Genomic DNA, 71464 nt, shown 5'->3' on the forward strand with positions numbered 1-71464 from the left:
AAAATCGCAAGAGCTGGCTTTTCAGTGGCACAAATGAGAGCCGCGTCTAAAAAAAAGCCATGCGGAGACCTCTCGGTGGGTAGCAGCACATGGCTTTGGAGCGAGCCGAGAAGGCGAAGGAGGAGGTGGGGCCATCTTTTCCGACTGATGCTGCGATCCGAAGGGCTTCATCCTTATAAGAAGAGATGCTAATTCAGAACTTGATGTTTTTTTTCCCCCCCTTCCCCGACTGTGGCCAACGGAGAGTGATCTGATGATAACAATTTGAATGTGAGGAGTCCCATCCTTGCTCCTCGGGGGGAAACAAAACCACCGTTCCACTCTCTTTTGCTTTTCGGTGTGAAGAGAGACGTTGAGAAACTGCCTGGAATTAAAATGCCAGCAAAAGGCAAATACTTTTTTAACAAAAGCGAAGGTTGCAAGTTGACGGATCCCTTATACGAGAAGTATCTGTATGCAAGCCAGCAACACCCACTGCTCTTCTTCCTGCTCTTCATTGTGGTTGCCTATTGCTCAACACTTATCGTAGTGCTCGTCTCTTATGATGTGAGTATGCGTGCTGCTCTTCTTAGTTTTGCTATTCTGAATAAGACCGGACGCTCTTAATTTCAGATGTGTATAAACCCGGGTATTAATGCAAATTCATCCATCGTTTTTTAAATGCACAGTGCTTTGCATTTTTCCAAACGGGTCCTTGCCAGCAAGTTAGGGAAAAGTTGATTTTAAAAAGATACGAAATCTGTTGGAGAGAATTTGAAGAAACGTGTAATATTATTGAGAAAAACTGCGAATAAGGATGTTGCGTTGAGAGAAATGTAAACACATTTTAACCTAAGCTTTAAAGAACCCCCCCCCATCCAGTTCAAAGAATGTTTTGGAAGCTTTCTCCTACAATTCCTACCTGTACATATTCACAGCAGCTTATATTTCTGGAGAAATCAAAATGAATCTAGAATCTGTTAAACCTGTTAAATGCTTCTCCAGGTTCTCCGTAACTTAAAAGGAATCCTAGAACTTTGATTTTAAATGTAATAGGAATGTCAGATTATGATTGCTTCCAGCAAGTGTGTAGATCTAATGTGATCATTTCGTGAAATTCTACAGTTATGTTGACCTTGTTGTTGAGGTTGAATGCAATTGATTACATGCATAAAGAGCTAGACTTATAAGAACAAACTATTAAAAGTTTCTAAGATATCAGATATCAGAAGGAAGAACTAAATGTGAGAAGACCATCTGTTTAACACTTTCTCTGATAACAGCCGTGTGTCTGAAATGGAGTAGGGTTTCATGCTTGAGTAAGAGGTTGGACCAGAAAACCTCCAGGTTTCCTTCCAACTCTGTTATTCTGATTACTGTACTTTTTGGAGTATAAGACGCACCTTTTTCCCCCAAAAAAGAGGGTGAAAATCTGGGTGCGTCTTATACTCCGAATGTAGCCCCGCCCAGCCTCTCAAATGGAGGTTTCAGAGGCTGAAAAAAGCCTCAGAAACGAAGCTTCAGAAAAAAAGCCTCCAAACAGAGCTTCAGAAAAAAAGCCTCCAAACAGAGCTTCAGAAAAAAAAGCCTCAGAAACAGAGCTTCAGGAAAAAAAAAGCCTCAGAAATGAAGCTTCAGAAAAAAAGCCTCCAAACAGAACTTCAGAAAAAAAGTCTCTGAAAGGAAGTTTCAGAGGCTTTTTTTCTGGAGCTCTGTTTCAGTGGCTTTCAGAGGCAGAAAAAAAAGTTTTTTTTCTGAAACAGAATTTCAGAAGTTTCAGAGGCAGAAAAAAAAGCAAGGCACAGAGCTCACAACCAACGAACCTGTTGCTAAAATTCACCTCTGGGAACAGCTGATTGGGGGTATTCCAGGAGGCCAATCCACCCACCAATCATTTTTTCTCATTTTCCTCCCCAAAAACTAAGGTGCAACTTATACTCTGAAAAATACGGTACTTGTATTTCTCTACTCTGTCTCTAAAAGTCGAGGACCATAGATAAGGCATGTGCCAGATTTAAAAAATACAAACTATTTCTTTTTCCAGAATATTTTTTCTAGATATCCACCAGATCCCCCTGAGAATTCCTATTCCCGGAATTCCGAAAGGCAAAATGTTATGATCTTTTCCGTAACTCCAATTAAAAGGATCTAAGGGCAGATGGTGGGAAAGACCTCTCTAAGGGATATAGAGAGCAATTGCTGGTCTCAAAGGTCCCATAAATCTGACTGGTCTAAACTAAGTTTCTTATCTGCCATTAGGAACTGGCTTCTGAGTTGGTGAATTAGTTAATTGAACTGAATTAGTAATTTAAAATTATTTTAAAATGTACAGTCTGCAGCAAAATCGCATCATGGAATTAAAACGAGGAATACGCGCTAACTTAACACAAAACCTAACTCGAAACGAACTTTGTTTTGCTTACAGAAAAACGCCGGCCAACACCTGGCCTTCGTTATCACTGTGAGCGTTGCTCTCATCATCTTCATCATCATGTATGTTTTAGTTTACGTCGAATATTACTTTTGGTGCCAGCTGAAGCTCTTTGCGGCCGTCATCTGGATCAGCCTGCTGGCTATCGGATACGTGTCCATTTTCGACAATCCTACACCGGCTGGATGGGAACAGGTATTTCTGTCCCCTAATGATGATGTCATCCTTGCTCCCGAAAGAGACTGCCTGTGCACGGCCCCCTCCCTGAACATCCCTTTCATGACCCTTATCAGTACATCTTGATAGCATTGTACCAGGATACATCCTAACTAGACTGTGTTGTTTCTCTGTGTCATATAAGATATGTGGGCATAGGCACAATTTTGCATTTATTTATTTATTTATTTATTTATTTATTTATTTATTTATTTATTTATTTTTTAATTTGATTTATATGCCGCCCTTCTCCGAAGACTCAGGGCGGCTTACAATGTGCTCAGCAATAGCCTTCATCTTTTTTGTATATTTTATACAAAGTCAGCTTATTGCCCCCACAAACTGGGTCCTCATTTCACCTACCTTAGAAAGGATGGAAGGCTGAGTCAACCTTGAGCCTTGGCGAGATTCGAACCCTGCAGTAATTGCAGGCAGCTGGTCTTAATAACCAGCTTAATAACAGGGTGCCTTAAACCCCTGTACTACCAAGGCTCTTGTTTATTTATTCCGTCATGGTTATGTAGCGTATATTGGAGGTGGTGACCCTTTTGACAGCTGTATGCAATGAAATTTCATTTTAATGTATGCCGATTAGTGTACCTTCAAAGTGACAATAAAGTTATACTGTTCTTATTCATTGTCAAAATGGGGCAGGAAAAATAATAGCAATAGCCCTTAGACTTATATACCGCTTCACAGTGCTTTACAGCCCCTCTCTAAGCGGTTTACAGAGTCAGCACTTTGCCCCCAAACGATCTGGCTCCTCATTTGAAGTTTGAGTGGGAACCTACACCTGGACTGAGTAGCCCATGTGACCTGAGGGACAAAGTGGGGTGGGGAGATCTTATTCTTTTAAACTTACGAGATCGCCTTCTGCTACCGATAGCCTCCCACCGACCAATACGCTCCCACAGAGAGGGACTCCTCAGGGTGCCGTTGGTCAAACAATGTCGACTGGTGACCCCCAAGGGGAGAGCCTTCTCTGTGGGGGCACCTGCCCTCTGGAATGAATTGCCCCCGGAGATACGGATGATCCCTGACCTACGCGCCTTTCGCCGTGCCCTCAAGACGTTATTGTTCCAACAAGCTGGGCTGGCCTAAATACTAAATTTTAACGGGTTGTTTCTGTTTTTAACATGTGGCGGCCAGATTATTTAATATATTTTAAATTGTTTTTAAATTTTATGTATATGTGTGTTTTATTGCTGGCTGTGCACCGCCCTGAGTCCCTCGGGAGAAGGACGGTATAAAAAATTAATAAATAAATAAATAAATAAAAACCATCTCTAAGTGCGGCAATAATTTAGAGCTAGTTTCACCTTTCTAAGTGCCGATATGATGTACTCATTAAAGGATCTCTTGAACCTGAACAAAGCATCAGAGTCCTGACTTCTTGGAGTTCATTAATCAGAATGATGACACCTTGTTTTTCTTCCAGGTACCATTTTTTCTGTTCATCATCTTCACGACCTACACCATGTTGCCCTTGGCTATGAGAGATGCTGTCATAGTCAGCTCCCTTTCTGCCCTCTCTCATATTATCGTCCTCAGCGTTACAGCAGCCGGAGACTCACAGAATCAACACACCTTGCTCCTTCAGGTAAGGCATCTTGGGGAAACTGAAGCTCTGGACCATAACCAAATGTCTCCTGGAACATTTGTGGGAGGATCCTCTGATCACCATTAACCAAAACCCAGGCATGATTTCCTGCCTGTTGGAGAAAGCAGAAGTGTAAATCCTTGAAGAGGTTTCAGAAAGATTTAAGAAGTAAATTAAGAAAAAGTTGGTTTCCTCCTCCCCCATAATTTCTCAAGCAATGTTCCTTTCTGGTGGGTGGAGTGGAGGGAGGAAAGGCAATGGAACAATTCTTCTATTAAAAAGGGTATTCTAAATTGTGTAAGCATTGAGATTAGAAATGTTTTCTTCTTTAAAATTAGCTAGCTTGTTGGTCCGACATGCATTCTGTTGACTACTCATTCAAATTTCAGACAATTCTTTTCATATTCGGACTTGTTTTAACTTTAATATATGTGGGCACGCAAAGCGTGAATCTATAGGTAAAGGTAAAGGTTCCCCTCGCACATATGTGCTAGTCGTTCCCGACTCTAGGGGGCAGTGCTCATCTCCGTTTCAAAGCCGAAGAGCCAGCTTTGTCTGAAAACGTCTCCGTGGTCATGTGGCTGGCATGACTCAATGCCAAAGGCACTCAAAACGCTGTTCCCTTCCCACCAAAGGTGGTCCCTATTTTTCTACTTGAATTTTTTACGTGCTTTCGAGCTGCTAGGTTGGCAGAAGCTAGGACAAGTAACGGGAGCTCACCCCATTACGTAGCACTAGGGATTGGAACCGCTGAACTGCCGACCTTTTGATCAACAAGCTCAGCTTCTTAGCCACTGAGCCACCCTGTTTCTCTATATGTAATATATGAATCTATATATGCATGTAAATGTAGATTTTCTGGTTTTTGTTGTGTTCCAAATTGGTCGTTGGATGTTCTCTCTTTCTTTGGTAAACCTGGCAGGGTTTCTTTCTTCCTTTTTTCCACAAGCATCTTAGAAGAGGTTCTGAAGTAATAAAATAACCATGGACCCAAGTCAGGCCACAAAAAGTTAGTTACCATTGGGATGGAGGCATGATTTTAGGATTTAAGCACAGCCTGTAGAAAGTTTAAACATTTGCTGGTTGAGTTGGGATGCCGATTTAATTTAGAACATAGAATAATGAGGTTGGGAGGGATCTTGGAAGTCTTCTAGTCCAACCCTTGCTCAAGCAGGAGACCTTATACAATTCTGGGCAGATGGCTGTCCAAGGAGCCTTGGTAGTACAGTGGTCTAAAGCACCCTGTTATTAAGACCAGCTGTCTGCAATTACTGCAGGTTCGAATCTCACCAGGCTCAAGGTTGACTCAGCCTTCCATCCTTTCTAAGGTAGGTAAATTGAGGACCCAGTTGTGGGGGCAATAAGCTGACTTTGTATAAATATACAAAAGGATGAAGGCTATTGCTTAGTGCATTGTAAGCCGCCCTGAGTCTCCAGAGAAGGGCGGCATATAAATCAAAAAAATTTTTTTTTAAAAAAAAAAAGCCTCCAGTGATGGAGCATCTGCAACTTCTAGAGGGAAGCCGATCCATTGGTTAATTATTCTATCAGGAAATTTAGTTCTTGGTTGGAACTCTCTTTAATGATCTTCCATCCATTACTTCTTGTCCTGCCTTCAAATGCTTTGGAGAATAGCTTGACCCCCTTCTTCTCTATGATAGCCTTCATCTTAAAATTTAAGAGGAAACACGGAACTTAAATTCATCTGGAGCTTTGATTCACATCAAAACAATGTATGAGTGGTGGAGTAAAAACACAGCGTTCTTCCCAGATATTTCTCACAAGGCAGTGCTAAATTCCAGAAAGAATATTTGATTTTTTTTTTTAAATGAAAAAAGTGCATACTTGAAGAAGGATAAAGGGAAATAGTCCAATGTTGTAGATGTGGAAATTATGACCCGCCAAAGTATTTCTGCAGTTGTTTGGCAACCCGTGCTTGTCTAGACAATCCGTTTTTAAAAAATCCGATAAACAACTCAGCAAAACCATTTAAGATCCACACCACTAAGGTGTGTGTCATGTTTTGGAGAGTGAGGTAATGTATTCCCTTCCCCCAGATAAATGCTTTGGACATGATTGAAACAACTCTTTTGTTAACACTTTGCTTCTTTCTTGGCAAATTTGCTGAATTTTGAGGAGTGGCGAATTTTCAGGCCATCTTCTCGTTTCTGAAGCACTCACTTACTTTCAGTCAAAAAATGGGCTTGGTTTAAACCCTAGCCAGAAAAGCAAAGCAAAACAAAACCTGATTTCCTTTCCTGAGTCAATCAAACAATAATTTCAGTATGAATGAAAATATTTAGAGGGTAGGCAGCATGGAATTCCAGCATGATAAAAGACACAAAATGAAAGGAATAGAATATTTGGACTGCAGAGAAGCAGATCTAACAGGAGATCTTGGACTGTCTCTCCTGAAACTTTATTTTTTTTTTTAATTACATGTGGTAACCAGGTATGTTTGCTTTGGTTCCTCAAACAGAGCAGGTATTTACAGTGAGAGTTTAAAATCATGGCTTATTCTGAATGTGATAACTCTGGTTTCCTAGTTTGGCAAAAGAAGAAAATACAATGACTAAATGACTTATATGTGTGCTAGAAGCAAAAAAGTGAATAGAATAGAATAGAATAGAATAGAATAGAATAGAATAGAATAGAATAGAATAGAATAGAATAGAATAGAATAGAATAGAATAGAATAGAACTGAACCTTGGGACATCTTCTAGTCCAGCCTCATGTTCAAGCAGGAGACTCTATACCATTTCAGACATAATTCTCCAATCTCTTCTTTAAAACTTCCAGTGCTGGAGCAGTCACAACTTCTGGAAGCAAGTTGTTCCACTGATTAATTGTTCTGACTTTCAGGAAATTTCTCTTTTAGTTCTAGGTTGCTTCTCTGCTTAGTTAGTTTCCATCCATTGCTTCTTGTCCTGCTTTCAGGTGCTTTGGAGAATAACTTAATCAGAATAGAGCTGGGAGGGACCTTGGAGGTCTTCTACTCCAACCCCCTGCTCAAGCATGACACCTTATACCATTTCAGACAAGTGGGTGTACAATCTCTTCTTAAAGGCATCCAGTGATGGAGCACCCAAACTTCTGAAGGGAAGCTGTTCCACGGGTTAATTACTCTCATTCTTAGGAAGTTTCTCCTTAATTCCAGGTTGCTTCTCTCCTTGATTAGTTTCCATCCATTGTTTCTTGTTCTGCCTTCATGTGCTTTGGAGAATAATTTGACCCCCTCTTCTTTGTGGCAACCCCCTCAAATATTAGCAAACTGCTATCATGTCACCCCTAGTCCTTCTTTTCTCTAGACTAGCCATATTTGCTTTTAATGCAAGAGTGAAGAGCTAATTCTTATATCAGTTGGTTAAGCTGAGGTTTCATTTTGAAATCTGCTATGTTTTTTTTTTCACCTCTAATGAATGTCTGGCTGTTTTAGAAGTGGTAGGAAGGGTGTGTGGTTAATTTGTACCATATGTATTCCATTGCATGGGAAATTATGTGTAGGAAACCAACCCAAAATTTAGTTGCCTCAGACACGGAAGTTTGTTGACTATGATTTATGAGGTAGCCTGTTGTAGAAACCAGCAATTTCTGGCTTACTAAAATCACAATGGTGTAGCACAATGTGTGAACTTAATCACTGTGTGAAATCACCTGGATTAACAAATGAGCCAACGTATCAGTCATGGGTTTGGCAACAAACACCTCTTGAAGTTAATCTAGTTTTGGAGAGGTTTCAGAGTTTGGAGAATGTGATTCTTTTTTCTCCTAAAGCAAAGTACAGTTACACACATATATTTGTAAAAAAAAGACCTCGTGGCTATTGTACAGTCATTCAGGGATTTAGAAAAGAAGTTGAGGTCAAATAAGAAGGAAAGCAAGGAATTAAATGAGTACCTCTTCCAAGCTTTCTATGAAATCCAGATCATCTGGAAGGGCAGGTTCAAAGCAGAGAGCTTCACATTTCTGAAGGCGGTTTCAAGATGAACTAACCCATAGGTCAGAGAGAAAGGACACAAAACCTAACAGTGACAACTCTAAAATTCCTGGAACTGCAAGCTAATCTGGGGATATATGAATTCCTCGACTTAAAATAGGCTAGTTAAGTGCTGGCAAATTAACTAGTTGGTAAAAGTTTTCAGGGACGTGGTGGCTCAGTGTCTAAGATGCTGAGCTTGTCGATTGAAAGGTCGGCAGTTCAGCAGTTCGAATCCCTAGTGCCGCGTAAGGGGGTGAGCTCCCGTTACTTGTCCCAGCTTCTGCCAACCTAGCTGTTTGAAAGCAGGTAAAAAATCCAAGTAGAAAAATAGGGACCACCTTTGGTGGGAAGGTAACAGTGTTCCGTGCGCTTTTAGTGTTAAGTCATGCTGGCCACATGACCACGGAGATGTCTTCAGACAGCGCTGGCTCTTCGGCTTTGAAACGGAGATGAGCACCGCCCCCTAGAGTCGGGAACGACTAGCACATATGTACAAGGGGAATCTTTACCTTTAGGAGTTTTCTGAAGTCCATTGGCTGGTAGGGACTCCCAAAATCTGAACATGGTCAATCTACTCAAGGATGGCCAACACTGACAGGCAGTGAAACAGCTTGAACTGAGCCCAGGTGGCCCAGTTGTTAGAATGCAGTATTGCAGGTAAACTCTGCCGACTGCCAGCAGTTCGATTCTCACCGCTTCAAGGTTGATTTCATCTTTCCATCCGAAACAAGGAACGTTCTTCTTAAAATGAGCTAGCTACTAGTCCATGTGTGACTATTATTCCCTTACATAGTTGCAGCTGTATTTTATTTCCTAAATGATAGTGAAACAGCCCAAGGCTTCAGATGGTTGTGCTGAAGGCTCTGCACCAGGGGTGTCAAACTTGATTTCATTGAGGGCCGCATCAGGGTTGTGTTTGACCTCGGGGGCCAGGTGGGTGTGACCAGCTCGATGTCATTCGTGTCAGGGGCATCCCTCCCGAGCTCCGTTTTTGCTGGAGGCTGTCGCAGTCAGAAATGGAGCTCCGTTTTTGTTGGAAGAGGCACCGCAGTCCGGTCCTTTGCTGTTTCCAGGGCGAAGCATGCCATGGGCCAGATTTGGCCCACAGGCCTTGAGTTTGACACCACTGGTCTACACATACACTCTGTCTGTCTTTTGCCTTTATTTATAGTATTTCGGCCTTCACTTTCATTTGAATTTTTTTCACTGTAGACTACTGACGGACCTTGGTGGTTGGTGGGATGAGTTTAACAAATGCATGGGATGAGTTCAGGGGTGAAATGCTCCCGGTTCGGACCGGATCGGGCGATCCGGTAGTAATTGTGGCAGGTGGTTCGGAGAACTGGTAGCGATGGTGGTGCGAGGCTCCGCCCACCCACCCACCCGGATGTCGTTTCTTCCTGCTTTTAAAAGGTAAAAAAAGACTCTGATGATCATGCACCACAACTGTCATCATCAGAGCCTTTTTAAAAACTTTTTAAAAGTATTTTTTTGCAACCTATTTGGGCGAATAGGTTGTAAAAAAACACTTTTAAAAGGTAAAAAAAGGCTCTGGCGATCGCGCGCCACAGCTGTGATCGTCAGAGCCTTTTTTTAACCTCTTAAAAGCATTTTTTTACAACCCATTCGAATAGATTGTAAAAAAATGCTTTAAAAAAGTAAAAAAAAAAACAAAGTTGGCCACGCCCACCCAGTCACATTACCCTCCCACACGCACACCAAGCCACGCCCACAGAACCGGTAATAACGAATTTTACATTTCACCACTGGATGAGTTTAATAAATGAATGAAGCATTTGTGGATAATTGGTTATAAAAGCAATTGAAGAAGAGATGGTAGGAGGCTTTCTCTGGAAAAATGTCTTGGGGAAGGACAAATAAGCTTTCCTACTGCAAAATTGGAACAAGAAAGGACTCTTTGTTGAGCTGCGTTCAATTATTATTATTATTTATGGTGCAGCTTGCTTTTAGCCCAGCATTCTGTGCAGATGGGCCATTATGGCTTGTTCAGTAAGATGTGGTTAGGAAGAATCTTGCGAGCGTCGCCTGCTGCAAAAGGAGCAGATCGTAACTGTATGGGTCTCTTTCATTTACTCAGCTTGTGGCGAATGCTTTCATTTTCCTTTGTGGCAATTTGCTGGGGGCGTATCACAAGCATCAGATGCAAGACGCCTCCTGGGATCTGTATCGCTACACCTTAAAATGCATCCAAGTCCAAATGAAATTGAAAATTGAAAAAAGGCAACAGGTAAGTGGGATATCAAACCATAAAATAAAACATGTTTTTTTCCTTGCATGGTTAATTATTAAGATGCAATTATTAACGTGCAGATAATTATTTAGTGCAGCACATCACTCGTTCCAGGTTCACTTGGTGCTCTCGGAGTTTGGTTGTTTTCTTGCAGTTGTTTCATTACCCAAAATGGATAACATCATCAATAGTGAATAGTTCCCTGTAGCACTGATGATATTACTTAGTTAGGTCATGAAATGCCTGCAAGAAAACAAACTCAGAGAGGACCAAGGACCTCACAGTCCTCCTCCTTCTCACTTTCCTCCTCCTCCTCTCCTTCCTCCTCCTCCTCTTCTTCCTCCTCTCCTTCCTCCTTCTCCTCCTCCTCCATTCCACACACACCACTCCCTTCTAGCACTGATGATATTACCTAGTTAGGTCATGAAATGCCTGCAAGAAAACAAACTCAGAGAGAACCAAGGACCTCACAGTCCTCCTCCTCCTCCTCCCCACAAACCCCAATTCCCTTCTAGCACTGATGATATTACCTAAGGAAACATCCACAAGAAAATAACCAAGCTCAGTGAGCACCAAGGAGCCCGCAGTTCAGCCCTGAGCTACAAAGATTCTCCTTTGTTCCAGGAGCCATTCTTGGCAGCCATTAAAATGAAAACTCAGAAATATTTGTCAATATTATTCTAGAATAATTCCTGAATAGCCCAGGAACCTCTCTGGAAAACATGATTAGAAGCGGAGCATTTGCAAACAAATGTGTGTTTTTGCACAGATTTACAAAGCGTTCAAGTTGAATTTCTAACATATGACGGAAGCACTAAGTGAATGAAGGAACTCTGCACGGTCTAATTAATGAGCTTAATGAAGGAGGGAGCTTTGCTCTTATTAGGTTAGGTTTATTAGATGTTTTAGGTTGCTCTTGCAACTGTCTTTTCTTCCTCCTCCTTTGGTGAGATCCCTTCTTGCTTTGAACAGTTCAAACCTTCCTTCTTTTCTCCAAGGAAAGCTTGCTTCTGTCAATCCTGCCAGCTCACATATCCATGGGAATGAAACTTGCCATCATTGAGCGTCTAAAAGAAACCAACGATATGAAAAAGCATGATAATAATTTCCACAGCCTGTATGTGAAACGGCACCAGAACGTCAGGTAAATTTTTGGATTTCCGAGACCCGCATTTCTCTCTGGGGTCAGTATCTTAAAGAGGCCATCAAGTTCTTGAGATTTTCTTGAGGGATCACAGCTTCTTCAAGTCGGACTCGGCGTAGAGCAATCCCAGACCATAATATTTTTTCTCTCCTTTCTTTAGCATCCTGTATGCAGACATCGTAGGATTCACTCGCTTGGCCAGTGACTGTTCTCCGAAAGAGCTAGTGGTGATGCTGAATGAACTCTTTGGAAAATTTGACCAAATTGCAAAGGTGGGTCAGTTGTGGGAATTGAAATCCCCACATCTTCAAGTTGTCGAGGTTGAGAAAACAACTGGCCTATTGTGTGAATTCTGGTTGGTAAACCAGGAACCACAAGTATAAATTATTTATTATTTTGCAGTATCACAACAAGCTTGTCCATCGTTTAATACAGGGGTCTCCAACCTTGGCAACTTTAAGACTTGTGGACTTCAACTCCCAGAATTCTGGGAGCTGAAGTCCACAAGTCTTAAAGTTGCCAAGGTTGGAGACCCCTGGTTTAATAAGCTATCCTTTTAAAAATCACGGTGTCGCATAGTTTGGCAGTACAGGTGCCCCTCCACTTATGACCACAAAGGAGCCCAACATTGCTAAGCGAGACATCCTGGGGTATTTATGAGCTATCATAAATAGGAACCAGTTCCAAGCGCCCGAATTTTGATCACATGATCGCAGGGATGCTGCAACGGTTGTAAGTGTGAAAAACGATCATGAGTGACTTTTTTTCAGTGCCGTTGGACCTTGGAACAGTCACTAAACGATCTGTTGTAACTTGGGGACTACCTATATAACAGTCATTGGCTACACGTGGATAGTTTTTAATTTGCCTGAGGCAGCCAGCAAGATTTTTCCACTGCTGTTGTAACTTCTCAACGAATGGCTGTAAGTGAAGGACTCCCTTGCATTCTCCGTGCTTGAACCTGTGGTGGGATTCAGCCGGTTCGCACCAGTTCAGTCGAACTGGTTGTTAAATTCCACCCCCACCCTGCTATCAAAGTGGATCCTGGGCCCTGCGCTCAGTGGTGAAATCTCAACCGGTTTACTACCAGTTCGTTGGCCGTGGATGCACAGTGGGCGCCAAATGCACGCTGTGCATGCTCTTATGCAGTGCGCACCAAATGCAAGCTGCATGCACACGTGCAGTGCGCACCAAAAGGAGGCTTGGGCAGGTAAGTAGAACAGCGTGCGGGGGGGGTGATCAGCTGTGGCGCGCGTGGGAACCTTTTAAAAAACTTTTTTAAAGCATTTTTTTACAACCCATTCGGCTGAATAGGTTGTAACAAAATGCTTTTAAAAGTAAAAAACAAGGCTCTGACGATCGCGTGCCACAGCTGTGATCGTCAGAGCCTTTTATTTTACTTTTTAAAAGCATTTTGTTTACAATCTATTCGCCCGAATAGGTTGTAAAAAAAATGCTTTTAAAAGGTTAAAAAAAAAGGCTCCGACGATCACAGCTGTGCGGAGAACCGGTAGTAAAAAAATGCTAAAAAAGTTTTTTTAAAAAAGTTCCGACAATCGTACATCGCTCACCTGATCATTGGAACTGTTTTTTTTTTTTTTTTACATTTTTTACTACCAGTTCGGCGAACCGGTAGCCTTTTTACAACTGGTTCGGGCGAACTGGACCGAACCGGAAGCATTTCACCCCTGCCTGCATTGCAATGGAGAAACGGGCAATGGAGCGGCCAACATGAGGGAAGGAAAAGGCCACTTTCCTCCTTCCCTTGTGCCAGCCACTTTGTTTCCTGTTTCTGCATTGCAGCACAGCGCCCAGGATCCACTTTCATAGCGGGGCGGGGGTGGAATTTAACAACCGGTTCGCCGAAGGTCAGGTTGGCCATTGCAGGAAGCTCATCCCACATGTGCAGCAGAGCTGGAGAACAGGGATGAGTCATGCCTCCCACGACAGTCAACCTGACCCCTGGGCGAACCGGTTGTTAAATTATTTGAATCCCACCACTGGCTTAAACCCGAGATAAATTGCAAATGAACCACTCTGCCCTTCCCCCTGTTATTTTTTGGAATACAGAAAAGTCTTAGTTCAGATGAAGAGATGATGGCTGTTCTGTTTTCTCCCTGCAGAAAAGCCTATAATTTGCACTGCTTTAGACAAATGCCAGTTAATTCATATTTGCCGTGCTTGGTGACTCACGGGCTATTTTCTTTTTTGCAGGAAAATGAATGCATGAGGATAAAAATTTTGGGAGACTGTTATTACTGCGTCTCGGGCTTACCTGTGTCCTTGCCAATACATGCCAAGAATTGCGTGAAAATGGGCCTCGACATGTGTGAAGCAATAAAGTAGGTACTTTTAAAAAGTTAGTAAGTCAGCAGTGGTGATGCAGGAACAGATAATGTAGCAGTACGATAGATAATAATAGGGCCTCGTAATCCTGTGAAAGGAGGAAAATTTCTTCCTCCTATGATTGTACCAGTGCAGTTTCTATATTTATTGCTCTGTTAAATATTCACATGTAAAAACGAGGAGCTGTGCAGTTAGTTTACTCTGATTTAAACGTTCATGGATTAGAGCAGGGGTCTCTCCAACCTTGGCAACTTTAAGACTTGTGGACTTCAACTCCTAGAATTCCTCAGCCAGCACCCCTGTTCTAATCCATGGCTGGCCGAGGAATTCTGGGAATTGAAGTCCACAAGTTTTAAAGTTGCCAAGGTTGGAGACCCCTGGATTAGAGCATACGTGGGTCTCATTTTCAATGTGCTACTAGATCCAGTAGATTCATTTTTTGATCCAGCAAGTTGGCATAACCAGCTCCCTGGAATCTGTATAGGGCTTTGCATGCATTTCCATAGAACAGTGATGGCGAACCTATGGCACGCGTGCTGGAAGTGCCACACAGAGCCATCTCTCTGGGCACCTGAACCGTCGCCTGTTTTTCTTCCGGGTTCCAGTGCACCAGCCAGCTGGTCTTCATGCATGCGGGAGTGCTGAAAACTGGAAGATCATCTTCCCGGCGCATGCATGCAAACTGGCCAGTTGGTTTTCGCGCACACATGCGCTCCAGAAACCAGAAGACCAGGTGGCCAGTGTGCATGTGCGCACCGGAAACTGGAAGATCATCTTCCTGGCGCACACATGCGCACCAGACGCCTGCTGTTCCTGTTTCCAGCACGCACACACACACACACACACACATGCATGCATGTGCACACTCCCATTTTGGCACTCAGTGCCAAAAAGGTTCGCCAACACTGCCATAGAATGTTTTCAACTTTTTCTGCTACAATCCCAAGCCATCGGCAGTGTGGGTGGAGAACATGGTTTAATTGTCACCAATAATATTTGGCAAACCATCTCCCTTCAGATGCAGACTTATTCAATTGGCTGCTGTAGTCAAACAGAATTCCTTCAGGGTCTAATGGTGTGTGGAAGTGACCTTGGGAGACGGAGTGGAGGGTAGGGAAGAGATGCTGCCTAGGGAACCATCCGATAAGAGAGGGTCGGGCCTGTAGTTGCATAACAGGCAGGGAAAGAGACTCAGAAAGAAACTTCCTTTGTTTCCCAGGTTGTAAAAGAGAAGGTGGGAGATGATTGTTTGCAAGATTTTGTTTGTGTAGCCTTATAATATAAAGTAAAAAGAGCTCATCTAGTCGTGTTTCCTGTCTGGTCTACTTGGGAAGGCTGACCACTCTCTGGTCTCCAGAACATCATTTGATGTATTCCTGGGTGTGATATCATAGTCAACAGCTCAGATGGGGATGTTCCACTAACTGTTGAAGTCCTGGACTGTGTTTTCTTTGACTTTGCTGTCTTTGCCTATGATTTATAGGATTAGCAAGCCAGTTTGGTCTAGTGGTTAAAGCACCAGGCTAGAAAATGAGAGACCATGAGTTTTTAATCCTGCTGTAGCCATGAAGTCATCTGGTTAATCACCAGGAGACACTGGATTCTAGTCCCACCTTAAGCATGAAAGCCAACTAGGTAACTTTGCCCCAATCACTTGGAGTTGGTGAGTTCTAGTCCCTCCTTAGGCATGAGAGCCGGTTGGGTGACTTTGAGCCCATCACTAGGAGACAGTGAGTTCTAGACCCACCTTAGGCATGAAAACTGGCTGAGTGACTTTGGGCCAATCACCAGGAGATGTTGAGTTTTAGTCTCACTTTCGGCTTGAAAGCCAGCTGAGTGACTTTGGGCCAGATCCTCTTTCTCAACCCAACCCACCTCTTGGAGTTATTATTGTGGGGAAAATCGGAGGAGGAATATGTGTTGGATACGTTTGCTGCCTTGAGTTATTTGTAAAAATTATAAAGGTGGGATGTAAACAAATAAGCAAAATCCCAAACTTACCTCATCCTCAGCCCCACAACATTATTTCACAACAATGAGAAAATAGTCAAAAATCAGTAGGATTGTTAAGTTCTAGAGATGGGACAATCAAATGACTTTCCATCTCGTCTTCCACACTGGAGTCTTTATAAATATTTTTATTATTATTTTTGCAGGCAAGTTAGGGAAGCCACAGGGGTGGACATCAACATGCGAGTTGGCATTCATTCCGGAAACGTACTTTGTGGGGTGATCGGACTTCGGAAATGGCAGTATGATGTCTGGTCTCACGACGTCTCCTTGGCCAACCGCATGGAATCTGCAGGCATCCCTGGGTAAGCCCGTGAAATCATTCCAGTGAGTGTCATCGTGATGGCAGATAGTGGAAATGTAGAGCGGTTTCAGTGGTGGGTTGCTACCGGTTCGCCCCGGATTGGGCGAATTGGTAGCAGTGGCAGGAGGCTCCGCCCATCCGCCCGGATGCTTCTCCGCATGCTCAGAAGTGTCGTGTGCCCACGAGTGAACCGGGAGCAACAGGTTTTGAAACCCACGGCTGAGCGGTTGCCTAGATGAGGTTGATTTAGTTGGGTTTAGTACAAGGATGCAGAACATTTGGGGGATAATCTGATCCTTCAGTTGGCTGGAAGATTTTACAGTGACATTAGAGCAGGAGTCAAGATGACACATTCTGAGTTCTTGGTCATGTTTGGGAAGCAAAGCACCCTTTAACTTTTTCTTCTAGTGCCAAAAATAGCCTAAATTTTGCCATCAATCTTCAGTGCCAAATTTGAGAATGGGATGTTTGGCCTATTTCCCCTGGTTTCTGTGTGTGAGAGTGAAAGCAGGAAACTTCTAGGAAGTCAGCTGCTTTTATTCTAATTCTTTTGTATGAAAAGTATGCAGAAAAGAGCGATACTGCCCGAGTTCAGCAGCGCGGTCATGATGCGTTGGGGTCTCTAGCAGGCCGTATATTCTTCACTCTGGGGATTCTGTTGGGTGAACCTTGATGTGATTTCTAAAACAGGTTTTAATGTATGACTGTATGTTGGAGGATGCACAACTTGGTAAACAATTTAGAAAGAGCTACGTTCAATTTCCTCCCTCCCTCCCTCCCTCCCTCACTATCAAGCCCTTCCTTCCTTCCATCCTTCCTTCTTCCTTCCTTCCTTCCTCCCTCCCTCCCTCGCTATCAAGCCCTTCCTCCCTCCTTCCCTCCCTCCCTACCTCATTCACTCACTCACTATCAAGCCCTTCCTTCCTTTCTTCCTCCCTCCCTCTCAAGCCCTTCCTCCCTCCCTCCCTCCCTCCCTTCCTTCCTTCCTCCCTCCCTCGCTCCCTCCCTCCCTCCCTCGCTATCAAGCCCTTCCTTCCTTCCTTCATTCCTCCCTCCCTCCCTCCCTCGCTATCAAGCCCTTCCTCCCTCCCTCCCTCCCTCCCTCCCTCCCTCCCTCGCTATCAAGCCCTTCCTTCCTTCCTTCCTTCCTTCCTTCCTTCCTTCCTTCCTTCCTTCCTTCCTTCCTTCCTTTTTCCCTTTTTCCCTTCCTTCCTTCCTTCCTCCCTCCCTCCCTCCCTTCCCCCTTCTTCTGTTTAGTAAATTCTTAGCTTAGGTCGCTATTCACCACCTAATAAAAATCACAATTGTCTCCAAAATGTACTCAGAGTTGCTAAATTAGATTCTGGATAGTAAGATGTGTGCCTTTGCTACGGAGGGAGTGGAAAGCTGCAAAAGAGATCTCGAAGATATCTTGCAACTGATGGAACTGCTTTGTAAATATTTCCCCGGATCTGCAGAATCATTTTCGTTCACAGTATTTTCGCCTCTCCAAGTGGCAACAGAGGAGTTTATTTTTAGTCACTTTTATGGCACCAGATGGATTGATTATTCTTTCCGGTACATGAGCTTACCTGTTGGCTGGATACTCCTGGAAGTGCAACATCATCCTCTTTGTGTACCTGGACACCTGCTTTATAGTTGCCGTAACTCAGTGTGTGGGCTATCAGAAAGAAATGCACTTTAGCTTTAGGACATAATAGCAGAATAAAGTATTTCACCCCAAGTCTTTTTCCTGGAGTTATGATTGCATATCTGCCAACATCTTGCTTGTTCAGGATGAAACCAGAGTACTGTGAAGCCAGGACACGGCCATTTAAGCGAACAAACTCTTGCCTTTAAAAACACTTCCCTGCTTACGAAAGGCAGAGAATATTTTGAAAAGACAAATGTTTGCCTACAAAAGAAATAGAAAGAACAAAATTCTGCGTCTAAGATTTTATATATACAGTATCCTAACCGGAGGGATAATTCAAAGCTATTTGTATCATCCTACATCCATTTTTATTAGGGACACGGTGGCTCAGTGGCTAAGACACTGAGCTTGTCGATCAAAAGGTCGGCAGTTCAGCGGTTCGAATCCCTAGTGCCATGTAACGGGGTGAGCTCCCATTACTTGTCCCAGCTTCTGCCAACCAGCAGTTCGAAAGCACGTAAAAAATGCAAGTAGAAAAATAGGGACCACCTTTGTTGGGAAGGTAACAGCGTTCCGTGCGCCTTTGGTGTCGAGTCATGCCGGCCACATGACCACGGAGACTTCTTCGGACAGCGCTGGCTCTTCTGGCTTTGAAAGGGAGATGAGCATCACCCCCTAGAGTCGGGAACGACTAGCACATATGTGCGAAGGGAACCTTTACCTTTACTTTATAACCGGAGGGATAATTCAAAGCTATTTGTATCATCCTCCTACATCCTTTTTTGCATTTCAGGGTTGGTCTTAGGAGCGAGAGAACGCTAAGCAGTTTTCCCTGCTACTCCATGTTTTATTCTTGAGACTAAGTGAATGAGTGAATAAACGAATGAAGTGAATGAGTGAAGTTGACTGAATGATAGAATAATAAAATAACAGAGTTAGAAGGGACCTTGTAGGACTTCTAGTCTTTTAGACTGAAGCTTTTGTAGATGAGAGGAACTATGGATTCACCTAGTTAGCGGATAAAATCTCAAATAAATGATAGTGTGATACATTGTTAGGTGTTGGAGCGAAATAAAAAAAAATATTGGCACTCTGTTTCCACCATTATCTCGATTGAGGCTGAGATCTGTTGTTAGTCTTCATTGGTTCCTCTAATCTTAACAATATATTGGGCAGTTATTGTTTTACAGAAAGGCACAAACAATCCCATAATGGCGTATGCTATTTTCTTTTTGTAACATTGGAAAGTATTTTGGTGTGCGTGCGTGTGTGTATATTACTAAGTAAGCTGTACGTTGTGGTCCTTCCTGAGAACCCTCAATGCAAGCCAGCTGAGTAAACTCTTGGAGAATGGCGTAGTAGAGTGTGATACACCCAGACGTTATTTAAGCAGGGAGGAGACGACTGAAAAGAGTGCTTTCAGCTTAAAATGGAATTAAAATTGAATGAAGCCTTCTTCCAATTGAAAACACAATGGGCCATTTGCTACCCTGTCTTACCTCTGGCACTAAGCACGTAGTAATAATCACTTTGATTGGCACCACATTCATCTCCTTCGTTGAAAGGGACAGTACTCATCAGAGCAATATTGCCAAGCGCTTAGTAGACAAACATAATGGAGGAAAGAAGCAAGAAGGGGTGTCTTTTAGCAGGTCTGAAATCCAGACTGTATTGGGGAATCGAGGGAAGGAGGAAGAAAAACAGGGACAAAAACGGATTGTTCAAAAATAAACAAGAAGAGCAAGCAAAGTTAGAAGGTGGAGTTAAGCAGGTCATCAGTTTGGAGTCATTGCGTTGCCGCAAGTCCAGCCCAGCCATGAATTCCGTTGACCTTTATCTAGCACCAATTCAACACCAAGTGTTAGTTGACTAGATTCTAGTTAAGCAACAATAAACTCTTCTGCACTTTGACTCCAATGAATGCTACTAGTTATTTGCACCTGACACTGATTCTGCTAGAGACAATGTGAGTTGGTTGCTTTTGGCAGTAGATGCTGAGGGTGGCAAGGAACAGCGGTGAGATGCTGGAGGATATTGGATGTGTATGTGTGTCCATCTGTATCAGTGGTGGGTTTCAAATTTTTTTACTACTGGTTCTGTGGGTGTGGCTTGGTGGGCGTGGCATGGCTTGGTGGGTGTGGCAGGGGAAAGATACTGTAAAATCTCCATTCCCACCCCACTCCAGGGGAAGGATACTGCAAAATCCCCATTTCCTCCCAATCAGCTGGGACTCTGGAGGCAGAGAATTAGTGGTAGGTTGCCCCCGGTTTGGACTGGTTCTATAACCCGATCTCATCAAAATGCTTCTGCGCATGTGCAGAAGAGCGCACACATGCACAAGTGAAGCAAGCACGCGCGAGAGGCCCCGTTGTGAACCGGTAGTAAAGGTAAGTAGAATCTACCCCTGCAGAGACTAGATGGGGGCGGGGCCAGCCAGAGGTGGTATTTACCAGTTCTCCGAACTACTCAAAATTTCCGCTACAGGTTCTCCAGAACTGGTCAGAACCTGCTGAAACCCACCTCTGATCTTTTTCTGTCCTCTTTGCCCCAGAATATTTAAGAAGAATTTAGTTGTTGGCCAGAGCTACTGTGAGATCCTTAGATTTGTCAATCATGCTGTGGAGACTGCTATTTTATTTAGTTTAATTGTCTAGTCATTAAACATGTTGAAGGAACTTCTCAGAAATACAGTCTTTTCCCAAACTGGCCTGATCTTTTCTTCAGATAAAAGACGCTTTCTAACGACTGTATTTTATTCAATCCTTGGTGCTGGTAATTGTGGCTTCTTTTATGTGTATTCTTGTCTCCCACGAGGGAACTCATAACGTTTCTATAGTCTTTTCTTCCCTCCTTCTAATTTCACTTTCCCAAGAAGAATACATGAAGAGAGAGTGGCTGTCACGAGGGTGAGCAAAATTATGACACACTCCTCAGACCTTGTTCCATTGTTATTCAGTGCCTTCCTTTGCTTCCCCCCCCACCTCTCCTCTCTTTTTGGGTTTGCATCAGGGGTGAAATCCAGCAGGTTCTAACAGGTTCTGGGGAACCGGTAATGGAAATTTTGAGTAGTTCGGAGAACCGGCAAATACCACCTCTGGTTGGCCCCAGAGTGGGGTGATAATGGAGATTTTGCAGTATCCTTCCCCTGGAGTGGGGTGGTAATGGAGATTTTGCAGTATCCTTCCCCTGCCACACCCACCAAGCCACGCCCACCAAACCGGTAGGGAAAATTTTTGGATTTCACCCTGGTTTGCATGAGATGCTGAAGTGTGGCTTGTTAAATAAACCAGAATTGTGCACGGTTAGAGAACAAAGCGGATCCAAATTAATGAAGCACATTATGGTTTGTGATGTGTGTGAACCAAGCTCCCAATAAAGGAGAATATTTGTAGCTCGGAGGGTGTTGAAATAAGATATTTAGAGGTAAATAGAGGACTCGTGGTGTCACCCAGTTCGTGTAATGAAATGCGTGCAAGAAAACTATCAGGCTCAGAGAGCACCAAGGACTCCTCGAAACCAAGCTACGTTGAGATTTAATTTACAAGAAGATTATCTTTGGGGTCTCCTTCTCCCTCCCTCCCTCCCTCCCTCCCTCTTTCTCTCCCTCCCTCCCTCCTTCCCTCCCTCCTTCGCTCTCCCTCCCTCTCTCTGTCTCCCTCCCTCCCTTCTTCCCCCTCTCTCTCCCTCCCTTCTTCCATCTGTCCTTCCCTCTCTCCCTCCCTCTATCTCCCTCCCTCCCTATCTTCCTCCTTCTCTCCCTCCTTCTCTCCCTCCCTCCATCCCTCTCTCTGTTTCCTTCACGCCCTCTCCCTCCCTCCCTCCCTCTCCCTCCCTCTGTCCATCCCACCATCCATCCCCCCTCCCTCTCCCTCCTTCCTTCCCTCCCTCCTTCGCTCTCCATCCTTCTCTCTCCCTCCCTCCCTCTCTGTCTCCCTCCCTTCTTCCCCCTCTCTCTCCCTCCCTTCTTCCATCTGTCCTCTCTCCCTCCCTCCCTCCCTCTCTCCCTCCCTCCCTCTGTTTCCTTCACGCCCTCTCTCTCCCTCCCTCCCTCTCCCTCCCTCTGTCCATCCCACCATTCATCCCCCCTCTCTCTCCCTCCTTCCTTCCCTCCCTCCTTCGCTCTCCATCCTTCTCTCTCCCTCCCTCCCTCCCTCTCTCTCTCCCTCCCTTCTTCCATCTGTCCTCTCTCCCTCCCTCCCTCTCTCTCTCCCTCCTTCCCTCCCTCTCTCTCTCCCTCCTTCCTTCCCTCCTTCTCTCTCTCCCTCTCTCCCTCTCTCTGTTTCCTTCCCTCCCTCTCTCTCCTTCCCTCCGTCCCTCTCTCTCTCTCTCTCTCTCTCTCTCTCTCCAAAACAGTCGCAAACACTGCACAAAGTTCTGAGAATTGGCACGACTGGATGTTCTATCACGCTATCCAGCTGAGCTGCTCGAGAGCAAGATCCTGCCAGGGATCTTGATCTTGGCTGCCAAATGTGTAGCAGCAGAGAGCTTTCAGACGCCGCCGCCATTGTAATGGTAATCGATTCCCGGGAATGACGTTTCTGCAAACATTTCAGCCCTTTGTACACTTCTCTCTCTCTCTCTCTCCCTCCCTCTCTCTCCCCTCCCCCCCGTCCTCTTTGCAGCCGCGTGCACATCACAGAAGCAACCCTAAATCATCTTGGCAAAGCTTATGAGGTGGAAGAAGGCAATGGGCACCTCCGGGATCCCTATCTTGAAGCCATGAATATCAAGACTTATTTGGTGATTGACCCCAGGGTAAGTATTCTTTGATGCAAAACAAACAAACAAACAAGTATGAGCGCCCAGACATTTCTGGCTCTCTCATTTCGCACGTGCGGTGCTGAATCGTGGTTTAACATGATGTCCACGGTTGGTTGAGTTTGCACACATGGAAAACTAAGAACATGCAACCCAGTACAATGGCGTGGAGCGGTCTTTCTCAATATTAGCAACTCTTAAGATGTGTGGACTTCAGCTCTCAGAATTCCTCAGCCAACAGGGGTGAAATCCAGCAGGTTCTGACAGGTTCTGGAGAACCGGTAGCGGAAATTTTGAGTAGTTCAGAGAACCGGCAAATAACCACCTCTGGCTGGTCCCAGAGTGGGGAGGGAATGGAGATTTTGCAGTATCCTTCCCCTGCCACACCCACCAAGCCACGCCCACAGAACCAGTAGTAAAAAGAATTGGATTTCACCACTGAGTTGAAGTCCACACACCTTAGAGTTGTGAAAGTTGAGAAACACTGGTGTATAGGTATAGGGTCTCCTGCTTGAGCAGGGAGTTGGACTAGAAGACTTTCAAGGTCCCTTCTGGCTCTATTCCGATTGACAGGATCAAGAGTGTTGTTGCATTATGAATTGCTCAGGAATAACCCTAATGACACTGAGAAATCCCCAAGTGGCCTCAACGACTCTCTAAAAGGATGCAAATGACCAGTTCTCTGTAAGGAGTATAAATCCTTCTATTCCCCACCATCCAGTCAGAGCTGAAGAAGCTTCTTTCTTATTTATTTATTTATTTATATTTATATTTATATTTATATTTATATTTATATTTATATTTATATTTATATTTATATTTATATTTATATTTATATTTATATTTATTTATTTATTTATTTATTTATTTTTCGTATTTCTATGCCGCCCACTCTCCGAGGACTCTGGGCGGCTTACATCAAAGACAGTATACTAAATAGCATATTTGCCCCCAACGATCTGGGTCCTCATTTTACCCACCTCGGAAGGATGGAAGGCTGAGTCAACCTTGAGCCGGTGAGATTTGATCCGCTGATCTTCTGAACTAGCAGTCAGCTGAAGTAGCTGCAGTACAGCACTCTAACCACTGCGCCACCTCGGCTCTTCTTGGATGAGAAGCGAAACGTCCTCAAAGAAAAACCAGACAGCCTCTTGAAAAAAAGCACCTTTGGGACAACCATGGCCTGGATGATTGAGAATTCTCCATAGACACGCAGGAAAAAAGTTAATAGCACGGTGATATTAGAATCTGTCAGATCTAACTATAAGCATTTCGTACAGGAGCTGTGAAGGCAAGCTGCAAAGTTGTTGGGCAGACAACGAAGATCCTTGCTGGGAAAATAGAAAGGAAGAAAATCTAAGCCTGACCTACAGGCTGGCTGAAGAAATGATTATTGTTATCTGAAGAAGCCCACATGGAAAGCTGAGGGACAAAAGGATCTGAAGTATCTAAAGAGAATAGAAGAAGGGGGTTGGACCTGAAGACCTCCAAGGTCCCTTCCAACACTGTTATTTTATATTCTAAGAAGACCATGTACAGTTTTGCCATGTTGATCAGTGATACAATCAAGAAATGAATTGACCAGTGAGAGTTACAGAATTATGCAACTACAGAAGGAACCTTGGAGGTCTTCTAGTCCAATCCCCCACTCAAGCAGGAGACCCTATACCAGTGATGGCTAACCTTTTTGCCATCGCGTGCCAGGAAGGGGGGGGGGAGCCAGGACAGGAAGTGATGTTTTTTGCTGTCCCCAGCCTCCAGAGCCTCTCTAGGAGTCTCTGGAGGCTGTGGACAGCAAAAAAGTCACTTCCTGTCCAACCGGGAGTTGGGAAATGGGCTGTTTCAAGCCTCCGGAGGGCCTCTGAGGGGGTGGGCAAGGCTGTTTTCGCCCTCCCCAGATGCATAGAGAGGATCTGGAGCCAGATGAGAAAGAAAAACGGGACTTTCCCCCTCTCAGGCCCTCCAGAGGCAGGAAACAGCCTGTTTCCCTACTTCTTGTGGGCCCAGAACTGGCCGGCGCGCACATGCACGCCAGAGCTGAGCTGATGTGCCCACTGATATGGCTACAACTGCCACCTGTGGCACGCGTGCCATAGGTTCGCCATCACAGCCCTATACCATTTCGCACAAACGGCTTGTCCAATCTCTTCTTAAAAACCTCCAGTGTTGCAGCACCCACAACTTCTGGAGGCAAGTCGAAGTTGATGGTTGCAAACTAGGGATGAAAAAGACAAGGCTGCATTTCATTTTAGGTTTTACTAAGCAACCTAAACCTCTCTCTCTTTTTTTTTTAAAAAACTCAGCCACATCTGAGTCTCCGTAGCATATCCATGCAAAATATAAAGCTAGGGGGGGAAAATTATCAGAAACAGAAGTAGGCAGAGAGGAGTTAGATGATTCTAATCTAAAAATACCATTGAGTTCTGTTGTCTAAATATATATATTCTTCAGCTGACACCAAGCTCGCCTTTGATCAGGTGGCCCACAATATTATTTTGCAAACCCACATCTCTCTGTTTGCTTCCTCCTTTTGTGTGTGTGTGTGTGTGTTTTGTTTTAGATCTTTATCATGTGTTGTGATTGTACCAGGCTTGGAACAGAAATGGGGAATAATGAGGTATCCAAAGCCGAACTAAAGTGAAGCCTGCAACCTGGAAAGTTTTTTGTTTTTTTAAAAAAAATTGGTTGTGTGCCCTTGGAAAAGGAGGGGGAGAGAGAGAAAGTATTAAACATTCAGTTGCCATGAACCACCGATCCCGGGGAAACAATGGCTTTTAAATTTCGATCTCCAAGGAGCCCTTCAGGAATCCAGAACAGTTGTTCTTTAAATGTGTGTAATTAAACAGAATAGGCACTCAGACTCCCACGCTCGCTTTAAGTGCAGCTCTATCAGCAGTTTGAGAAGAACTGATTTCAAAAAGAAAAAAAGAAAATAAAAGCCATTGCACAGTGAATACTTCTCCTAGTTTGCTTTCCTCAGCTTACAAAAGAGGTTCGGGGGTTTCTTCCCCCCCCTCCCTCCTTTTCTGTTTTTCAACCATTTCTACAGCTCTGACAGTATTCCAAGGTCAATGGCCACCTGTTTGCCTTCGATATTCTCATTAATAAAGGATATTAGTTCCGCTTTGCAGAACATAGCGGTCCACAGGCAGTCACAGTTCCGAATGAATAACCCTTCGAAGACTACATTCTTGTAGAACAGTGCTTCCCAACCCAGGGTAAATTACCCAGAATTGGATAAAAGTGGTTTTTCTTTTGGTAACGACTACATGTATCCATTACCAATCACCATTTGTGGAGGTTAATGCTTGCTATTAACTGGTTTCTGAGGGTTTGTTTTTTTTAAGCTCTTTTAATCCTGTTTACCCATAGTAGGACTCAAAGGTGCTCCCAAGTCAGCATTCGGAGCAGCGACTAAGCCTACAGAATGTAAGATAAGACATAGAGGAGAATATCTATAGCTCAGGGTTGAACTCTGGAGCCTTTGGTGCCTTCTGAGTTTGGTTGTTGGCTTGCAGACGTTTCCTTATCCAAGTAGGTAACCTCATCAGCGCGAGAGCTCAAGCATATTTTCAACCGGGAAACTAAGCATCCTAGAGACCAAGCAAAATCCAAAAACGGTAGGGAATTCCTGGATGTTTGGCTTCCTGACAAATCAGACAACAAGAGACGCAGAGATAAGCTGTATTTATACGCCATTCAAAAGAGACAAATTTTAAAAAGCTAAGAACGAAACCAAGAGACCAGAACACATCTTCCCCAGCAACCAATAATACCCAGATAAACAAGGATTAATCCCAGACAAACAGTCTAGCAGAAAACAATACCTAATTAAGGAACTACGGAGGAAAAAAACACATCCCCACCAATACCAGCTGGGCAATCTATGGTATATAATCAGAGAGTAAACCCCACACTCAACTACACTGATCATATAACCGAGTTGGATCTTGAAATGTCTGCAAGCAAACAACCAAGTTCAGAGAGCATTATCTTCTTTTAACAACCCCATAATCTCTTGCAGAGTGGAGTAATAGAATGAATTACTCTGGGCAATTGAATGAAGCTAGCAGAATGTTTACTGGCCAGATGCCCTTCCTGTCGCCAATGTGGAGTTTTGTTCAGCAGATATATTCTCATTGTGCCCAGGGAGAGGAATATCTGCCTCTACCTAGGATTGAACTCATAGCCTCCTGATTGTGAGGTGAGAGCTCCACCTCTAGGCCACCACACCACTCCAGAGAGCACTAAAGACTCCAGAAGGTAAAATAAATAATGTGGCCAATGTAATCATTAATTTATATTCTCTCCCTCCCTCCCTCCCTCTTTCTCTAGTCAAAACAGCGTGCCACCAACAATCATTTTCCTCAATCCAGAGTGCAGGATGGCTTGAAGATGAGAGCCTCTGTCCGGATGTCACGATACTTGGAATCGTGGGGAGCAGCTCGTCCCTTTTCCCACCTGAACCACCGAGAGAGTGTGAGCAGTGACACTTCTGCGCCCAGCCGCAGACGCAGGAAGGTGAATCTTTGCTGCATGTTCTTCAAAATTGTCTTCCAAGCACAAGTCCTTTGATGAGATATGGAGGCATGCATGAGGTTTCTCACGGACAGGAAAACAAGGAGTTGAAAAACGTCTACACAGAGACACATTCCTGTTTCGTGTCTGTGATTGTGAAAGAACAAGTCCAGGTGTGAAGTGTCCAATCAAAGTGATTTATTGCTACTTATGCCTAGGCCACAGGAACCTTCTCGATTAAAGTTAGCAGCTGCTTGGAGTTAGAAAAGGGTCTGCAGAATTCAAGGGTAGCTGGATTTAGTTTGCTTATGGCTATGTAGGGTGATCCCTCCTACAGTGGCCATGTTTCCCATTTGTAATGGAGATAAGATATAAATACATCATTTAATAGCAAAGGGGGAAAGAGCTGTGAAGACTGAGGATGGAGAACATCTGTTTACCCTATTTTCCCAAAAATAAGACCCAACTAGAAAATAAGGCCTAGCATGATTTTTTCAAGATGCTTGTAATATAAGCCCTACCCCAAAAAATAAGACCCAGTTAAGATCATCAGCCACGGACACAATTAGTACCACATTTTCCCCAAAATAAGACCTAACCAGAAAATAAGCCCTAATGCGTCTTTTGGAGCAAAAAATAATATAAGACCCAGTCTTATTTTCAGGGAAAGATGGTAGTAGTTTTGTAGAGATTCTCCATCTCTTCTTATTTCAACTTCTGCCATATTATTTTCGTTCCATCATTTTTTATCCTGTTCAATTTTATTTTTAAATAACATCACTTTAGGCTTTAGGCTTCTTCTCTGTTGCAATCACTCCAGTTGTTTACATTCTTCTTTCATTTCCGGAAATGTGTCTCTAATTCCCTTCCCTATCATGAACAATAAAATATTCATCTTAATTTGCATTATTATCAGCATTAATAATATTCTTATATTACTTATTTTCACCTTTCCATCTGCTGTGGTTTGTCACAAACATGTTCTATTCCTTCTTTTTTGCATAAATAGTCACTTTCATGATTTCGGCCTTTCTTTTCTTTACAATTAACATTTTTTATGTTGATATCGCAATTAATAATATTGTCAAATTACTTACTATCACATTTCTATCTATTAAAATTTAATGTAGACAAACTGTATTCATTCATCTTCATATATTCACTTATAGTCCCTTTCCACCATGTCTTATTTTTTTTCCACTTCTACCGTATTATTCTTACATATTTCTTTATCATTTCATTTTCAATGCTTTCATCTAGTTAATATCACAGTATATCCTAAAATAATTCTCTCTTACTTCCTCCTACTTCTGACGGGGACATTATAGCAACTCCCAACCATTTATGATGCTTTTTATCTTCTGGAGAATTGAGCCTAGATCCCCTTTATTTATAGGTGCCTTTAATATTTAGATTACTAAATCTATATGCATTGTTTACTTCTTCAACAAGTAAAACATTCTTCTTTATGCTTTCCCCTTGCTTAGGAAATAGCCCTGCAGCTCGCGAGTCGTCAGAGGACTTCAGAGAGGCAAGTTGCATATCTTTATTTACTGCCTGGTCAAGACCTCGCTTTTCTTAATCCTAAAGGTAAAGGTAAAGGTTCCCCTCGCATATGTGTTAGTCGTTCCCGACTCTAGGGGGCGGTGCTCATCTCCGTTTCAAAGCCAAAGAGTCAGCGCTTTCCGAAGACGTCTCCGTGGTCATGCGACCGGCATGACTCAACGCCAAAGGCGCACGGAACGCTGTTCCCTTCCCACCAAAGGTGGTCCCTATTTTTCTACTTGCATTTTTTACATGCTTTCAAACTGCTAGGTTGGCAAAAGCTGGGACAAGTAACAGGAGCTCACCCCGTTACGCAGCACTAGGAATTCGAACCGCTGAACTGCCGACCTTTCGATCGACAAGCTCAGTGTCTTAGCCACTGAGCCACGGCATCTCTATTGACTTGATGAAAGGAGAGGCTTCATTTGCAGTTAGAGCTTCGGAATTCTGTGTTGGTTGGATATGTACCCCTCCCCACTTCCCCAGGACTTAAAACCAATGTTTCATCCCAACTCTGCTCCAACTGCCCACCAATGAGCATAATGTCGTGATTGCCAAGAGGAAGTTGAAAAATAGAGAAAGACAACGTCACACATTTTCTCCCTTGTCTTCTCAAATTTTCCTCTATTTTTCTTTCTTGTGCTGTGCCTAGAAACCGCAGTTCTGCTGTTCTCAAAGGTGCTTTAAAAAAAAAAAAGAATCCATAAAAAGAATATTAAAAAAAAATAAAAAATATGAAAATCTACGTAGGCATGCAGTTCTGCTGATGCGGAACCTAGTGTTTTTTAACTACTGCGTGTTGCCAATGTAAAAGAAAAAAAACAGCCACGTAACAGAACCATTTCGCAGGTTACCTGATTATTGCTTTGTATGCTTTTGAGCAGCAGAAATGAGTTATATTTTAATCGGTCCTTACACTTTTCAATTGGCTCTTCCAGACTTTTAAAAGAAGGGATGCAAAACTTATTTTTCAAAATTATTTAAGGTTTCCCCACGTGGGAGGATGCAAATATCCCAGGAGAAGATGCTGTAATTTTGAGGGAAATGTTTTAATTGTTTTGCTAATTATTGGCCTGGATCTATGCGTTCCATCCAACTTTTCTTTCTCTTTCTCTATGTATCTTGTTAGTTTCGATGGATCTAGACAACAGCACTTCTGTCCTCCTTCTGTTCTAACTTATAAGTGAGTTTTTCTTCCTCTTTTAACTTTCAGTGATTTTTCTTTTTTCTTTTCTCTGTGCTATAGCCCTGCTGATAATTCTTTTGGTAATTTTTCATTTCACCTCTCTCTAAAGCAGGGATGTAGAACAGTGGGGGGTTTCAATTTTTTTTACTACCGGTTCTGTGGGCGTGGCTTGGTGGGCGTGGTGTGGCTTGGTGGGTGTGGCTTGGTGGGCGGCAGGGGACGGATACTGTAAAATCTCCATTCCCTCCCCAATCTAGGGGAAGGTTACTGCAAAATCCCCATTTCCTCCCAATCAGCTGGGACTTGGGAGGCAGAGAATAGATGGGGGCCAGTCAGAATTTTTACTACCGGTTCTCCGAACTACTCAAAATTTCCACTAAAATTTCCACAAAATTTCTGGAGAACTGGTCAGAACCTGCTGAAACCCACCTCTGATGTCCAACCTTGGCAACTTTAAGTCTTATGGACCGATGCTTGTGAAGGAAAAAAACATAATGAAAATTTGATCTAGATTAGAAAGATTTGGTGTTAACGAAATGGCTAGTTATATATTAAGCAAAAAGTAGAGATTGGAGTGTGTTTATCTTGTACTGTGCTAGGAAGAGTTGGAAGTCAATGCCCCCCCCTTTTTTTCTCTTTCCCCTTGTATTTCACATCCCCTTTTCCCGTTCAATTTCCTTCCCTTAATTTCCTATTTTCTTTTCTTTTTTTTGTATTTTATACAATAAAAAATATTAAAGACTCAAGTCTTGTGGACCGACACAGCTGGCTGGGGAATTCTGGGAGTTGAAGTCCACAGATCTTAAAGTTGCCAACTGCTCTTAAAGCAGTTGACATCCTTCAAAAAGATAACAGTCACTGGATTCACAGGCAGCAAGCTAAACCATAAATCACGGTTTGTGAGTTTCTTTCCTGAGCTCCCATGTCATGCTTAGCTATCGCCAAACAAGGCAAATTATGAATTAGGATGCGAATTCAGCCCAAGAACTTTCTTTCTCAAGTATAAAGCCACAAAAATCACACAAATCCATGCAGTAATTATTCCAGCCATGTACAATTTGTGGACGATCACTACAGTTTAATACAGGCTAAATTTCTGTTTCCTCACAAACTCTTTCATTTCTCATTCTCGATATCCTAGCGGCCAAAATTGGATTTAAAAAAAATATATTTCTCAAGCTTGGGAAGTTGCTTTCCAGTTAATGTCGTTTCTCTGAATGTTTGAAAGGAATCCCTATTCACGGGGTCATTTTTCCTCTGTTTGTTTTTTAGAAATACGTCTCAGAAAGGAAGAATGGAGGAAGAAATCAACGATAAGATGATGTCGACCATCGAGGGCCTGAGTTCAGCCAAGTAAGAAAGCAGAAGTGGTCCTTTTGCAGATCGGAGAAGGAGAAGAGATTCCTTCTCCATTTTCAGTCAAAAGAAAGGGCGTGACAGAAATGTCACCTCGTCATCTCGTGGGCTTGCGTGGGCTGTCTGTAGTCGGTTCCTCTGGTACAACTTCAGTTCCTGCTAAAGGAAATGTTACAAAAAAACACCCTTCTTAATTCATTCTCGGGCGCCCCACAGATTAGCCTAATCCAGTCTTGGCGAACCTTTTCGGCTATTTCCGGCGGAAACAGGAACAGCAGCTGCCTGGTGTGCATAAGCACGCTGGGAAGATGATCTTCCGGTTTCCAGCACGCGCATGCCTACCGGCCACCGGATCTTCTGGTTTCTGGTGTGCATGCGCACGCGAAGACCAGCTAGCTGGTGCACATACATGCGCTGGAAACCAGAATAGCAGCTCATGTACGCCCCGGAAAGATGATCTTCCAGTTTCCAGCGTGTGCATGCGTACCGGCCAACTGATCTTCCAATTTATGGCGCTGGCCACGACGCATGCGTGCGGTGGAAACTGGAACAGCAACCACCTGGTGCACATGTGCATGACAGGAAGATGATCTTCCAGTTTCCAACACTCCTGCATGCATGGACCAGCTGGCCAGCACACCCCAACCCGCAAAAGTGAGTCCACACTCAGTTTTATGACCTTTTTCTGCCACGGTTGTTAAGGTGAATCGCTGTCAGTCATTAATTGGATCATAAGGCCATGAAGCGCGTCCAGTTTCCCTCATTGACATTTGCCAGCCGGGAAGGTTGAAAATACAGGTGGTCCACGACCACAATTGAGCCCAAAATTTCTGTTGCAACAAATCAGACATTTGTTAAGGGAGTTTTGCCCCATTCTATGACCTCTCTCGCCACTGTCGTTAAGTGAATCACTGCAGTGGATAAGTTAGTAACTCGGTTGTTCCGTGAATTTGGCTTCCCCATTGACTTGGCTTTTTTCGGACGTTGTGTTGTAACTTCAGACGGTCACTATGTCGTAAGTCAAGGACTGTGTGTGTTATTTGGGAGTCATCCCTACAAAACAACCATGATGTGACCCAGTCTAGGTTTAAAGACATCCAGTTAATCTTTAACATTGCAATTCTAAACTGGTGTCAAGTTTTCATCTAAAATTCTCTCTGTGCTAGATGCTGATTAGAAGGTTTACTGTTACAGGCTTTTAAAAGCACTTAAAGCAAAATTAAGTCTTCATTTCTCACACGATGCAGCAACTACAAAGACGCCGTAGAGGCTGGATAATTGTAAGAAATACATTTTGGTTCTGTAATGCAGGAACCGGTGAAAACTTCATTCAGAGCTGCTTAATCATTTAGTACCATATTCTACCTTTTATAGAATAGAATAGAATAGAATAGAATAGAATAGAATAGAATAGAATAGAATAGAATCAGAAGTGGGTTGCAGCAGGTTCTGACCAGTTCTGGAGAACCAGTTGCGGAAATTTTGAGTAGTTTGAAGAACTGGTAGTAAAAATTCTGACTGGCCCCACCCCCATCTATTCCCTGCCTCCCAAGTCCCAGCTGATGGAGAGGAAATGGGGATTTTGCAGTATCCTTCCCCCGGAGTGGGGTGGGAATGGAGATTTTACTGTATCCTTCCCATGCCACACCCACCAAGCTATGCCACACCCACCAAGCCACACCCACAGAACCGGTAGTAAAAAATTTTGAAACCCACCATAGAATAGAATAGAACAGAACAGAACAGAACAGAACAGAACAGAACAGAACAGAACAGAATAGAATAGAATAGAATAGAATAGAATAGAATAGAATAGAATAGAATAGAATTCTTTATTGGCCAAGTGTGATTGGACACACAAGGAATTTGTCTTTGGTGCATATACAATATTATCTGGTTTTGACTGAAGGTCGTAAAACACAAAATAGAAAGTTTTATATCCTTCCCCCTTTTTTGTTGCTCTGTGTTGTGCTTTCCTTTATTTGGTCTGAATTCTAATACTTCCGTGTCTTTTTAGTAGTCCGGTCTTCTGACAAACAAATCCTTTACTTAAAATAATGATAATTAAAATAATGATAAAACTCTCTGTTTCCTTTTCCTTCGTTCAGGCCGTGGTGCGGTCAAAAAGACGACTTTCGTGGACTGTGTGGGTTTTTGCTGTGCTTTGTCGAAACAGGACTGGAAAAAGAGGTTTGTAAGACATTGGAGGAATTTTTACGAGAGTAAAATCTTTCAGAGCTCAAAAACGAAGGTTGAAAAGGAAGCTAACCTTAACAAATCAAAATGTAATCTTATGGTTTCCTGTTTACAGAATTTTTAGGCTGAGACAAAAGTCTTCCATTCCTTTAGCTTCAAGCAGGGTCCCAGAAAAGGTTATTTTTCAGATTTCTTTTGAATATTACTTACGTTTTTTGAAGGAATCTGATGCCTCTTTAGTTGGTGGGATTGTATAGAGGTAATATCTCAGGGGCTGCCACAAAGAAGAGGGAGTCAAGCTATTCTCCGGAGCACCTGAAGGCAGGACAAGAAACAATGGATGGAAACTAATCAAGGAGAGAAGCAAGCTAGAACTAAGGAGAAATTTCCTAACAGTGGGGACAATTAACCAGCGGAACAGCTTGCCACCAGAAGTTGTGGGTGCTCCAAAGTTGTGGAGGTTTTTAAGAAAAGACTGGACAACATTTGTCTGAAATGGTATAAGGCTTCCTGCCTGGGCAGGGGACTAAAAGACCTCCAAGGTCCCTTACAATTCTGCTAATCAGTTAATCCTTGATTTACAACCACAATGGGGGCCAGAATTTCTGTTGCTGCCTAAATACGTATCAGTTGCCAAGTGCCTGAATTTTAACCGTGGGGATTCTGCAATGGTCATAAGTATGAGGACGTTTTTTGAATGCCATTGTAACACCCATTAAACAATTGGTTATAAATTGCAGATTACCTGTAATCCTATATGTATATATCAAAGAAGTTATATGCTAGGGCTCATTCTGTTTATTTTATTTTATTTTTCTCCGTGACAAAGTCACCCTAATAGCTGGTCTTTTATGAATGTATCGAAGTCTGTTCTGTTTCTTTTTTTACAGTATCGCACGATTCCTATTCCCAAACTGAGGGGTTATTTCGTGTGTGCTGGCATTGTTCTTCTATGCATGTTTACCGTACAGATATGCATTAAGCCACAGTAAGTGTTGTCTTTATTTTGATTATGCCATCAATCCAGTTTGTGTCTTCTTCGAACCCAAACGATTGTCTATGTATCCTAATAAATCAATTAAATTGGCAGTACTTTCTTTCCTGCAGAGATACAGAAGGTCTCCGGCCTGAGCTGCGGGTTAGACTAGAAGACCTCCAAGGTCCCTTCCAACTCTGTTATGTTATAACTCTATTATTTACACATGTTCAGAGGCTTCTCTGCAAGGAGTAGAGTAACAAGGAAATAAAAAAGCAATTCAGGCTAAGCTTTTCTTCTTAATATGCCGGCTTTCCACATATCTTTATTATCTTAAGTACCAATAAATTTTATTTGTTTTATTTTATTAAATTTATATGCCGCCCATAGCAATAGCACTTAGACTTATATACCGCTTTACAGTGCTTTACAGCCCTCTCTAAGCGGTTTACTGAGTCAGCCTATTGCCCCCAATAATCTGGGTCCTCATTTTACCTCAGAAGGATGGAAGGCTGAGTCAACCTTCAGCCTGGTGAGATTTGAACTACCAAATTGCAGGCAGCCGGTGATCAGCAGAAGTAAGCTTGCAGTACTGCACTCTAGCCACTGCGCCACCACGGCTCATCTCACCATCGAGCAATGCTGGGTGACTTACAATGCCATAAATAACTGTCTAAAACCATTAAAAGGTTAAGAACGTTAAAAGATTGAAAGTAAAACATTAAAATTAACTACAAAACAGATAAAAGAGAGGGTGGAGGTGATATCTTCTCCTAATCTACTAGCCTCCTTCAGCTCAAGAAGAAGGATTTAAAGGAGGAGGAGAAGGAGTAGAAAGAAAAGGAAGGAAGGAAGGAAGGAAGGAAGGAAGGAAGGAAGAGAAAGAAAGAAAGAAAGAAAGAAAGAAAGAAAGAAAGAAAGAAAGAAAGAAAGAAAGAAAGAAAGAAAGAAAGAAAGAAAGGAATTTCCCACAGATCTCTTTTTTCCTCAAAGCTATGATTATATCTAATATTTCCTGCATAGTGAAAAGCTATTTAGGAGAAAAACAACACTTGGATTGTGTGATCCTAATTAAGATTGAACATCAAACTCCGAATCTCCAGTCTCCAGCTTTGTAGTAGAAGAGGTTCAGACCTTTCTGGAGAATTTACAATTCCCGAATTCTTTAATCTGCTTTTGCTTCCTTGTTCTCTTACTCATCCAGTTGAAACGTCAATTTATATTGCTAATCCATGCGCGATAACCCATACGCTGAATATCAATCAATCAATCCTCATTCTCTCTTTCAGGTCACAAAACATAGGGATCTCATTTGGGATTGTGGCAGTCATCATGGGGCTGATTTTGTGTGTCTGCTTTGCGGATGACTGTTGGGTAAGTAAAAAAAGAAAAAAGAAGGGAAGCAGTTAGAACAATTAATCAGTGGAACAACTTGCCTCCAGAAGTTGTAAGTGCTCCAACGCTGGAAGTTTTTAAGAAGAGATTGGATAACCCCTTGTCTGAAGTGGTGTAGGGTTTCTTGCCTGGGCAGGGGGTTGGACTAGAAGACCTCCAAGGTCCCTTCCAACTCTGTTATTCTATTCTATTCTATTCTATTCTATTCTATTCTATTCTATTCTATTCTATTCTATTCTATTCTATTCTATTCTATTCTATTCTATTCCTTCAGAAGTGTCCAAACAAAGCTGTGGGAATTATACCTGGTTCCTTCGGCCATCTAATGGAATAGCTGTTTCCTAGGTGACCACTGATATATGTCGGATGCCTTTTGCATTTCTTGCTTACATTCAGAATAGATGACAATGCATCTGTAATTCACACCTACCCTAAGTGGTCCCTGCTACAACCTTCCTTTCCAGTAAACGAAACGTGGGAGGTTTGCAGCTTGCAAATTAGATCCTTGGTCTTCCTAGCTTAGTGCGGCCAGAGGAATAGCAGTAACTCTTCAAGGTTGGGAGCAGAAAGATTCCTTCCCAGCTGTGGGACAATAAGACATTTTTAACTGGAGATGCTAAGGACCGATGAAGACAAGTGGACTTTCTTTGGTTTTTTTTCCTTGAAGACATCTCGCTTCTCATTCATCTTCTGACTGAATCGAAGAAGCTTCTCGGATGAGAAGCAAAACGTCTTCCAGGAAAAAAACAAAGTTTTGAAAAAGCACCTTTGGGACTCGCATAAGTCCCTTCATATAAACCGTGTGGTGCCAGCGGTCCTCATTGTCCTCAGAACCGCAAACATGTATGATGCTACGATGTAACTGCATGAAGGTCTATGGTATAGGTGGTGGATTTGCCATCTTGAAACCTTTCTTCTCTGTTGGCAGAGATGCTGCGCCAAGAGGTGGCCACTAGCACACTACTTCTGCATGCTTTCTGAGAAAGTGGAGACGATGCCATCCGTCAGGCTTCCTCTGGCCATCCTTGCCCTCGGCTCGCTGCTGATCCTTGCTGTATTCAACCTGGTAATGCCTTCTGTTGAGTGTTAATGGGGAAGCATGCACTGGCCTTGCTTGTCTCCATCTGTAATCGTGGCTGATGGGAAAGCCTTATACAATAAGATGGGATGGGGATGGGATAGGATAACCTTTATTGTCACTTATATATATATATATATAATATTTGCTGATAAAGAAATAAAGGCTCAAGTTGTAAGACTTGATTTAAATGTATAGTTTGTTTAGGTTGTGTTTTGTATGTATGTATGTTTTTGTTTGTCTATTTTTAATTAAATAAAAAATTATTTAAAAAAAGAAAAGAAAAAGAAATAAAGGGAGACTAGTATAGAACTATTTCAAGCTATTTAGCTCTATTCAGCCAGCCATACCCTTACTCGAATTTGAACTTGGGTTCGAGTAAGGTTATGGCTAGCTGATGACAGCTAAAAAGCTTGAAATAGATCTATACTAGTCTCCCTTTATTTCTTTATCAGCAAATATAAATTTGGTATAAAATGGTTTGTCGTGAATGCGACTGCTTGAGGGCTCCTGGATTGGAGCTGAAAGGCGAAAGGGATGCTCCCTCCCATGTTGGGATAGACCAGGTGCTTTGATAGAAAAACACTTAAGATATATATATATATGTGTGTGTGTATGTATGTATATGTATATGTATATGTATATGTATATGTATATGTATATGTATGTATGTATGTATGTATGTATGTATGTATGTATGTATGTATGGGGATGCAGTGGCTCAGTGGCTAAGATGCTGAGCTTGTCGATCGAAAGGTCGGCAGTTCAGTGGTTCCCTTGTGCCGCATAATGGGGTGAGCTCCTGTTACTTATCCCAGCTTCTGCCAATCTAGCAGTTCGAAAGCACATAAAAAGTGCAAGTAGAAAAATAGGGACCACTTTGGTGGGAAGGGAACAGCGTTCCGTGTGCCTTTGGCATTTAGTCATGCCAGCCACATGACCACGGAGACGTCTAGACAGCACTGGCTCTTCGGCTTTGAAACAGAGATGAGCACTGCCCCCTAGAGTTGGGAATGACTAGCAAATATGTATGAGGGGAACCTTTACCTTTAACAATAAATGAGGTTGTTGTTATGGTGTGTTTTTCTACTTTAAACGTATTGTCAGTGTTTCAACCATTTATTAGCTGGACCGCCAGTATTCAAAACTTGCAAAATATACCCCAACGGTGCTTTTGGCAACTGGACTTTCTTGGATTATTCTTTGAAAATGGTTTTTGCCTCTCATCCAAGAAGCCAATTCATCTGTCCCTCCAACCACCCTCTTTTCCTTTTGAAAACTCTTGCTGTTTTGGCAATAAATGTAATGTGTTTTGAATTGCCACCAGATACCCTCTAACCAGCTTTTCATGTTTTCATTAGCCAGTGAGCCAGCCTGGTGGAGATAACGCTTCCTCACATGCCAATCCAGTGAGTAAAAAGCTGATTTTATTGGCTAGAGTAATTGTTTGGGCTTAATAGCAGCTATGGGCTGGCTTTCAGTAGGTTCTTATCTCAAGGTGAAAATACTCTATATAATGTCTTGATCGTAGGCTGCACTGACTTTACCTGAACTATCTCACTTTTCTATCGCTTTGTGGTTGCTGCTCACAAATTGCCCCCCTTTTTAAAACAAATGCTTGTTGCAGGGTGGAGATTTCCAAATGAACCTTGTTCTGTTTGGATCTGACCTTTATTTTTATGCTGCCTTTATATTCTGTTAACGCTCTTGGCTAAAAGCCGGGTTAAAAATTAGAAGGCAAATGATTAAAGTCACTTTGGAAATGTTTATTTTGAAAAAATAATAATAATAATAATCCCGTGCATAACTTTTGGTTAGGGGTGGGGGGGTAATCTTTCCAGGCGGTCCTCGAATTACAACCATTCATTTAGTGACAGTTTGACTACAGCACTGAAAAAAGGGACATATGTCTATTTTTCGCATTTACAACCATTGCAGCATCTCTCCCCCCCCCCCCTGGTCACATGATCAAAATTTGGGCGCTTGGCAACTGCCATGGACTTATGATAGTTGTATTGTCCTGGGTCAGGGGTCTACAACCTTAAATACTCAAAGAGCCATTTGGACCCGTTTCCCACAGAAAATAAAACACCGGGAGCCACAAAACCTGGATGGGCGTGGCCAACTCTATGTCACTCACTTCCACCAGTCACATGACCCCCCCCCCCCCCCAGCCATGCCTACCCAGCCGGTCATTAGGGCAGAAAATCAGTTGTTAAAAAACACCGGGAACCACAAAATCCCTTTGACATATCTGCTTGTGTGAAGCCCAATTTATGACCTCAATAATTATTTATGTTTTCCCTCCCTGCCTCCCACCCCCCCCCCCAAAAAAAACCAGGTATCAAATACTGAAGATGGATCGCCTAATACGATCTACCCGGTGAGTGAAGATGGATATAATAGTTTAAAAAATATAGATTTGGCTCCCGCCCTGGGAAAAAGTCAGTCGCAAATGTATCAAGTCTATACAGGTAGACTTCGCTTAGTGACTGCCTTGTGCAGCAACCATTTGAAGTTATGACCCTGCTGGAAAAAAATATGTTGCTTTTACAACCCTCATAGTATCTCTCAGTCCTGTGATTGCCATTACAATCAGGTGTAGGATCTGAGCTGTTCGCATTTGAAGCCATGCTCTTGGATTGCCATCTTAACAGCAACATGGATTCTGTAAAGTTATGTCTGCTAAATTCTTTCTTTGCAAGTGTGCAGGGGAAATGTGTCTTTTGCTTTGCCCAATTTGCTTAATTTCAATATGCAGTGCTAAATAATTGCTCGTATGTCAGGAGGCAGCCAAGCATTTATATCAGGGCTGGCTGGGGAATTCTGGGAGTTGAAGTCCACAGATCTTAAAGTTGCCAAGGTTGGACGCTCCTGTAATATATCTATTGACATCAGGGGTGCTAGTCAGCAGGTTCTGTCAGGTTCTGGAGAACCGGTAGCGGAAATTTTGAGTAGTTCAGAGAACCAGCCAACACCACCTCTGGCTGGCTCCAGAGTGGGGTGGGAATGGGGATTTTGCAGTATCCTTCCCCTGCCACGCCCACCAAGCCACAGCAAGCCCACTAAGCCACACCCACAGAACCAGTAGTAAAAAAAAATTGAATTCCACCACTGATCGACATGCGCAATATTTTAAAGCAATAGTAATAATAAGCCCTCTGCTAGTAGTCTTGACATGAAAACATTTGCTAATTCTTGCTTAAATCCTTCTTTTATGCCAGTATTATGCCTACTGCTGCATCCTGGGCTTCATTGCGTGCTCCGTGTTCCTTCGAATGAGTTTTGAACTCAAGCTAATGTTGCTCTCGGGAGCCATCGTGGGGTATTTCGTCATATTTAACAGCAATCCGAATGTCACCTGCGAGCAGGAGTGTGTCAAGAGGTAGGAAGAGCTCGTTATCTTGAAAGTTACTTTGCCCGGGTGTGGGGTGAGGTGGGGTGTGGAAGCCATAATGAAGGAATATTGGAAGAGATCAAGTTATTCAGGTCCGTGGGGACTATTTCCCACCTGAAGACTTCGTGGTGGTGCCTATTGCTTGGACTGGGTGCTACAAAATGTGATAAGGGCCCACTTGATTGTTTCTTTGATGTCATTATTGTAAATAGCATCTGCCTAGTTGTGTTCTTGGTTTTGACCACTGAAATGAAAGTTCTAACACGGTTGAAGTGACCTCACATTTTTCCTCCCTCCCTCCACACTTTCTCTCTCTTTCTCTCCTTCTGTCCCTTCGTTCCTTCCTTTCCTTCCTTCCTACCTTCCTTCCTCCCACATACTTTCTTTCTCTCTCCTTCTGTCCTTTCCTTCCTTCCTTCCTCCCTCCCTCCACATGTTCTCTTTTTCTCTCCTTCCGTCCCTTCGTTTCTTCCTTTCCTTCCTTCCTACCTTCCTTCCTCCCACATACTTTCTTTCTCTCTCCTTCTGTCCTTTCCTTCCTTCCTTCCTTCCTTCTTTCCTCCCTCCCTCCCTCCCTCCACTTTCTCTCTTTCTCTCCTTCCTTCCCTTCTTTCCTACCTTCCTTCCTCTCACATACTTTCTCTCTTTCTCCTTCTGTCCCTTCTTTCCTTTCTTTCCTTCCTTACTTCTTCCCTCCCTCGTGCCACAAACATCCTTCCTTCCTTCCTTCCTTCCTTCCTTCCTTCCTTCCTTCCTTCCTTCCTTCCTTCCTTCCTTCCTCCCTCCCTCCCTCCCTCCCTCCCTCCCTCCCTCTGCCTGCCTGCCTGCCTGCCACTTCACTGTTTCTCTTGAGGAAGATATACTTTTAACAAATATTAGTGCAAGTTTTCTTTCTTATGCATGGTGTAGTTCAGACTTTTGGACCTTTTCAATCATAAACATGTGTATGTCATGGTAATGGTTCTAATTTGTTCTTTTATTTTCTACTTCAGGCTTTTTATAAAAAATCCCAAAGTGATGATCAATTTGTACCTGGCACTCTTTTATATCACTCTGGTTCTGTTGTCCAAGCAGGTATGGATTTCTTTGTGGCTTATGTTCTATATCTCCTCAAATTATCAGCCCAGTACAGGGGTGGGTTCTACTTACCTCTACTACTGGTTCGCATAGGGAGCACACGTGCATGCGCAGATCAGAGGTGGGTTTTACTTACCTTTACTACCGGTTTGCAATGGGATTGCACATGCGCAGATCGCTGATGATGACATCTGGGGCGGTGGGCGAGGCCTCTTGCTGGTTTTACTACCAGTTCTTGCAAACCAGTCTGAACTGGGGGCAACCCACCACTGGCGCAGATCACCTATGATGATGTCCAGGTCGGTGGGCGGAGCCTCCCAACAGTTTTACTACCAGTTCTTGCGAACCGGTCCAAACCGGGGGCAACCCACCACTGGCCCAGTAACTGGGAAAGTTGACCCCAACACCGAAAAGTGTCCTTCTGTCAGTCATTAGTGTTCTTTACATCATTGTTTGTTCACAGAACAAATGTATCGAAGGACAATGTTCACAATAGAAACTGAACTGTGAAAAACTAAAACATAGACCTCCTTTACAACGTGGAAAATAATCCAACCATATTGCAAAATTTTCCCACAGTTCCCCGTGGTAGAACAGTATTTGGTGACCTTTTCTAGGAATTCTGAAATTCTCAGAAAACTGCCAGGAGAAATGGCATTTTCTTCCATAGAACAACCAAAGTAGTGAGAAAAGAGTGATGATATTAAATCCAGAGTGGCACGGACCGTGTGATGAACAACTCAACAAAATATGAGGTTGATTCAACTTCATATTCCTCCCATGGAGGAGCAGGACTTCTCCTGCAAGCAAAAGCCATTGTTGGGAGAAAATAAAGCTTGATGTTGATTCTCAATGGACTTACGTCATTTTCTTAGTGTACAACTTTAATGCTCAAAAATTACATTGAAAGAAGACACGAGCAAACCTTTTGAGCCATGGGTGTGTGTGTGTGTGTGTGTGTGTGTGTGTGTGTGTGTGTGTGTGCGCGCGCGTGACAATTTTTCACCAGAATGTTGTTTTCTGATGGAACTCCATCTAGTGCATTTGGTACATCTGCTTCCTAATAGTGGAAATATATTATCCCTGTGTAGCGACGCACACAAAACCAAAAAGAACAAATCCCAGCCCTTCGGTACACACATAAAGCATTCATTATAGTCTAATTTTCCCCTGAAAGGCACGTTTCTATTTTAAAACTGCATTTAATTGTTTATCCCAAGGCATTACTTGAATTAGCAATCATTTGATATTCTTCTCCTTAATAATTTTACTTGTTTGAGCTGTACGCCTGTGAAGCGGCTATGATTGCGCGGATCTGAGCATAAATCCCCATATGCAAGATGCGTGTCTGTACAAATATGGGGCTTTGATATTAAAATATAATAAGGCAAATTATCCATTTACAACCAGTACAGTTCAGAAAAAAGAATGAACGGTGATTTAGATAGGGAGGTTTAAGTGTCAGAAAGTGGAAATGGACCATGTTGTGTTTTTGTTGTTGTGTTGTTAAGAAAATACACTGCCTTACCCACTTTAGAAGCACAATTTATTGTTTATATTTGTTGTACTTGCCCAGAGTTACTTGCTCATGAGATGAGTGGCTCTGTAAATTAGATAGATAGATAAATAAATAGGTAGATGACAGATAGAGATAGAGATAGATAGATAGATAGATAGATAGATAGATAGATAGATAGATAGAGAGAGAGGGAGAGAGAGAGATGATAGATAAGTAGAGAGATAGTGATGATAGGTGTTTGAGGGATAGAGATAGATAGATGATAGATAGATAGATAGATAGGGATGGAGAGAGAGAGAGAGAGAGAGAGAGAGAGAGAGAGAGAGAGAGAGAGAGAGAGAGAGAGAGAGAGATGATAGATGTTTGAGGGATAGACAGACAGACAGAGATGATAAAGAGAACCTATGCATGTCTACTTAAAAGTAAAATTTGTACGGATAATTGAAACATGCAAATCAATCAGTTTTTATTTTATTTTAATTTATTTATTTATTTTGTCAAGCATATATTAGATAACAGACATAAGTATAGACATGGTTATTAATACATGAAATGGATACAAATAAAAGGGGACAGGGATGGTAGGCCTGTTGGTGCGCTTATGCACGCCCCTTACAGACCTCTTAGGAATGGGGTGAGGTCATCCCATTCCTAAGGTTAATTAAGGTTATCTAAGGTCAGATTAAGGGCATTGTATTTGACTTGTCATAAATCAATTGTTTCCTAGTCTTCGGGCAACATAAATATGGGATAAACTTTGTACTTGTTGCTGATAGTTTCGGTAATTCTCTGTTTGTTTGCAGATAGACTATTATTGTCGTCTGGACTGCCTGCAGAAAAACAAATTCAAAAAGGAACATGAGTCATTTGAAACCATGGAGAATGTAAACAGGCTACTGCTTGAAAACGTCCTCCCAGCTCATGTGGCGGCCCATTTTATTGGGGACAAATTAAATGAGGTACGGAAAAATTCACTGTAATGTTACGCAGCAGATGTTCGGTTGAAGATGCTGGTAGTACTTCAGTTGATCTTGAAGAGCTCATTCGCTGAAGTTGCGCTCAAGTTAAGAAGAAAGCAGTAGAATCCTAGGTACTGGGAGAAGCCCAGCTCCCAGACAAAGAGAACTGGTTCAGTGACGTCACATCATTACCGCTACTGGCTCGGCCGAACCGGGAGGAACCCACCACTGCCCTGAGCTCCATTTTTGCTGGCAGAGGGTTGCAGGAGGCCGTGGCAGCCAAAAATGGAGCTCGGAAGTCCGTTTTCACTGATGGAGTGCTCAGGCCACCACAGGCGTCCGCAACACGAGTGATGTCGAGCTGGCCACGCCCACTCTGGCCACTCCCCCCCCAGGTCAAACACAATCCTGATGCGGCCCTCCATGAAATCGACTTTGACACAATCTGATATAACACCTTAATTCTGGCGCCTTGATTAAGTCACCATGACGATGTTTAGGCACAATAGTAAGTCATAAACCACGATTCGCACAGAGCCTGGATTCCCACAACAGAGTTAGCCAAAACGAAGCAAATCACTATTATTGAAATATCATCCCACCCACAACGGTGGATCCTAAAGCTGTGTGGTGCTTCTTTTTGAGGAAGACGCTACATAAGTAAAATCCATCGTCAATCCTTGTTGAACGTCAAGTTTTGCAAGAATGATATGCATCGTAGGGAGTTCCTTCTCAAGCGCTCATTGTGCGCTCTAGATCCTCAGGGGTGATGAAAGAGGCATCACAAAAGAAAACAGCAAATGAATGAAAGATTGGAAGAAATACAGGTTGACACAAAAGAAGAGGAACACACCCCTTAGTGCAAGTTGGTGTGACAAGCTCCTTTGTGTAGCACCTAGTTTTTGACTTGCATGCAATTTCGGTGGAGTAACTAGAGAGGAACTTTGTGTGTCCTTGTTGCCTTGGTTAACGGGGTGGTGGGGGTGGTTGGAGGGGGTGGGAGTGGAGCCTTAAGTGGAAAGCAATTGTTCATGAACCTATCACTGCTTGTCCCTCAGGATTGGTATCATCAATCTTACGACTGCGTCTGTGTCATGTTTGCCTCGGTCCCTGACTTCAAGGTATTTTACACAGAGTGCGATGTCAACAAGGAAGGACTAGAATGCCTTCGTCTCCTGAATGAGATCATCGCCGATTTCGATGAGGTAAGTCCTTGTTGACTTGGGCTTCTGCAGTCCTCTGGGATCAATGTTTCTCAACCTTGGCATCTTGACGATGTGTGGACTTCAATGCCCTGGCTGGGGAAATTCTTGAAGCCCACATGTCTTCCAAGTTGTCAAGAGTAGTTGCGAAATACTACTCTACGAAGGTAGATTTACTACTTGAGAACTTCTCCTGAAATATTTAGCAGCGTTTGTTCATCTTGTGTGATTTATCCATGCCTCGGGCTTTAGCAGACTCCATCTGAAACAGATGTGCATGAAAGATCATAGACCCAACTCCCACATGAGGTTTTGGAGGTTGGTGAACGATGGGTGTGTCTCGGCAAGTGACAGTCCCAAGCTTGTCTCAACTGGAAATCCTAGAAAGATCAGGCTTGGTTAGTACCGATAGTCCTCGACTTACAACCACAACTGAATCCAAAATTTATGTTGCTAAGCGAGACACTTGTTAAGTGAGTTTCCCCACCCCATTTTACGACCTTTCTTGCCATAGTTGTTAAGTGAATCACTGCATAAACTTTAAATAATTAACTAGTGGATTGGCTTCCCTCTAGAAGTTGTAGATGCTCCATCACTGGAGGCTTTTTTTTTTTTTAATTTGATTTATATGCCGCCCTTCTCCGGAGACTCAGGGCGGCTTACAATGCGTTAAGCAATTGTAGTCCAACCCCCCGCCCAAGCAGACCCTACAACACCATTGGTAGCCCTCCGTAACTGAAAAGTGACAAATTTAAAAAGTGTGGCTTGTTCACCAGCATTTTGAGAGTTGAAGGCATACGCAAATCCTCAATTTGTGCAGATTAATCGCATAAATTCTATCCTTAAGATATGTGCCAAAAAATCGAAAATATTACACTGAATTCAGTGTCTGCAGAAGCTCTTATCCTGAGTTGGCTAATTTGTCCAGAAAATGTAGCCTTTCGTACCACTATAAAGTGAGAGAATTGAGAACTCCTAAATACTATACTTCTTTTTCCCTCTCAACAGCTGCTGCTGAAACCTAAATTTAGTGGGGTTGAAAAAATCAAAACTATTGGGAGCACGTACATGGCAGCATCTGGACTCTGTGTGGTACCTGGTCAAGAGAATAATGTGGTAGGTGTTTCTCAACCTGAAGATGTCTAGGAGCTCCCAGAATTCTGGGAGCTGAAGTCCATACATCTTCAAGTTCACTTCCTATTGTAATTTTGAAATAACTTACAGTTCTGCTATTGAGTGCCATGATGTCTCTCTTCCCACCACCTGTTTAGGATCAAGAAAAGCAATGTGCTCAAATTGGCATCATGGTGGAATTCGCCATGGCCTTGATGACTAAACTAGATGGCATCAACCGCCATTCGTTCAACAACTTCCGTCTACGTGTCGGTAAGTTTGGGAAGAGGTGGGCATCTCCCAAGATCTCAGGAGTGGTACGCTATTTTATTAAGGTTACACTGATAGTTTTCTTCCAAGTTTGGATCCAACCTGTGTGTACTTTACATCATACGTTTATTTTTCTCCTTCGCCGTCCTGTTTATGCAGGCATCAATCATGGACCGGTAGTAGCTGGTGTGATCGGTGCTCGCAAACCCCAGTATGATATTTGGGGAAACACGGTCAATGTTGCCAGCAGAATGGAGACTACTGGAGAACTTGGGAAAATCCAGGTAAAGGAAGATGGGAAATTTTGGATTTTGATAGAAGGAAACCTCAACAACGATTATATGTAGAACATGGGGATAGCAATAACACTGAGATTTATATGCCACTTTACAGTGCTTTCCAGCCCTCTCTAAGCAGTTTACAGAGTCAGCCTATTGCCCCCAACAATTTGGGTCCTCATCTTACCCATCTCGGAAGGATGGAAGGCTGAGTCAACCTAGAGTCACTCAGGATTTAACTGCGGCAGTCAGCCGAGTTCTCGAAGGGAAGGGAAGGGAAGGGAAGGGAAGGGAAGGGAAGGGAAGGGAAGGAAAGGAAGGGAAGGGAAGGGAAGGGAAGGGAAGGGAAGGGAAGGGAAGGAAAGGAAAGGAAAGGAAAGGAAAGGAAAGGAAAGGAAAGGAAAGGAAAGGAAAGGAAAGGAAAGGAAAGCATAGCACAGCACAGCACAGCAATAGCAATAGCAATAGCAATAGCAATAGCAATAGCAATAGCACTTAGAGTTAATATACTGCTTCACAGTGAGATTTGAATTGCCAAATTGCAGGCAGCCGGCAGGCAGCAGAAGTAGCTTGCAGAACTGCGCTCTAACCACTGCGCCACCGTGGCTCATAAGATACGTTCAGCCAAGCCACGTAGCTCTTAACTACTGAAAAATATCGAGGGGTTTTTTTGCCACAACTATTGGGATTTGTTTCTCTGATCCATATTTAGCTTTGACCTTGCAAGTCCACTTAACTGATTTTATAAGTTCTTCTGGAAGTGCCAGCAAAAAAAAGAAAAAATCAGGGTCCAAAATCAATCAAATATTCATTGAGGGTTTTGAATGGCTTCTCAATTTTTGTTTCCCGCACAGGTTACAGAAGAGACCTGCAAAATATTGGAGAGCTTGGGATACGCTTGCGAATGCCGAGGTCTGGTTAACGTGAAAGGAAAGGGAGAACTGATCACGTACTTCGTCTGCACCGATACAGCCAAATCTCAAGTTTTTTGACCCCGAACGAGAAAATGCTGAGAAATTACGGTCGAAATATCTTGAGGGACTTTGCTTTTTCTTTTTAGCAACTGTTAGAAATGTCTCCTTCTGTAAAGGAGTTTGTGCCGAATGACTATCCACGCTGGCGTTTTGCATCTCAAGAGAAGAAGGCAAGAGGTTCTTGAAAGATGTTTACAGTTGAGTCTGGTTGAGCCTACAGTTGACTCTACAGTTGACTCTACCTGATGCCGATTCGGTTTCCTGCCACAAAGGAACTCAGAAATGTCTGTGGACTGGCAGCCAAGCCAGAGGATGGCTCAGTTTCTGCTTCCTCCTTGCCTTTTTTGTGTGGATAGATTTGACGATTGTGATAGCGCTGCCTTGAGCAAAAATCACATGACAAAGAGACCAGAATTGGAGCCTGGACCTTGAAGGCCCTTTTAGGTGGAACTGTCATCTGCTCTGCCATTGATTTGTGATTCCTCTTCTCGTTGTCCATTAGAGCCACCCTCAGACCTGCTGCGGATCTCCCAAAACTTGCACTTCCACTTTTCTCTTCGACTAACATTTCAAGACTCAAAAAAACCCCATCATTTTTCTTGCACTCCTTCTATACCAGTGGTCGGCAACCTGCGGCTCTGGAGCCGCATGTGGCTCTTTAGGCCCTCTGCTGTGGCTCCCTGTCAGGTGATCCCCTGGCCCCGCCCTTCGCCCTCCCCTCCCAGTCACTCCTCGCCTAGCCTGAGAAGGTAAGGGCGATGGCGGGGGATGGAGAAGCGGCCGGGGCAGAGACAGAGAGAAACAGAGAGAGAGCGGGAGGGGGGTGGAGAGAGGGAAGGAGGGGAGAGAGAGATAGGTCAAAAGGATTTTGTGGTTCCCGGTGTTTTTTAACAACTGGTTCTCTGCCCTAATGACCGGCTGGGTAGGCGTGGCTAGGGGGAGGTCATGTGACTGGTGGAAGTGAGTGACATTGACTTGGCCACGCCCACCCAGGTTTTGTGGCTCCCGGTGTTTTCTTTTCTGTGGGAAACGGATCCAAATGGCTCTTTTGAGTATTTTAAGGTTGCAGATCCCTGTTCTATACCGTCACAAAATAAATTAGACCTGTTTTTTTAATCGCTTACTTACTTCGTTTCTGTTCCAGAAGGAACAGCCTAAGGGAGAACCACCCCAAGCTAATGCAGATTTGATATTCTGGAATTCACTTCTTGGGCTTGGTATCAAACACTTGAGGATTTGAGTTTTAAATATGCTTGTTTTTGGGGGTGGGTGGGTGGTGGGTTGAAGGATTCTGGGAAGCCTTTTTCCTTCCTTCCTCTCTTGTTTGCCTTTGCAAGATGCTATTTGAGTTCAACAGCCTGTATAGTAATGTGGAAATTCCTGCATTGTCAGTGTAAAAATTCAGGTTCGTTCTTAAATAGCAAACCCGCTTATATAAATTATGGGCAGCTCCTACTACAACTGCACCACTAATCTTAAAAAACAGAATGATGGATAATTCCCGGAATGGGTTGCGGTGTAGAGAAGCTATCGTGCCATTTTTTTTCCCTTGGGGGTCAGTAACACCCTCATAATTTTGAGTGATGTAGAGCATTATGGACGATGTCTGCATGTCCGTGGCAGCTTCTGTACCAACACCGCACAGTAAGTAAAACTGTCCGTATCCTACTGCTGAATTTTATCTTGTGTAGATTCATGAACCAGAATGAACGAGAAGCAGGCCAACTACATACAGGTAGTCCTTGACTTACGACCTCCAATTGGGATCAGAACTTCCATTGCTAAGCCAGGTGGTTTTTAAGTGAGCCGTGCCTGATTTTACAACCATATTGCCACGGTTGTTAATCAAGTCGATTGTTGTTAAATGAGTCACAGGGTTGTTAAGCCAACCCAAGCTTACCATATTAATTTTGCTTGTTGGAAGCCACCTGGGAAAGTGGCCAATACCCCTGACCTTGAGATGCTTACAACCACACGGGTTGCCAAGTGCCGAAATTTAGATCATATGTTCCGTGGAGATGCTGCATTGGTTGCGAGAACAAGGACCAAGTTACTTTATTTCAGGGTCGTCGTAAATCTGAACGGTCACTAAATGAATGGTGGTAACTTGAGGTCTATCTGTACTGTGTCCGTGCCAACGTTCTCAATGTTTCTTCCGATTATTCATCTCATGTCTGAAGTGGTGTAGGGTTTCCTGCCTAAGCAGGGGGTTGGACTAGAAGACCTCCAAGGTCCCTTCCAACTTTGTTATTCTATACTATCGCTATTCTTATTTCAAAGTGGGATTCTGCTTTTCGGATCAGGAATTCCGAAGAAGCTGTTTTTTAAAGTGTTACTAATCTTTACCATCCACTGAAGAGAGGTTTTGACTTGGTGCGAAGCCGCACAACAAAATATGACAAAGCTGTGGTGCCTTTCAGGAATCGGTTGGGGGGAGAAAAAAAACCCCTATGTTTTTAAAGCACAAGAAGAATTGCCACTTGTGAAATAAAATTATTGTCTGAAAGATTCCACAGCAATGCTACTTACAACCCTACAAATTACAGGGTTTTTTTTTTAGGCGGGACTATGGAATCGGACACACAACTGCAAAAAAAAAAAAAAGTGTTTATTTTTTTTTAAGACAGCGCTGATATTGAGCAAAATTAGGGCAAACGATTGGAAGAATGATCTGTTTGTGCATAAAATCGAGGACAAGCAGGAACAAAGGAAAGGGTTTATTTAAGAGGGTCTCTAACGTACTAGTGACTTACGTTGACTAGTTATTGTTAAGAACTACCTATATTTTTGCTCTGGTTTTTATTTCTGCTCCATCCATTTGTGTAAAGGCTTTTTAGAATGCATTTTCGATACAAAGATATATAAATCTGAAGAAATTGGAATATCCTCTAGAGCTGTGATGGCGAATCTATGGCACGCGTGCCACACGGAGCCATATCAGTGGGCACGCAAGTGTTGCCTTCTGGGCCCACCAGAAGTCAGGAAACAGGCTGTTTCCAGCCTCCGGGGGGGGGGGGGTCGTTTTTCACTCTCCCCAGGCTCCAGAGTCTTTCTAGGAGCCTGGGGAGGGCGAAAACAGCCTTCCCCATCCTCCCCGGAAGCCCTCTGGAGGCCGGAAAGGCCCCCACGGGGTGTGTGTGTGTGTTCACGTGCGCATGCACATTATGGGTGTGGGCACGCGTGCATGTGACACCTCCGCACTCCCATTTTTGGCCCGCGACGGCAAAAAGGTTAGCCATCACTGCTCTTAGAGTGAATCTATTGAGGTCTGATCGCATTCGTTTTTTTAAAAAAAGTTTAACAGGGCAGCTCAATTGACCGCAAATCCTCTTATGCTAAACCCCCTTGTGCACCCTTATTGTGTTCATTATAATTACTGTGTAATTAATACGTGGAGGATGAATTTCCTATGTTTCATGATGGGAACAAACTTCTAGTGAGGTCTTACTATAGATAAAGGACTTTTAGAAAGTCTTAGGGAGATTAAAGTAGATTATATACGAGAGTATTAAGATAAAGATAGTCCTGGGTAATGTTAAAAAGATTGCGCAGCTGTCTTTTTGTAATAACTGCACGTTTATGCGAATGATTACTTTTCCTTCCTTTTTTTTTTTTTATTGTACATTTATTACAGGTTTGGTTTTTAAAATAAAACGCAGAAGTTAGAAGGTTTTGGTTCGGAAATTCTCTACCGTCTAATATTTCAGATCATTAGGTGTGACAACTGCTCTCAAATGTATAAACCGACAGAAACGTTTGCGAAATCTTAAAATTTTCTCTTTTGCATTATATTGCGGTCCAGGCAACTGGTCTAAGCTGTATTAAACGTTTCATGTTATTTGATGTTATTTCTTCTGTAATTTATATACAAATATACTTAAGAATCAGGCAGTACAAATAGACCCCCGGTCTCTGCAATACAGGTTGTCCTTGACTTACAACGGTTCACTTAGGGACCGTTCAAAGATACGACGGCACTGAAAAAAGTTACTCGCGACCCTTTTTTGCACTTACAACCGTTGCACATCCCCATGGTCACGTGTCGAAAATTCAGGTGCTCAGGTTTGTTGTTGTGGGGCAAATTGGAGAAGGAAGGTTTGTTGGATGTGTTTGTCACATATTGCCAAAAGCATTATATGTAAAGTGATGTGGAATCCTGGCCTGTGCTGAAATGCATGTTGAAGTCTATTTGAATATTTTCTCCCCAGTTCCTTTTTCAGCCTTAAATAGCCTAGCAAGATCTGGATAACAGGAATGAGATTTATGTGAAAATCACCAGGAAATCTTTAGCTGTGGGTGTCCTTATTCTCACCCTAACAAAAAGCAGTATCAACCATATTCAGAAACCTTCCAAACCGCTATCCCCTTCTGGGCTCCCACAAACCATGATCCAATGCCTGCGTATTATTTAAAGCGTATCTCTTACACCTGCAATCAGAACAGGACCACCATGGTTTTAAAGAGTTTTATTAGGAATTCAAATATTTAACAGACAAAAGTATACAAACGGCTTGTGGATACAATGGGGCAAATTTTACCTCTCTGCCACCGAAGAGGGGATGTTTAATAAGGGTGCTTCATACAGCAACTGGTTCACATTCATTTTCAAGCAGAACAACAGCCTTGGGAGAGTCTTGTATATCTGGGGGGTGGGGGGAGAGAAAAAATCCGAAAAGCCACTGATGATCTTACTTGCTTGGTTTGCGAAGCCGGTCAAATTATTTTCAAAGTACCGTATTTTTCAGATTATAAAACGCACCTGAATTTAGAAGAGGAAAACAACAACAAAAAGTTTTTGGCCTCCCTTTTTGGGGGCTTTTTTTTTTTTTTTTGGCCCTTTTCCTGCCTTTTTTTGGCCCGTTTTTTCAGAAAAACACAGGCCAAGAAAAAGCCTCAAAAACGAGCCAAAAAAAGCCCCGAAAACGGACTGAAAAAAGCCTTGAAAACAGCCCGAAAAAAGCCCTAAAAACAGGCTGAAAAGCCCTGAAAACGGGCCGAAAAAGCCTCGAAAACAGGCTGAAAAAAGCCCTGGAAACGGGCCGAAAAAAGCCTCAAAACAGGTCAAAAAAGCCTTGAAAATGGGCCCAAAAAAAGGCTTGGAAAAGGCTGAAAAAAGGCCCAAAAATGGGGCATGCAGAGACCAAAAAATGGCCAGCGGGTGGGCTGGGCTTCGGAAATATTCGGTCTAAAACAGACATTTTCACCTCCTTTTGGGAGACAAAAAATGTATCTTATAGTCTGAAAAATACGGTAGTTGCTAGCCCATCCTAAGTGCGGGCCAGATTAACCCTGTTTAGGTTGTAACCTTGTTTGCGTTCGGAAACAAAAAATGGTTGGGCAGGGTTAATGCTTCATTCGGACAGCTTGGGAGGTCGCTAGACATCTTGAAAGGAAACCCAGAAGCGATGGACTCTTCTGGATTGTTGCTAAGAAGACGGCTCAGCTGTGTGCCCAGAATCACCAAGAGTCTTAACTCTCTTGATGGATATTGCTACTTCTGCATATATCTAACTTTCTAATTAAAAGAAAGTCCTGAGAAAGTCAGTGAGATTTGGAGCAAGAAGGCAGAGAGAGGGTTTAATGCTCCCTACCTTTATACAGATAGTCCTCGACTTACGAATAGTTTATTTAGTGACCGCTCGAAGTTACAACGGCACTGGACCATTATGATCATTTTTCACACTTAAGACCGTTGGCAGCATCCCCATGGCCACGGGAACAAAATTTGGATGCTTAGCAGCCGACTCATATTTATGACGGTAGCAATGTCCCGGGATGACATGATCCACTTTTGCGAGCTTCCGACAAGCAAAATCAATGGGGGAAACTGGATTCATTTAACAACCGGGTTACTAATTTAACAGCTGCAGTGATTCACTTAACAACGGTGGCAAAAAAAGGTTGTACAATGGGGCAAAAACTCATTTTAACAAATTTCTCACTTAGCGACATAAATTTTGGGCTCAGTTGTGATCGGAAGTTGAGGACTACCGTAGTACATCTCTTACTTTCAGAACTGCTAAGGAAAGCCAAGCCACCAAATTCAGATTTAAGAATATCGTTCTAATCCGATCCCCATTGAAACAAAGATATGTACAGGTAGTCCTCGACTTACGAACAGTTCATTTATGTGACCGTTCAAAGTTACAACGGCACTGAGAAAAGGACTGTTTTTCACACTTATGACCATTGCGGCTTCCCTGTGGCCAAGTGATCAAAATTCAGCCGCTTGGCAAATTGGTTCGTATTGATGACCTTTGCGGTGTCCCGGGATCACACGATCCCCTTTTGCAACCTTCTGATAAGCAAAATCAAGGATGAAGCCAGATTCACTAAACAACCCGTGTGACTAATGTAACAGTCACAATGATTTACTTAACAACAGCGGCAACGGAAGTCGTAGAACAGGGCAAAACTCACTTCACAAATGTTTCACTTAGCAATGTAAACGTTGGGCTCAATTATAGTCGTTAAGTCGAGGACTACCTGTATTCTAAAACCTATGTGACTGGTTCCCAAGTAAACTCTACGTGCTACTTTGCAAGATAGGGCTCCTAAGCAGACAGTGATTGCTGACAGCCTGATCATACTCACCCTCTGTGAAATCCCCAAGGCTGCCCGTTTTTTCTGAAGCTGGGAGCGAAATCCCCATCGCTTTACGGATTCCGTACGTGCTGACAATGTCACCTGGAGCTACCTGTTGTGCCAGCTGTTTCAGGTTATTAGTCACCTTTTCCGCTGAAAAAAGTAGAGAAATGGATTGATGTAACATTTTAGAAGGCTACTTAAAATTTTTATCTTCAACAACGTATGTTTTTCAACAAAGCGGCCATTCCCATTCAGAATGTGTGTGAATATTATTATTACCGTGTTTCCCCGAAAATAAGACCCTGTCTTATATTTTTTTTTTAAATAAGCGCTTGGCCTTATTGCCATGTGCTCAAAAGCCCAATTGGGCTCATTACCAGGGATGTCTTATTTTGGGGGAAACAGGGTACTTAAAAAAATCATAAAGGCGAGATATAAATAAATAAGCATTCTTAATTCTTACCCAAATGCATTTCCTTGTAAGATGGGCCCAAGAGACAAATCATGTTAGGTGGCGGTTTTGTACTCAGCCGTTCGTTTTGAGCATCCTGAAGGTCACAAATTAATTTTGTGGTTTCATCCAGCTTTCTCTGAAATACTTCAGCTTCTAGGAAATCAAAGACGAAGCTGTGAGGCACCATAAATTGAGTTGGATTTTGCCACAAGACCTTGCAAAGACACGTTGACTCACCTTCAGAATCAAATTCCTCAGCAGGCACCCCAAAATTTGTTACCGCTCTCAGTGCTGTAAGCCTCTCTTTGTTAAGGCCAGAATCAACCTTGGCTGGATCTGTTTCTATTATCTAGAAACGCGAACAAAGATACGGTCTTAAATTCCAAGAAAATAATAAACATGTACATCATGCTTCGCGCATTATCATGCGCTATAGCACTACGGTGAGTATATTTTCTTGGGAAAAACATGAAGGACCAACTGAAAAAAAAAAGCAAATCTGAAAGACAATCATAAGGATAATTTTTTTGAAAACTGCTTATGTTTACAACTGTGCATTACAAAGTAAAATTCTACAGCAAGCCCAAGAGAACTTTACAAAAACGCACAAACTAATAAAAGCATCTAAAATGAAAGTGTATATCCATTTATTTTAAAACGACAATTCAACTTCCATATTTTCAACATGAATGTGAAAGACTGAGCTGTAAAGTCGTAACACTGGTATGTTAAATTAAGTGTTAAGTTAAAGCTAAGTTAAATGTCCAAAATAAAGGTCCAGAATAAGGTTTTGAAAAATAAATAAATCTAAAGGACATTTCTAAAATAAAAGGACTGTCCTTTATAATTAAGTACAGTATGTAAGGCAGCGGTGAAATCCACTTACCTTCGCTACCGGTTCGGGAATGGGAGTGCACGCGTGCTATGCACATGTCTCTTCTGTGCATGCGCAGAGGGTAAAAAATGGGACGTAATGATGTCCTGGCGGGTGGGCGGAGCCTCCTGCCGCTGGCGCTACCGGTTCGGCGAGCCGGATAGAAACGGGTGAATTTCACCTCTAATGTAAGGTCATTGTATCTATGAGTCACTGTGTATATAAGCCAACTGAAGTTCCAAAGATGCTTTTTTCAAAAGGCAACTGGATTTCAGTTCTGAAGAAGCTTCTTGCACAAGAAGTGAAACATTTTGAAAAGGGGGGGAGGAACCCCCCAAGAAAAAAGCACCATTGGGACAACCATGACCTGGATGATTTGAGAATCTCTACAGAGAACCTTCTGGTTAAAAACCCCACCAGAATGTCCACCGCATTTATAACTATCTCACCTCAATGTCTTTCGCTGTGTCCGTCTTTTCATGTAAGCGTTCTGTTCCCTCTGTGGTCTGCAACTAGAAAAGAACCGGATAAAGCAACGAGAAATGAGAAAATAAAAATTAAAACCTTGGGTCCAATCCAATAATACTTGGTCAGTCAGTAATATTTATTCGGCCAATAACCAGCAACGTTTTAAAAAGACAAAAATGAAAACAGTGAAGCAAATAAATGCAATAAAAAAACTTGACAGCTCGCAAAATAAATGGCAGAACAAAGCGTCCAGGCCTCTTCCTATTTTAATACAGTTATTTGTCCAGGTGATAAATCTAAAACATCAATAGCTATAAAATAAAGACTACATATCCTCTACAGTTAATAATTAAGATGTATCAAACCAAATAGTATTTTAAAATAAAGGTAAAATGGGGTTCCATTCCATTCCATTCCATTCTATTCTATTTTTATTCCATTCATTCATTATTCTATTCTATTCATTCTTATTCCATTCATTTATTATTCTATTCTATTCTATTCTATTCTATTCTATTCTATTCTATTCTATTCTATTCATTCTATTCTTATTCTATTCTATTCTATTCTATTCTATTCTATTCTATTCTATTCTATTCTATTCTATTCTATTCTATTCTATTCTATTCTATTCTTATTCCATTCATTATTCTATTCTATTCTATTCTATTCTATTCTATTCTATTCTATTCTATTCTATTCTATTCTATTCTATTCTTATTCCATTCTATTCTATTCTATTCTTATTCCATTCATTTATTATTCTATTCTGTTCTGTTCCATTCCGTTCCGTTCCATTCCCCACTCCTATTTCTATTTCTATTTCTATTTCTATTATTTCTATTTCTATTTCTATTCCTATTCTATTCTATTCTTTTGAGAACCAAGAAATGATAAGCAAGGAAAGGTTTCATCTGCTCCCTGGGCACGAATCTCCTTAACGCTACAATGTTTAAGCTGCCCTTAATATGCACCCACATGTGAATGTTCTCACCGTCTCGAGTTCTCGGAGAGTGCGAGAATGTTCGCCTTGCGTCAAGACATCCAGCAAGCTGTCAGTCATCAGACCAGAGTGATCGTGGGACTTTGCCAAAAACTCGTTGATGCTAAAAGCAAGGAACGCCATTATTTTACAATTAATTACAACTTGCCTAGTAAAAATTAACTTCCAGCCTACGAGGGTAGCAATAAAAAAAATAATAATTACACTTGAATAATCTCTCTTTTCACCAAGTCATTGTTCTGGTGATTAAAAACAACCAGTTTTTTTTTTTTTTTTTTTAGCAGAGATCTAATCGGTGTATCCTGTTAATGCTAAACAGAAACATAGTCAAGGAAAATTAAAAACTCAAAAAGAACCAATGAACAGCACCTACAGGACGTTCATTATTTATCCTTAAACTAATATTAAATCATGAGCCATGGTGGTGCAGTGGTTAGAATGCAGTATTGCAGGCCAATTCTGCCGACTGCCAGGAGTTTGATCCTGACTGCCTCAGGGTTGACTCAGCCTTCCGTCCTTTTGAGGTGGGGAAAATGAGGACCCAGATTGTTGGGGGTAAGAAGCTCACTCTGTAAACCGCTTAGAGAGGGGCTGTAAAGTATTGTGAAGCGGTATATAAGTTCAAGTGCTATTGCTATTAAATAACGGAGAAACCTATAGATGAGTTACATGAAGCAACTATGACTTTCCAAGAAAGTGCTTATGAACTAAGTAACTTTATAGTTGCATGGTACATTAAAAGGCATTCTCCTGATGCATTTAAAAAATATTTAATGCATTTTGGCCTAGTAAATCTGAGCACAAATTAACACGAAGGGCAGAAATTTTTTTGCAACTGGTGCAAAGTCTTGTATTCATATCCCTGTATGGACAACCATCCTTCCTGGTATATTTCATCCACAGGGACTAGCATCCCAAAATAACTAGCAATGAAAGACTTTTCTGCAGCCATGATAATTATATTTTCCCCTTTTACCAGTTAAATTGAAACGACAAACACCTAAATATTTCCCCTCCTTCACAGTTTTAATACTTCGTATTGTTAATAGCAAGCTGGATTGTTTTGAAGATTTTCTTGTGGCACAGCTTTTAAATGCACTATATGGTATTTCAGAAAAACAAATAAACAACTAAGTAGAACATTTTGGTAGAAAATGAGGGATGACGTGAAATTCTCTCATTCTTGGTGTCAAGTGTCCAGTGCCTGTTCTTAGAAAAAGGGAAAACCAGAGCATTTGATGGGGAAGCTTTTACTCTTAGCAAACAAAATCTAATAACCAAGGGAAATCCCGCTTGCTGAAAGACTCACTTGAAAATTCCTGGATTGGAATCTTCTCCGTAAGTAGAGTAGATTAAATCGGAATCGTCCCTTGCTGATGTTTGCAAATGTGGAGTCATACGCTGGAGCATACGAGCTAAAAGGTCCATAGTTCAAGTACATCACTAATGGGAAACGGTTAGAATTTGCAGTAGAAAATTAAATCCAGAAAAGCACACACGGGTAAACTGATTCAGCAGGATTTGTTAACTTCTTTATATACATATAATGCATGAAGGTAAATGTACAAGACCAATATAGATTCTTCTTCAACATAGTGGCGGTTACAAGCAAAACGCAAGGCAGGAGAAAACAGTTAGTTTCATTTCAGCAGAGCAGACTGGTTTCCTTTTAGATCTGAGTTTAGCCACGCCCAGACTTCTAGCTTAAGTTTTTGTCTCCAAAACAAGCCCCATTGGCTGACCTGTTACCATGCCTATTCATCTATTCCAGTCCATGAATATTCATACTCTGACAGAAATGAAGCAGAATGAAGTATCTTGCACATAAGGGTATCTTTTTTCTGAACACTTGATAGTGTCCTTTTTATTCGTATCATGTTTCTTCAAAAGCACCATTAGTCATAGGAAGAGAGAGTCCAATATTGTAAATTAAACTAGGAATGTTGAAGAGTGTATTTTGTTTAAATTCTGGCAGTGATAACACTGTTTTTGGCCTCTAATGCCAGTTCAAACTAGTGCCCTGATGGAACTTTTAGTGTAAAAGAGGCAGCACACGCTGGCTCTTAATTGAGAGATAAGACAGAAAAGAATATTTGTAGCTCAGAGTTGAAATGAGGGATCCTTAATGTTCCCCGAATTTTCTTGAAGACGTTCATTACCCAGGTTACTAACATCATCAGTACTAGAAAGGAGGGGGGGTTGCTCTTGTTTATACACAAACCCCATCTAACACTGATAATGTTATCTAGCTGGGTAATGAAATGTCTGCAAGAAAACAAATCGTTCAGAGAGCACCGAGGATCCTGTAGTCCTCTTCCTCCTCCTTCTCAACTCTACAAACCTCACTCTCGTCTAGCACTGATGAAGTTACCTAGTTGGGTAATGAAATGTCTGCAAGAGCATGTCTGCTCAGGGAGCAGCGAGGATCCCACTGATAATACGAAGAATCCAGTGAGGAAAAGTGATACTTTTAATTTTTTTTTTCTGAAAGGACTGGAGCTTGGTTCATTTAACCAAATTCATTCTTTATGGGAAATTGGGTCGCTTTAATATAGGCATAGCCGTTACCTGGGGTTACTTTGTTCCTTTTGTCTTCCTTAAACCCCTGTAAAGTATTGACACCTGACTGAAGTCTTCCAGCCGTCGCTCCGAGCCTCACAGAGTTGTAACCCATCTCTAAAATCCAAAAGAAAAAAACAGGTGAACAAGGATCCGGGAGGTGACTTTAAATTATTTACATGAAGTAGAAACAAATCCTTCAGAATAATGCTCTGTGCGCAGCACATCTTAAGATTTTCTCTCACGTTTTTGCGACAATAAATGATGGAAAAATAATTCTTTTAGGAACACTTTTGCCTCTGACTTGAACATTATAATAAGTGCATCTCAAAGAGGGCATTTCCCACCCCTCCTGGGATTCAGAGTTTTGATGCTGCCTGGGAAGGAGGTGCCTATGGAGATTCTCAGTTCATCCAGGTCATGGTTGTCCCAAAGGTGCTTTTTTCAAGAGGCAACAGGACTTTCTGGTTTTTCTTTGAAGACGTTTCGCTTCTCATCCAAGAAGCTTCTTCAGAGAAGACGAAGGAAGGAAGGAAGGTAGGAAGGTAGGAAGGAAGAAGAAGGAGAAGAAGAAGGAGAAGAAGGAGAAGAAGAAGGAGGGAAGGAGGAGGAGAAAGAAAAAGAGGAAGAAGGAGGAGGAGGAGGAGGAAGAAAAAGAGGAAGGAGGAGGAGGAGAAGAAGGAGGAGGAGGAGGAGGGAAGGAGGAGGAGGAAGAAAAAGAGGAAGAAGGAGGAGGAGAAGAAGAAGGAGAAGGAGGAGGAGGAGGAGAAGAAGAAGAAGATGAAGAAGAAAAAGAAGAAGAAGAAGAAGAAGAAGAAGAAGAAGAAGAAGAAGAAGAAGAAGAAGAAGAAGAAGAAGAAGAGAAGAAGAGGAGGAGGAGGAGGAGGAGGAGGAGGAGGAGGAGGAGGAGGAGGAGGAGGAGGAGGAGGAGGAGGAGAAGAAGAAGAAGATGAAGAAGAAAAAGAAGAAGAAGAAGAAGAAGAAGAAGAAGAAGAAGAAGAAGAAGAAGAAGAAGAAGAAGAAGAAGAAGAAGAAGAGGAGGAGGAGGAGGAGGAGGAGGAGGAGGAGGAGGAGGAGGAGGAGGAGGAGGCAGGAGGAGGAGGAGGAAGAACAAGACGGAAGAAGGAGGAGAAGAAGAAGGAGAAGACAAAGAAGCAGCAGCAGCAGCAGCAGCAGCTGCTTCTTGGATGAGAAGCGAAACGTCTTCAAAGAAAAAACAGAAAGTCCAGTTGCCTCTTGAAAAAGCACCTTTGAGACTACCTGGGAAGGAGAGTTAAAACAGCCTCATTCTCTTTTTCATGGGAGAGTTTATCCCAATTTCAGATCTCTTAAGGAAAAGAAATCAAGGTGGCGAAAAAGGACTCAAAGAGTCCTTGAGACAGCAACGAAGTGGGAGGAGGAAAAAACAGACAGCAGCAAAAGATGAAATAAGATAGAAATAGCTCTAAACCTATTGCAATAAGAAGGCTGTAGATGTAAGAAAATAGAGAGAAGCGTAGAATCACTATGAAGCTTAGAATGAAGGAACGGGAGTTTAAATTTTGTATAATGAGAGTTTTTTTGTGATCTGTATTAGATGAAGGGAAAAACCCCGCTAAAAGGGGGTTATAACACATTCAAATTAAGCAATGGAAAGGGTTATGTTTTCCCTGTGTCATTCAATTGAAAAGTTGGCCTTTGGAATGGAAGCATGTCCAAATTTACATTTTAGCAAGGGGTTTTCCTAAAACCTTCCTCCTATAGCTCAGCGTTTCTCCGATTAAATGCTGTCAACTCGCAAAGTATCCCCGGCCTGCTCTCATAGGCCAGGGGGGATGGGAAACTGGTGAAACGGCAAGGCAGCCTAAGACAGAGGCACATTCCATGCTTATCCCTCTTAAGGCTGTATCCCAGGGTTGCCTACAGCAGCCGGCCTGGGAAATTGTTCCGTTGGCGAATGTGATTGATGACACACCCTGGGGGGAGGGGGGGGGAAACAGGGCCATAATCGGAGTGTAAATTACATAGGGTCAGAGCTGGCTTCACTTGGGAACCTGCGGACATGACGCTCCTAATAAATAACTGGATTTCTTTTGAAGCTTGGCTCGAGGTTCATGATTTAATTAGGGCATCAGTTGGAACCCTGACATGCTACTCATTTGAAAGACAAACCGATTGAGGTATATTTAATATCAGGCTTTGTAAGATAGCAGTAGGAATTGTCCTTGGCACCAGTTTTAAATGAATCATCCCCATCATTTGCAAACGCAACCCCCAGGAGGAATATTAAAATCGCTCTAGCATGCATTACCTCCTGCCATATTCTCGGCTGGAGTAAGAAGTCCCAGGGTGGTTGTGCCATCAGGTTTTCTTCTCTCAAACTCACACTGGAAAAGAACAAGCTATTGAAGCGAATCAAGAGATTAAAGGGCTAGTACAAAAAGGAGCCATTTTTTTTACTGAGTTAAAAAAAAAAAAGCTACCGTATTTTTCAGACTATAAAACCCACTGAAGAGATAAACAAGGAAAAGTTTTTGCCCTCCCCCAGCCCTCAGGAGCACTCTGCAGGCCTCCTAAACCCTCTGTGCATTCTGTTTTTGCAAAAAAAACGGGCCTGTTTTTCGCTAAAACAGGATGTGCAGAGGGTTTGGAGGCCTGTAGAGTGCTTCTGGGCCCGTTTTTGGCCTCCCAAACCCCCCCACGTATCGCGTTTGTGCCCTCCTCCAGCCCCCAAGAGCACTCTGCAGGCCTCCCACATCTTCTGCAGGCCCCGTTTTTTGCAAAAAAACAGGATCGTTTTTGCCCCTCCCAAAACCCCCGTGTCACGTTTTTGCCCTCCCTAGCTCCCAGGAGCACTCTGCAGGCCCCCGTTTTTGGGGAAACGGGATATGCGGGGCAGGGTTTCGGGAGGCCAAAAATGGCTGTATTCGGTGTATAAGACGCACCAACATTTCCACCCTCTTTGGGGGAGGGGGGAGTGCGTCTTATACGCCGAAAAGTAGGGTAAGTAACTGTTTTGCTAACTGTTTCAATTAATGGAGATGTGGAGGGATGCTAACATTTAAAGCATTATGTTGAGACTCGGAGACTTAGAGCGGAAACTGAAGTTTTCTAAACATTTCGTAACTTTTGTCTGCTTACCTGAGTGTTTGCAGAACGTTTGGTCAACTTCCCTCCTGAATCTTTAATTATTCGTTCAATCAGTTCTTGTTCCTTCTCTAAATTACTGTTCCTAATTTTTTCTTCCAGTAGTTCTTTCTCTCTTCTGGGGCCAAAATAATAATAATAATAAAAAAGGCATTAAAACACACATAAAAAACCAATATACATTATTTTGTTCCCTTTTAGAACGTAACAGTTTTTAATATCAGTATGATAAGAAAAAATGCACAGTCCTTTGGATTCTGAATATTAGAAATGGTAAATGCTAATAATTGGTAACAGCAACTAGCAATTGTCATGTTCTTCATCAGGGTTTTTTGTTTGTTTGTTTTTCACTAAGTGCTTCCGGGTCAAAAGATTGGCCAGTGATATCACTGTTGCCTGGGGGCTCCTTTCATGTCCCCGGCAGGAGCTAGAGCGAAGGACGGGAGCTCACCCCATTCCATGGCAGCATCCGGGTTTCGAACGCCAGCTTGTTGCTTGTTAAGCCAGCGTCCTAACCACACAAGCCACCGTGCTCCTCTTCATCAGTTAAAAGAGTGAAACCGACAGTTAGTCAGTGAGGTGGATGCATATCGGGAATTGGCTTCATTACATGAACTTCTCACTGGATTTGCTAACCTAATTTAAAAAAGAGTTTTAATATTTTTAAACAATACTGCCTTCTTCCTGGGAGTGGTGCAGTGGCCAAGAGGTGGAGCTCTTGCCTCACAATCAGGAGGCTGTGAGTTTGATCCTAGGTAGAGGCAGATATTTCTCTCTCTGGGCATAATGAGTGTATATGCTGAACAGAACTCCACATTGGCGACAGGGAGGGCATCCGGCCAGTAAACACTCTGCTAGCTCCATTCAGTTGCCCAGACTCCACCCCGCAAGAGGTCGTTAAAAGAAGAAGACGACTGCCTTCTTCCTGGGGCTGAGAGAGAGTGACTGGCCAAGTTTATCCAGCTGGTTTTGTGTCGAAGGCAGGAATAGAACTCACTTATCTTCTGCTTTCTAGCCTGGTACCTTAACCACAACACCAAACTGTCTTGCACAGTTTCCCGCTCCTGATTCTATTGAAATGGGGGGGGGGGGGAAATATCAGCTTCTGGGGGAATATAATCACTTTTTGAAATCTTTGATGGGACTTTTAAAAGCTCTGAGGTCTATGTCTGTGGGGTCTCCATCTTTTCCGAGACCATCCTCTTCTTCTCCCCCAGACTGCAAGCCGGTTTTGTCCGCCTGCTTCCTGCTTTTCTGAAGATCTGCCATGAAGTCAATGCTTTGTTTTAAACTCTGAATTCGTTCCTAAGAAAACAAGACAAGTGACGTGAATTTGCTGCTTTACTCCGACCAGATGAAAAACCTGTGCAACTTAATGAATTAGGTACCTAATTTTCTAGAAATACAAAGGATGTATTCGACCAGAGGCATTTACAAGAGTCCATAATGATTTGCCTTCAAATAGATGATCCCAAGAATTAAGTACTATAAAGAAGTGTCTCTCAACTTTAAGATGTGTGGATTTTAACTCTCAGAATTCCCTCCATCAATTACCTGACTGAGTATTTTCATTCCGGAATGTAGGAGCTTTTTCGCAGCTTTATAATAAATTGTCTCTGGTTTATTATAGACCATCGCATTTGTACACATCAGTCTGAAATTGTCCTGTATAAATAGAAAAATGAAGGCACATGAGCGCAGAATTCTGGGATTATTGCCTATAAAAATGCATGTCAAGCTATGGATTCTGAGTTGCTTATGGAAGGGAAGCACAAAAGGTTGGCAGAAGCTGGGACAAGTAATGGGAGCTCACCCCGTAATGCAGCACTAGGGATTTGAACGGCTGAACTGCCAACCTTTTGATCGACAAGCTCAGTGTCTTAGCCATTGAGCCACCACGCCCCTAAGGAAACATGTATATATTAAGAAAGGATGATTTATCCAGAGGATGTTCTAAGGATGCTCCCTCAATGTTGCCTTCAAGCTGGAATGACAGGCCGAACCTGGAGGTGGGATTTGAGACTTCTTCTCTTTCAACATCAGCTTGCACAATGTTGGGCGAACAGCTGATGAGCTTCCCGGATGACAGATCCCGTGTGAGGCCAGAAGTGCTGGTGACAGACCTCTGATTTTTTACACTTTGCTATTAATGCACCGATAAAGGCGGCGTTCGTCACCGACAGTTCTCCCGAGAGATCAGAGCGTTGTTTTGTCAGGTTGGACGCATTAATGCACCACTACTACTGCCTTGCGTTTCTCTTTAATGTGTACAAATAGAAGGGTTGTGCGGAGACAAGATATTTTAACCAGCAGTGCTCAGAAAGAGGAAAGAGGCAAGTTTAACGTATAATACGTGTTTTGCTGTTTATTCCAATAAAGCTATTATTTATTCTAAAAGCGATAATGGCGATGCAAAAGGGGGAAAAAAAAGACATTTAGTTCTGATTATGTGCAAACGTTTCTCAATCTTTCTTCTCCTCTTAAGGAAAAGATGAAATTCAAATATATATTTTTCTCGTCCTATTATGCTGGTTGAATAAGTTCCTTTTGAATTTCAATGGCTTCATCCTTTAGTATATTGCAGAAGAGTGGCTGGGGACAGTCAATGAACTTTTGTGATTATTATATAGAATAGAATAGAATAGAATAGAATAGAATAGAATAGAATAGAATAGAATAGAATAGAATAGAATAGAATAGAATAGAATAGAATAGAATAGAATAACAGAGTTGGAAGGGACCTTGGAGGTCTTCTAGTCCAACCCCCTGCTTAGGCAGGAAACCCTACATCACTTCAGACAAATGCTTATCCAACCTCTTCTTAAAAACTTCCAGTGTTTATATATAATAATATGATTATTATTGATCTATTAATCTGACAAACATACAGACAAGTTCTCCTTAAGCTAACATAAAACCTTAGCCCACCTTGTTTTACACTGTCTCAAGCTCTAATACAGGTAGTCCTCGTCTTACGACCACAATTGAGCACAAAATTTATGTTGCTAAGCGAGACAATTGCTAAATGAGTTTTGACCCATTTTATGACCTTTCTTGCCAGTTGTTAAGTGAGTAACCACAGTTGCTTGTCTCAAAGGGGAATCACATGGATAGCGATCGTGTGACCATGGGGATGCTGCAAACGGTCGTAAGTATGAAAAATAGACATCAGTTGCTTTTTTTCCTCAGTGCCATTGTAACTTCGGTCACTAAACGAACTGTTGTTAAGTAATAAGGACTACCTGCAAAAACGTATTTTGGCTTTTCAATTTTCTCTTTTTCTGCAACTGTCCATTCCAATCCTATAACCGCTTGCAAATTATTCTTTGAAGCACTACTGAAGAAATCCACAAAGCCTTTTCAAAGCAAAGGGAATTCTTAAAACGATTCTTTGCTCATAAAACTAGGAAAGTTCAGTCTCCAAGTGAAAGGTATGTTTTGACAAATTCTGCCCATCACAATTGCGACTGCCGGCAAGTGTTGACATTTAATCCCCTCTCTGCGGTTAGGATATAAATTATAAGCACCTTTAGCTCTTCTATGGATTGGTAACCATTATTCTTTATCTTCTCTTTCATAGTACTAAAATCCATTGGGCGTTTAATGATCATGGAGTAACCAGGAGCGATGAAGTCCGTCACAGGAAATGAAAAGAAAGCGTTTGGATCTTTTCTGTTAAGAAATGAAAAGAACAGCGTTTCATGTTCCGTTTCTATAACAAAGAACAGAGTTTTACTATTAAAAAGGAAGACATGACTCCGACTTAAAAGAAAGTAGAAAACTAAGATGAAACTAGAAGCAGATCTGGCCTTATGCCAACCCCCTTTTTATTTTTTTTTTAAAAATGTAGAAATCTCTCTGTCCCCATCCCTCTCATACCCACTTTTTATACTGAGATTATATGACTAAAATGTGGTTGAGATTTCTAAACTAAACTATAGAGGATTTTGAGAGCTTCATGTTCAAGGCCACTACAGATGTCCAAAATAATTTCCTCTCCTTTAAATGTGATCTGTTCTGCAAAATGGAGAGTACTCTAAAGGCTAATAATAATAATAATAATAATAATAATAATAATAATAATAATAATAATAATAATAATAATAATAATAATAAAAACTTTGAATGATTATATGAACCAAAGTAAAGAAAAATTGCTGCAGGCTGTGAAAATGGAGAACATTATAAAAACAACAGAAACAAAGGCAGGATATAAGGGAAAACAGCTGGATGACAGATTAAATAGATGGAAAACCAAAGCTTTGCATGGACAGCACTTGAAAAACATTGAAGGAAAATGTGATGACAACTTTACATTTACTTAAGATGGGAACCATCAAGAAAGAAATGGAAGGTTTAATACTCGCTGCTCAAGAACAAGCACTACAAACTAATGCCATGAAAGCAAAGATACAAAAATCCATCATCAATCCAAACTGCCGACTCTGCAACAATAAAGTCGAAACTGTTTCACATTTAATATGTGAATGCAGCAAAATCGCACAAACTGATTACAAAGCTAGACATGACCAAGTTGCTAAATTAATCCACTGGTCATTATGTAAAAAATATGACTTTCCTGTATCCAAAAAGTCATGGGGACATAAAGTGGAAAAAGTTATAGAAAATGAGAAGGTGAAGATCTTGTGGGACTTTCGAATACAGACGGATCGTCACTTGGAACACAACATGCCAGATATCACAGTTGTCGAAAACCGAAACATACAATTTATTGACATCGCAGTACCAGGAGATGCCGGAGTTGAAGAAAAAGAACTGGAAAAAATCATGAACTATCACGACCTGACCATCGAAACTACACGGCTATGGATGAAACATGTAACAGTGATACCCGTTGTCATCGGGGCACTTGGTACCATGTCCAAGTATTTTATAAGATACATCAACAAATTGCAGCTTCCTGCAATAACACCAGCGGAACTGCAAAAAACTGCGCTACTTGGAACATCGTACATCTTAAGAAGGTACTTGGTTCATACCTAGGATGCTGGCAGCAACCCGTATCAACCATTAGCACCAGTCAATGTTATTTGTGATGCATTTTTGAATGTTCAGTTGACTGAGTTTCATGTTTAATGAAAAGATATATAATAATCTATAATAATAATAATAATAATATAATAGCTGGACTGAATAGCTAAATCTATAATAGGAGTATAATACCTGGATTATTTCAAAGTTATTTCAATTTGTAAACACGGCAAAATTACCAGTCAAAGCACTGCAATAATCTTTTTGTTTATTTAAGAGAGAAAGCAAATATTAAATTCAGGTGTTATAAGAATTATGCCCCAAGATGCGACTTTGATTTAGCTTTGACCACTGATATTATTGAGGCATTAACCTCTTTACTAATTCCTATAAACAACAGCATTTATGCACAAAATGCAGCGACCACTCACCTCTGTAGTTGTCTTACAAGCTGGTTCAAAGCTTCTTGAAGGGGTGTCTGTTCTACTTCTAGGATAAAAAAAAGAGGAAAAGGAAACAAAACAGAAAAGAGATCTCTATATTTGGATGGAAACAAAGTACTAAATCGTGACAAACAAAGGATTAAAGAGTGATACAAAGACAATGAGATACATTTAAGAAGTCTGTTTATCCTTCATTACTGTATTTTAACAAAGTTTCCACATCAGTGAAGATACTCTTGAGTTCCGTCTTTGCAAACTAGCAAAAGTCTGGGTCTTTCTCCAGGAGAATAACATTTATTTAATTTTAGAGGAATTTGCCAATGAGTTTTAGGCAGAAAAAACGACACAGAAACATCCTCGAGAAAACGACAAAGTGTAGTTGGTGCAATGCTTATTTAGGATTTATCTTGTTACCGTTTGCATCAGTAGTTATGGTTTAGTACCATTATTTTATTAATAGATTAATATTAATATAGAGCAAACAAGAACTAGACGCAAGAACAGTTTTTTCCCCCGAACACCATCACTCTGCTAAACAAATAATTTCCTCAACACTGTCAAACTATTTACACACTGTCAAACTATTTACTAAATCTGCATTACTATTAATCTTCTCATTGTTCCCACCACCTATCTCCTTCCACTTATGACTGTATGACTGTAATTTTGTTACTTGTATCCTTACGATTTATATTGATATTGTTTCCTGATTGCTTATTTGTACCCTATGACTATCATTAAGTGTTGTACCTTATGATTCTTGACGAAGGTATCTTTTCTTTTATGTACACTGAGAGCGTATGCATCAAGACAAATTCCTTGTGTCCCCAATCACACTTGGCAAATAAAGAATTGTATTGTATTGTATTGTATTCTATTAATGATTTTTTTTTACTACAAAACCAGAAAAAACTGCATAGGGATTTGAAAGAAAAATAGCATTTCCTTTACCTTCCTGTTTTGCTAAACTGCTTGCTAGCGATTTTACAAGCGGCACTTCCAGTCTTAAAGGAGACTGACATTTAAGTTCTCTTTCTCCTTCGCTCTCACCAGCATCTCGATCTCGCTTCTTTTTATCTTCCTGAAGAAACAATGAAAAATGCTTGTGAAACATCAGTGCAACCGGTTGCAAAATATGAAGCGCAGCTTCTTTGTGCAAGGCTTAAGTCAAAATTATTCTGCAATATTTGGCATAAATCAACGTAGTTGCATTAATTAGGACATTCATTAACGTTAAAAGCATCTCCGTTCACAGGAATGCAGGAAGTGGGAGTTGTATCAGGTTAGACAATTGGCTCATGGAAATTATTTCTACTAGGATATATTTTTGCTGCTTCGTATATAAAAAGTTTTCGAGTATCTGGAAAATGGGGAGTCTGCAGATACTGGATCCCAAACCAGCATGAGCAATAAGGCCAGAATTGATGGGAGCCGCAGCCTAGCAGTATCTAAGAGTCACAAATTATTCACAAGAGTCTTCTCTGAAATAAAAGGAATTTTACAGAGCACCGTATCTATTTTTTCCCCAATTTAAATGTAACCAATATTTGAAAGGGAGACTTTCTACCTTTTTAAACTTGTTCTGGATTATTTTCATGCCCCATTTAATAATCTCAAACACAATCCGGCATAAATAAACATTTTTTTAACATTTTAATAGCACTTAGTAACAGGATTTAGACTTATATACCACTTCGCAGTGCTTACAGCCCTCTCTAAGCGGTTTACAGAGTCAGCATATTGCCCTCAACAATCTGGGTCCTCATTTTACCGACCTTGGAAGGTTGTAAGGCTGAGTCAACCTTGAGCACGTCAGGATTGAACTCCTGGCTGTGGGCAGAGCTTGCCATACTGCATTCTAACCATTGTACCACAGAAGGAAGGAAGGAAGGGAGGGATGGATGGATGGATAGCAATAGCACTTAAGACTTATATGCCGCTTCACAGTGCTTTATAGCCCTCTCTAAGCAGTTTACAGAGTCAGCATATTGGCCCCAACAATCTGGGTCCTCATTTTACTGACCTCGGAAAGAGAGAAGATAGATAGAATCCAGTTTGAGCCAATGAGAATTGAACTGCTGGCAGATGGCAGAGTCAGCCTGCAATACTTCATTCTAACCACTGCGCCACCCCAGCTCTTAAAGTAAACCAAGTAAATGTTCTAATAATTACCTTTACTTTTCTCTTCCTTTTTTCCTTTTCCTCACCAGGGACTTGTTTTTCCATTTTTTTCCTTTTCTTTCTTTTCTTGTCTTTGTGTTTTTCATGTTCGCTTTTGTCTTCATACAGGGATGAATCGTGAACCGAGCTCTGAGTAGATAGTTCTGCGACTTCGCTTCCTCCCACTTTCAAGACAAGTTTTAATGGTTTTTCTACATATTCTTGAAGAAACATATAAAGGGGAACTCCCGGTTAAGCTTTCTAAATATTGGCAATGTTAACGCCTAACCAATTCAATTGTGAATTTAAAAAAAATGATTAAGATTACAGATAGTTCTTGACTTACAACCATTCATTTAGTGACAGTTTGAAGTTACAATGGCACTGAAAAAAGTGACTTATGACCATTTTTCATACTTACGACTGTTGTAGCATTCCCTGTAGTCATGTGATCAAAATTCAAATGCCTGGCAACTGACTCATATTTGTGAAGTGTCCTGGGGTCACATGATCCCTTTTTGAGACCTTCGTACAAGCAAAGTCAATGGGGAAGCCAGATTCACATAACAACTGGTTTACTCACTTAACAACCACAGTGATTCATTTAACAACGGCTGCAAGAAAGGTCATCAAATACAGCAAAACTCACTTAACAAATGTCTCACTTAGCAACAGAAATGTTGGGCTCAATTGTGGTTGTAAGTCAAAGACTATCTATAGTTAAGATATTTAAAGATAGCAGATTAAGACTTCATAAGACAGATCTTAGATTTGCTTTGAATATTTTGAATTACTACTGGAAATTAGCAGTAATTCTGCCAATCATACCAGAATATACACTTATCCACTGACCTTGACCCCAATTTTAATTATATCACCTGAATGCTCAAGAAGCAATGCTTAACCCTTAGCAACATCACTAGCCAACGTTATCGTTATTAAATACAGAGAGGCAAATTTTCACATTGCTCTGAACCGCAATACATTTGCTTAGTGTGATGTTCCCTTCCGAGTTTAGGGATGCGCTATAAATATCTATGTACCTTTTTTCCAAATAGCTTGAGAAAAATGAACAATTCAACATACAAAGCCATAAATAAACTGCT

The 71464-nt window shown here is 42.1% G+C and overlaps 2 protein-coding genes across 2 annotated transcripts in view; one reads left to right on the forward strand and one right to left on the reverse strand.

The window, feature by feature from the left end:
- Positions 1 to 370: 370 nt before the first annotated feature.
- Positions 371 to 47821, forward strand: ADCY7 (adenylate cyclase 7). The gene is made up of 27 exons (XM_070952657.1): positions 371 to 546; positions 2405 to 2605; positions 4065 to 4226; positions 10305 to 10454; positions 11456 to 11601; positions 11762 to 11873; positions 13816 to 13943; positions 16104 to 16262; positions 22517 to 22649; positions 26988 to 27173; positions 28658 to 28701; positions 29845 to 29898; positions 31174 to 31254; positions 33366 to 33447; positions 34344 to 34441; positions 35719 to 35803; positions 36753 to 36890; positions 38264 to 38311; positions 39244 to 39285; positions 40127 to 40287; positions 41292 to 41373; positions 43699 to 43854; positions 44913 to 45059; positions 46065 to 46172; positions 46328 to 46442; positions 46599 to 46723; positions 47572 to 47821. Exons 1-27 carry the CDS (start codon positions 376 to 378, stop codon positions 47707 to 47709), a joined length of 3252 nt encoding a protein of 1083 aa, XP_070808758.1. The 5' UTR covers positions 371 to 375; the 3' UTR covers positions 47710 to 47821.
- A 4321-nt stretch (positions 47822 to 52142) lies between these two features.
- The window catches only part of BRD7 (bromodomain containing 7), a 21114-nt gene continuing 1792 nt past the window's right edge, over positions 52143 to 71464 (reverse strand). Inside the window, 17 exon segments of the mRNA XM_070953253.1 lie at positions 52143 to 52333; positions 54286 to 54429; positions 54743 to 54886; positions 54971 to 55082; positions 56057 to 56119; positions 57070 to 57181; positions 58388 to 58446; positions 58448 to 58521; positions 59647 to 59754; positions 61928 to 62003; positions 62758 to 62881; positions 63887 to 64068; positions 64318 to 64428; positions 66291 to 66435; positions 68187 to 68244; positions 69150 to 69279; positions 70371 to 70579. Of these exon segments, the coding sequence (XP_070809354.1) occupies positions 52269 to 52333; positions 54286 to 54429; positions 54743 to 54886; positions 54971 to 55082; positions 56057 to 56119; positions 57070 to 57181; positions 58388 to 58446; positions 58448 to 58521; positions 59647 to 59754; positions 61928 to 62003; positions 62758 to 62881; positions 63887 to 64068; positions 64318 to 64428; positions 66291 to 66435; positions 68187 to 68244; positions 69150 to 69279; positions 70371 to 70579 (1916 nt within the window). The 3' untranslated portion in view covers positions 52143 to 52268.

Source organism: Pituophis catenifer, unplaced genomic scaffold (genome assembly GCF_029215685.1).
Source record: "Pituophis catenifer annectens isolate HBS135680 unplaced genomic scaffold, rPitCat1.0.hap2 SCAF_13, whole genome shotgun sequence".
NCBI classification, from domain to species: Eukaryota; Metazoa; Chordata; class Lepidosauria; order Squamata; family Colubridae; genus Pituophis; species Pituophis catenifer.

What these genes read in the sequence shown, in the direction of transcription:
- ADCY7 (XM_070952657.1), top strand. Translation starts at nt 376, where the DNA reads ATGCCAGCAAAAGGCAAATACTTTTTTAACAAAAGCGAAGGTTGCAAG. An exon ending in TGGTTCTGTTGTCCAAGCAG is followed by an intron (nt 41,374 to 43,698) that starts GTATGGATTTCT and finishes GTTTGTTTGCAG; the next exon opens with ATAGACTATTATTGTCGTCT. An exon ending in TTGGGGACAAATTAAATGAG is followed by an intron (nt 43,855 to 44,912) that starts GTACGGAAAAAT and finishes CTTGTCCCTCAG; the next exon opens with GATTGGTATCATCAATCTTA.